The 70,276-nt window shown below is 54.3% G+C and overlaps 1 protein-coding gene and 2 pseudogenes across 1 annotated transcript; 1 reads left to right on the top strand and 2 right to left on the bottom strand.

Annotated features, from left to right (window-relative positions):
* Positions 1-16,574: 16,574 nt before the first annotated feature.
* Positions 16,575-21,738, bottom strand: LOC132334533 (olfactory receptor 14J1-like; annotated as a pseudogene).
* Positions 21,739-31,744: 10,006 nt separating this feature from the next.
* On the top strand, positions 31,745-34,219 carry LOC132334496 (serine/threonine-protein kinase pim-1-like; annotated as a pseudogene).
* A 3,519-nt stretch (positions 34,220-37,738) lies between these two features.
* LOC132334532 (olfactory receptor 14J1-like) lies at positions 37,739-60,279 on the bottom strand (the record flags this gene model as incomplete). Its single annotated transcript, XM_059860640.1, has 3 exons — positions 37,739-37,831; positions 39,022-39,090; positions 59,818-60,279. Coding segments are annotated over 3 exons (624 nt in total), but the record flags the coding sequence as incomplete, so codon positions are not given.
* Positions 60,280-70,276: the final 9,997 nt, after the last annotated feature.

Below are 70,276 nucleotides of genomic sequence, written 5' to 3'. Positions count from 1 at the left end.
ACCCACAGATGTTACAACCATCCAGGTTCCAGCTGAACTGCAGAGGCAGTCACAGCCAGCAGCATTCGCCCCTGCAGAAACAAGGAGGTCTAAGATGAAATCAGAACACCCAGACAAGGATAAGAATGGAGGGCCCTCACATCCCACAGGGGAGCCAGTGGTTGAGATCATCACTGAGTCCCTGACATACAAAAGTGACGGAGTCGACGGGAGAGAAGCACATCCGATGATGATCAACAAGTCTCAATTTATTGATTTAACATGCGTGCTCTTATAACAGTGATAATAAGGCTCATACATATTGCAAAACTAAAGCTCACTATTGGTTCGCTATAAGAGGTCAGCTCAACCTTTGCTATCAGATACTCAGGATGCCTATATTTTCTCCCCTCATTAGCTAGTCTCTGCTTCTGCAGCCCGTTATCGTATAACTTCCTGCTCAAGGACACTCTGGCCCTGCCAAAGACCCCCGACCAGAGGCCCATTGCTTTACCAGCTGTATTTTATCATGTCCCTTCTCTTCAAGCCACGTCTCCACAAAACTCTCCACACAAAAGTCTCTGTAATCTGCACAAAGACATTGTACAACGGGGTTATGAGGCTTAAACAACCTGGTTACTCCGAGTCTGGGTCCTTTTGGGTACAGGTGTGCAACTGGATGGTTGTGAGGCACGGAATTTGGGACTCTTGACCCAGGACTCAGGTATGAATGAGATTTTTGTAAGAGTGTCAGGGTCCCTTTCCCTCTGGGAGTGGCTTTTAATGAGTGTCAGAGAGAGGTTTGTCCACAGGGAGAGAATGCAGGAGCACCACCATAGAATGTACTGGAAGACCCTCGAGGAAGGGATCCAACAGCTGAGAGAAGTGGCAGTATTGGAGGTACTTTTTGGGAGGGATGGACAGCATGACAATGACCCTGACAAAATCAGGTGCACAGGGCAAATGCTGTGGAGTCTGGCAGATCTGGGGCCATCTCAATACACCACCTTCACTGCAACGATTAATGCCGATACCAACCAAGAGACAGTGGGCTCTGTCACCAACAAGCTTAGAAATTGTGAGAGTATGATCAATGGCCCAAGGCAGGCTCATGTCTGTGCTGTGATCAAGGACCTGATCAAAGAGGAGATGAGGGAGATGAAGGAGGAGGTGAGGAAGATCAATGCAGCACCTGTGCCAGTCACAGGCCCCAAAGTCAGAGCCCAACATCCCCTGGCTGAGGAGAGAGGCTACACCCCAAGGGCTGACTGGTGGTTCTTCCTGAATGACCAAGAGGAAGACATAGGAAGGTGGGATGGGAAACCTGTCACATGTCCCGGCTAGCTGGTGACAATGGGGGGGTGACAGTCCCTCTTTTCCAGGGCTCTGCAGAATCCCAGCTACCAGGGGAGGCCCAGCATGGAACAAAAAGACACAGCAGCAGCCCGGGCCTGGGGTGGCACTGGGTCACTTTATTTGATGTTACACTCCCCGAGTCTCGGGGTCCCAGGCAAGGAGCTGGGGGCAAACAGCAGCTTATAAAGGGGGGCAGGTCTCAAGGGAGGATACCGTGTAAGAACTGTGGGTGGAACACAAGGCAGGGAATACAAGGGAGGAAATTTGCTTGGGACAGGAGGGGTTAACAACTGGCTGTGGGAGGAAGGGGTTTGAAACTTGGCAGAAAAGTAGCTAAATAGCAAAAAGATAAACCAACACCTAGCTCAACTAAAAACCAAAGGCAGGTGTGTGTCCCTCTAAAATCAGGGGGAGAAAAACTCCAAAAAAACAAATCAAACAATAACCTTCAAAATAAAAACACAATGCAACAAAACCCACTTCTGTCCTGGCAGCACAGGTGTGTCAGCTCAAGGAGGGAAACACTAACTGAGGGAGTTCCACTAAAGTGAAGGCAGCCCCAACCTACCATAACCAAGTTGCTGAGTATGATCTGTAAGATCCCCTTGAAGGAACCTCTACCATGAATGCCCAGGAAAGAAATAATAACCAGGGCTAGGGAGGCCCTGTCTCTAGCCAGGAAGAGGCATGGGAAAACCTGATCCTCTGGCCGGTGTGAACCTGATTGCCTTGCACATCAGAGCCACAAAAATAGGATGCCTTAGTTGAGACTGGTGTGCAGTGTACCCTGATACCATCGGGACATGTTGGGGAAGAATCTGTTTCCATTACTGGGGTGATGGTGGGATCACAGTAATTGACCCTCTTGAGAGCCCAGGTGAGCCTGACTGGGAAGGAGTGGGAGAAACATCCCATTGTGACTGGCCCAGAGGCCCCATGTATTCTGGGCATAGACTTCCTCCAAAATGGCTATTACAGAGAACCAAAGGGACTCAGGTGGGCTTTTGGAATAACTGCTGTAGAGACAGAGGACATTAAGCAATTGAACACATTGCCTGGACTATCAGAAAACCCAACTTCAGTAGGACTCCTGAACGTGGAAGAGCAGTGAGTGCCAATTGCCACCTCGACGGTGCACTGCCGGCAGTATTGAACAAATCGAGATGCTGTGATCCCCATCCACAAAATGATTTGTGAGCTGGAGAGCCAAGGGGTGGTCAGCAAAACCCACTCACCCTTCAATGGTCCCATCTGGCCTGTGTGCAAGTCTGACAGAGAATGGACATTGACTGTGGACTATCGTGCATTGAATGAAGTGACTCCACCACTGAGTGCAGCTGTGCTGGACATGCTGGAACTCCAGTACAAGCTGGAGTCCAAGGCAGCAAAGTGCTTTGCCACTGTTGACATTGCTAACGCATTTCTCTCCATTCCTCTGGCAGCAGAAAGCAGGCCTCAGTTTGCTTTGACCTGGAGGGGCGTGCAGTACACCTGAAACCGACTGCCCCAGGGGTGGAAGCACAGCCCCACCATCTGCCATGGACTGATCCAGGCTGCACTGGAAAAGGGTGAGGCTTCAGAACATCTGCAGTACATCTATGACATCATTGTGCGGGGGAACACAGCAATAGAATATTTGAGAAAGGAAAGAGGATCATCCAGATTCTGCTGGAAGCTGGCTTTGCTGTCAAGAAGAGCAAAGTCAAGGGACCTGCCCGAGAGATCCAGTTCCTGGGGGTAAAGACAGACTTTACAGGTGTCAGAATCTCACTGAGGTCATCAAGAAGATCAATGCGATATCTCCACCAAACAGCAAGAAGGAAACACAAGCTTTCCTAGGCACCATACGATTTTTGGAGAATGCACATTCCCGAGTACAGCCAGACTGTGAGCCCTCTTTACCTGGTCACCCGAAAGAAAAACAATTTCCACTGGGGCCCTGAGCAGCAGGAAGCCTTTGCCCAGATCACACAGGAGATCGCTCATGCAGTAGCCCTTGGCCCAGTCAGGACAGGACCAGAGGTGAAGAATGCGCTCTACTCTGCAGCTGGGAGCCATGGTCTGTCCTGGAGTCTTTGACAAAAGGTGTCTGAGAAGACTCGAGGCCGAGCACTGGAATTCTGGAGCCAAAGTTACAGAGGGTCCAAAGCCAGCAACACATCCACAGAGAAGGAAATCTTGGCCACCTATGAAGGAGTTCAAGGGGCCTAAGAAGTGATTGTCACGGAAGCAGAACTCCTCCTGGCACCCCGACTACCGGTGCTGGGGTGGATGTTTAAAGGAAAGGTTCCCTCTACCCAACATGCCATCAGTGCTACATGGAGAAAATGGATTGCCCTCATCACACAGAGTGCCCATATTGGAAACCTGAATTGCCCTGGGATTTTGGAGATAATTACAAACTGGCTGGAAGATGAGAACTTTGTTCTCACTGACGAAGAGGAGCAGGATCAAGTGGCACAGGCTGAAGAAGCTCCACCATACAACCAACTATCAGCAGAGGAAACACGCTATGCTCTTTTCACTGATGGTTCCTGCCACATCATAGGGATGAACTGGGAGAGGAAAGCAGCTGTATGGAGCCCCACATGAACGGTTGCTCAAGCTACCAAAGGAGAAGGTGGATCAAGTCAACTTGCTGAACTCAAGGCCATTCAGCTGGCCCTGCACATTGCTAAAAGAGAGAAGTGGCTAAAACTATACCTTTTATACTGATTCGTGGATGGTAGCCAATGCACTGGGGGGCTGGCTGAAGAGGTGGAAAAAGGGCAACTGACAACATAGAGGAAAGCCAGTTTGGGCTCCTGATGAGTGGGAAGACATCGCCACTTGGGTAGAGAAGCTACCTGAGAAAGTCTGTCGAGTAGATGTCCATGTCTCCAGGAGTCAGGCTAGTGAGGAACACCAAAACAACGAGCAGGTAGATCAGGCTGCAAAGAGAGAGGTGTCAAAGATAGATTTAGATTGGCAGCACAAGGGGGAGTTGTTCCCAGCTCGATGGGCCCATGATGCCTCAGGTCATCAGGGCAGAGATGCCACCTGTGAGTGGGCACAAGAGCGAGGGGTGGATCTAACCATGGACAGTATTTCTCAGGTTATCCATGACTGTGAGTCGTGTGCTGCCATCAAGCAGGCCAAGCAGGTGAAGCCCCTGTGGTATTGTGGGCGGTGGTCCAAGTACAGGTATGGGGAGGCCTGGCAGATTGACTACATCACACTGCCCCAGACACGCCAGGGCAAGCGCTACGTGCTGACCATGGTGGAAGCCACTACAGGATGGTTGGAAACCTAACCTTGCCTCACACCACTGCCCAGAACACCATCCTGGGCCTGGAAAAGCAAATCCTTTGGAGATATGGAACCCCTGAGAGAATTGAGTCAGACAACAGGATCCATTTCAAGAATGGCCTTATCAACACCTTGGCAAGGGAACATCGTATTGAATGGATATATCATATCCCCTATCATGCACCAGCTGCTGGGAAAGTTGAACAGTGTAACAGACTACTTCTGACTACCCTGAAGGCACTTGGCAGGGGAACCTTCAGAAATTGGGAAATGAACTTAGGAAAAGCCACCTGGATGGTAAACACTTGAGGATCCATCAATCGAGCTGGTCCTGCCCAGTCTGAACCCCTGCACACAGTGGATGGAGATAAAGTCCCTGTGGTACCCATGAAAGGTATTTTAGGAAAGACTGTTTGGATTAATCCCACCTCAGGGAAAGGCAAACCCGTCTGTGGGATTGGCTTTGCTCAAGGACCTGGTTGCACTTGGTGGGTAATGCAGAAAGATGGAGAAAGCCGTTGTGTTCCACAGGGAAACCCAGTCTTCAGTGAGAACTGTGTGTAAGGTTTCATTGTGATGCAGATGGAAATAGAATAAAGGGTGGATAATGTCCTGGATTGCAAGGTAATTAATGTGTATATTCTATTTTCCATCTGTTAGAGGTGTGGCAGTTATCTTCTGTTAATTGGGCAGTTTTCTTTATCTCTTCCACAAACCAATCCTTCCTCTGGGTAATATCTTCTGTCCATGGGCCACTGAGTGTCACTGCATAAAATTACTGATAAAATTACATCATCCCATTGGGAGATGCTCCACCCAGGGGGAGGAGCCAAGCATTCCTACCTGGATATAATCTGAGATTTTGGGATACCAGAGCAGCCTTTTTCCACTGGATTCCCACAGGAGCTGCTGTCTTCTCCACTGGATTCCCAGAGGAAGACCAGGCCCATCTACAGCACTCCTGGATCTTCAGAGGAAAACTCCACCCTTCTACAGGATCACTGCTCCAACAGAACCCCATCTGTCACTGCAGCCACCATTTAATGGGACTGCTGCCAACACCCTGACACACAGGGTGTCAGGTTGTTTTCTGAGTCTGTCAGTGGTTTTTTTGTTGTCTGTATGATTGCATTTGTATTTTTAGCTTTCCTAGTAACGAACTCTATTGCTATTCCCATATCTTTGCCTGAGATCCTTTTATTTCAAAATTGTAATAATTTGGAGGGAGGGGGTTTCCATTTTCCGTTTCAGGGGAGGTTCCTGCCTTTTTTAGCAGACACGTGTCTTTTCAAACCAAGACAGTTGGATACACAGAATTTTAGAGGCAGAATATCAATTTCAGCCATGGACACCTGGAGGTGAAGGACGGTTCTTTTCCATAGGAAGGAAAACACAGAACACTGGTGTTTCAGGGCCAGATGAAAGGCAGCAATCAGAGGCCAAGGGCAGGCAGATCTCTCTGTCCTGGCAGCTTTTGTCTGAAAGCAGCCCTTGGATATCAGGAGTTCTGGAGGTGGAATCCCAATTTTGGCCATTTCAGTATAGATATAAAGGATGGTTCTTTTCCACAGGAAGGAGAGCACAGAGCCCAAGTGTTTCAAAGGCAGAAGAGGAGACAGGTGGCTCCTGGGAGGCCAAGCCAGCCAGACCTGTTTGTCCAGGCAGTTTTCATCACCGAGAAATACTTGGATATACAGAATTTGGAGGGCTGAGTCTCAGTTTCAGCCCTGGACATCCTGATGAAAAGGATGGTTCTTTTCCATTGGAAGGAAAGCACCGAGCTCCAGGTTTCAAAAGCAGGTGAGAGGAAGCCCCAAAGAGGCCAAGGGCAGCCAGACCTGTCTGTCCTGGCAGCTTTCACCCTGGAGCAATCCTTGGATGGATGGAGTTTTGGAGGTGGAATCCCACTTTGGCCATGAGCACCTGGTCGAGGTGGATGGTTTTTCCATAGGAAAGAAAAGCACAAACTCCAAGGGTTTATGAAGAAGATGAGAGGTGGCCTCCCATGGGCCAAGGCTGCCAGAGCTGTCTCTTAGGGCACCATTTATCTGTGGATCGACATAGGGAATTTTGGAGGTGGAATCTCAGGTTTGGCTGTGGGCACCTGGCCAGGAAGGAGAGTTCTTTTCATTAGGAAGGAAAGCACAGAGCCCCAGTGTTTCAAAGGCAGACAAGAGCCAGCTCTTCAGAAACCAAGGCCAGCCAGACCTGTCTCTCCTGGCAGCTTTTGTCAGGAAGAAATCCCTGGATATAGGGAATTCTGGATGTGGATTCCCAACTTTGGCCTTGGGTCCCTGGATATGAAAGGTTCTTTTTTTCCTATAAGAAAGAAAAGCACATGGTCCCAGTGTTTCAAAGGCAGATGAGAGGTGGACCCCCAGTGGCCAAGCGAGAAAGATCTACCTGTCCTTGCAGATTTCATCGGGGAAGAATTCTTGGGTAGACAAAAATTTGGAGAAGGAATTCCAATTTTGGCCATGGGTGCCTGGAGGAGAAGGGCATCTCTTTCCCACAGGAAGGAGAGCCCAGAGCCCCACTGCTCCAGAAAGGCCAAGCCCTGAGCCCAGCCTGGGCCAGCAGGGCCTGTCCCTCAAGGCTGGCTCGGGGCTCTTTGTTGGGCAGGGGGATATGAGGGGCAGCAAGGACAAATGCCATCAACCCGTGTGACACTCCAGATCCTCAGGGAACCGAGGGCCAGAGTGACACAGCGGGGCCTCATGGAAACAAGAGGCCGTTGGGAGCCTGTGGGGCTCTGACACCCCAGAACAGACACCCCAGACCCCTTTTGGTCACCTGGGGGTGACCAAAGACTCCTTTACTCAAGTTTGGTGTGCAGGAAAAACACCAACCAGATATTCTCAAGAGGCCAATACAGAGTTTTACTGGTAAAATATGGAAAATCAAGGAACCTTGGCAAAGGATTTTATACAATATCCAATTCAACACGAAACTCTTACTATAGCATTAACTTCATTAACTTAGGCCATTTCTCCTGGATACCTCTAACCCTTAAGATGCTGAGATACCCAAAAATGTTTAAGGTAAAGAGGAAAAGAAATAAAAACAGAGAGAATGGTAGAAAGACGGAAGATCTACAGAAAGACACAGATATAACTACCAACTGCTTGGGTTCCAGTGTGGGTGAGACACAAACCCCAGGAGAGGGAGGGTCCAGACCATGGGCTGAGCTCGTGCTCTGTTCTTTTAAACCCTCAGGCCTTCATGCAGCCATTGTGACACTGCAGCAACGAGGAGACCATTGCTGACAGCACAGAACCTCATGGAACCAAGGGGCCGTGGTGACACTGAGGTGCCTCATGGAATCAAGGAGACCATTGTGCAACTCGGGGGCCCCATGGAACCAAGGGGACATGGAACAGGTCTGGCTGCTTTGGCCATCTGGGGGCCACCTGACAGGTCCAGCTGACCCTGGCATGTCGAGGGCTGCTGCTCATCTGCCCCTGGAGCACTGGGGCTCTGGGCTCTCCTTCCTGTGGGAAAGAGATGCCCTTCTCCTCCAGGTGTCCATGGCCAAAATTGGGATTCCTCCTCCAAATTTCCATATATGCAAAGATTGTTCTCAGATGAAATCTGCCAGGACAGAGAGATCTGGCTGGCTTGGCCACCTGGGGGCCACCTCTCATCTGCCTTTGAAACACTGGGACCATGAGCTTTTCTTTCTAATGGGGAAAAAGCACCTTTCACATCCAGGCACCCACAGCCAAAGTTGAGAATCCACATCCAGAATTCCCTATATCCAGGGATTTCTTCCTGACAAAAGCTGCCAGGAGAGACAGGTCTGGCTGGCCTTGGTTTCTGAAGAGCTGGCTCTTGTCTGCCTTTGAAACACTGGGGCTCTGTGCTTTCCTTCCTAATGAAAAGAACTCTCCTTCCTGGCCAGGTGCCCACAGACAAACCTGAGATTCCACCTCCAAAATTCCCTATGTCCAAGGATCTCTCCCTGATTAGAGGTGTCATGTCTGGCTCTCTTGGCCCATGGGTGGCCACCTCTCATCTTCTTCCAAAACACTGGAGCTTTGCACTTTTCTTTCCTGTGGGAAAAACCATCCATCTCGATCAGGTGCTCATGGCCAAAGTTGGGAATCCACCTCCAGAATTCCCGATATCCAAGGATTCCTCCATGATGAAAGCTGCCAGGACAAACAGATCTGGCAAGTTTGGCCTCTCAGGAGACTTCTCTCTGTACTTAAGCCCCTGAAACACTTGGGCTCTGTGCTTTCCTTCCTGTGGAAAAAAACATCCTAGATACCATGGATATGTGCAGAAATGGCCAAAATTTGGATTCCAACTGCAAAATTCCCTATATCCAAGGGCTGCTTTCAGACAAAAGCTGCCAGGACAGAGAGGTCAGGCTGCCCTTGGCCTGTGATTGCTGCCTTTCATCTGGCCCTGAAACACTGGTGTTCCATGCTTTCCTTCCTATAGAAAAGAACTGTCCCTCTCCTTCAGGCATCCATGGCTGAAACTGGTGTTCCACCTCTAAAATTCCCTATATCCAGAGATTGCTCCCAGAAAAAAGCTTCTGTCTAATCTGGCTGTCCATGGCCTCTGGTGGATGCTGCTCATCTGCCCCTGGAACACTGGGGCTCGGTTGTTTCCTTCCTCTGGAGACCACTGTGACACTGTGAGGACCACGTGGAACCATGGACACCATTGTGACACTTTGGGGCCATGGTGACACTGTGGGGCTTCTTGGAACCAAGAGACCACCATGACACTGTGGGGCCTCGTGGAACCATGGAGACCATTAAGACCCTTCAGGGCCTTGTGTCACCAAGGGGCCACTGTGACACCTCAGGGCCTCATGGAAGCAAGGGCACCACTGGGACATTGTGGGGCCCTGTGGAATCAGGGGAACATGGAACAGCTCTGGCTGATTTGGCCTCCCAGGGGCCACCTGACAGGTCTGGCTGATCTTGGAATGTCAAGGGCTGCTTCTCATCTGCCCATGAACCACTGGGGTTCCATGCTTTCCTTCCTGTGTAAAAGAATTTCCTCTCTTCTCAGACACCCATGGAGAAAATTGGTACTCGCCCTAAAAAATTTCCCGTATGCAAGGGTGTCACCCAGACAAAAACCTGTCACCTCTGTCTGGCCTTGGCCTCTGGTGGTCACATCTCATCTGCCTCAGAAGCAACAGGGCTCTGTGCCTTCCTTCCTTTAGAAAAGAACCAGCCTTCTTGTCCTGGGGCAATGGCAGAAATTGGAATTTGGTTGCCAAAATTCCATCTATCCCAGGATTGCTCCCAGACAAAAGCTGCCAAGACAGACACCTCTGCCTGGCCTTGGCCTCTGGTGCTGTTCTTAGACTATGAGAAGAAGACTATGAGTGTTTTTATTTGCAAACACCTTGGAGAGGGCCCAAAGATCTCCCAAGCTGGGGCTTGCAGGCCTCAAGAACATAACCCATGGAGGTTGATGTGCCTGGTCCCAGTTGAGAAGAGACTGAGGAGAGAACAGGAGTGGCCTGGAAGGGCTTGAAGGGTGGATTCAGGAGTGGTGGAGCTTTTTCTCCATAGCGGGAAAGAGCCAGATAGAGAAATGATACCACAAATGCAGAGGGGGAGGCCCAGAGGGGACACAAGAGAGGAACCAGGCACCAGGGCAGGGCTGTGGTACAACGCGTCCCCCAGAAGGAGTCTGGGTCAGCCCAAGGCTTTGTGTGGGCAGGCAGAGGCAGGCAGGAGGCAGAGCTGTCAGCAAAGGAAGGGGCCAGCCAGGTGGGGCAGCCGGGGGATGAGCACAGCCTGCAGGGACAGAGGCGCAGGGCAGGGACACCGTAGCACAGCCTGGGCTGCACAGGGCACAGGCATGGGCAGCAGCTGCCAGGCCCTGACAGAGCCAACTTGGGCAGCACTTTGGCCATGGCTGCTGGGCCTGGGCCTGAGCCAGGAGCAGGAGACAAGTGACCCTTGCAGGCCTGGGGCCTCATGGCCTCCTTGTCGCTGCTCAGCAGCCTGGCAGGGGCCGCCCCATGCTCCTGCCCTTGGCACTGCACATCCCCACATGCCAGTGCCCATCCCGGGAAGAGCCCTGAGCAAGGAGGGAGGGACAGGATCTGCCTGGCCAGGGGCTGGGGCTCAGGCCTTGGCCCTTTGCATTCCTGAAACACATCCAGCTTTGCTCAGCACCAGAGACACTTTGGCCTTGTTTGTCCCCAGCTGTAATCACTGCCTCCAGTGTACTGCTCTAACTGGAACCTGGGGACGCTTTCTCAGTCGTGTCCCTCAGTGGGACCCATTAAAACTTCAAGAAACTTCAAAGTTTCAATTTAACTTTGAGTTGTTGAGTAGCTTTTTGAAGACTCTCTCAGGGACTGAGTCTGTTGTAAACAACACCAAAGCCATGAGAGGGTCATTAAAGTTTTCCTAGTCTAGTTATGGAGAAAGATCTCAAAGACCTTGTAAGAAATACACATTCCTATTTTAAAGGATGTATTTAATTTATTTCTCTTTAGAGCAGAGGTGATCCCAGCATTCTGTGACTGATATTGACCCAGGGTCTCTCTTCAGGAGCTCTGGCCTGATCACAGAAGCTGTGCCTTGATCTGTGGGTGACACTGGGACATAGTGGGAGTGACGCTGGGGAGGACAGGGATAAACTGGGGACAATGGGAACACTGTGGGGAAGACTGGGGACACTGGGGCATCCTGTGGATGACACAGGGGGGGGAACTGGAAGGGACTGGGAATAAACTCAGGTGTATTGGGAGGGACTGGAGGGGCACTGGGGTTGTATTGGTTTCTGCTTGGGATGAACAGGTCTGTAATGGGGTTGTACTGGGAGGGACTGGAGGGGGTGAATGGGCTGTTCCTGCCTCCCCCGCTTCCCATTTGCCGAGGCTCCCGCCTATCACCGAACGCAGCCAATCAGCGCCGGAGATCGGTGCCTCGGGGGCGGTGCCTAGCATGGCCGCAGTCTTCTATTTCTAACTACAAATCCCATCATGCCCCGCGGCCCAATTGAGCCCCATTGGAGCTGGGACTACAACGGCCGTCATGCCCCGCGCTCCACAGACATACCCCTCCCCCCCCGGGGTCCGCCCCCATCTGTCCCATAAGTGTCCCCCAGACACTCCAGGATCTCTCCGTGCCCCCTGTGTGCCCCCTGAGCGCCCATTCGGGACCCCCCTAAAGCGTCCCCGGACCCCCTGAGTGCACCCGCACCCACAGCATCCCGGCATAGCCATTTCTGGGAATTCATCTCATCTCATCTCCCGCGGCCCCAGAGCCCCTCAGAACACAGTCCCCCGCCTAAAATTCCTGCCGCGCCCAGCGCCCATAAAAGCACGGATAGAGCTCCCTGAGCTCCCCCCCAAGGGGTCCCGAGCCGCTTAAGCTCCCCCGAGGACCTCAAGTCGCGGCTTGGACGCAAAAGTATCCCCCAACATCGTGTTCGAGCCACTTCCGGGACTACAGCTCCCATCATGCTCCGCTATTCCAGCCGGGACTTTATCTCCCGTCATGCACCGTGTCCCGGCGAGAGCCATTGCAGCTGCGTCTCGAACTCCCGTGATGCTCCGCGGCCCTGTTAAACCGTACCGTGCCCCCGCCTACAACTCCCATCACCCCCCTCGCCCCAGAGAGCCCCGTTCGAGTTCCCCAAGGGCCCGCCCGGACCCCGAAGGGCCCCAAATTCTCCTCCCTGACCTCCAAGGGCTCCCCTGGACCCCCAAGTGCTGCCCCGGACCCCGAAGTGTCCCTCAGAATCCCTGAGTGCCCCTCCAAGTGCTCACCCGGCTCCCCCAAGTGTCCTCCAGACCCTCAAGTTCTCTCTGAATTCCCTCCCCAAACCTAGAACAGCCCCAAATGTGCTCCAGAAATGTCTCCAGGCTCCCCAAAGTTCCTCCCCTTGACACTATCGGAGAAAAAGATGATAAAAATGATGCCAAAAGGGCTTCAAATATTACTAGTTTCCATAAAGAGGAAGAAATATATAGCCAATAGACATGAATTAATTAAGGAAATTGTGTTACTTATAAACAATGACCAATAAATTTTTTGGTTGCTAAAAATGTATGGAATTTAAATATAAACATTGAAATTTGGATAGAGACATAGAATATTACTAATATAAATAAGAAAAAATAATTATAATTTTATTATTCATTGCATTTTTTTTTAAGGCAAAATGTATAATTTTTTTATGCTTTGGGATGTCAGTCTGTAAGAGAATCCAAAGATCCCTCATTTGCCTCACAACCGCCATCGAGGACGGAGATTGAAGCCCTTCCCAAGGACTGAGACTAAGATCCTTAAAATTCTGACGGGGGTGCTGGGCTGACTGAAGCGGGATGTCTGCCATTGGGAGCGGGATGTTTCCCATAGGAACCAGTCCTGAAACAACGGGCCCCGCTCACTGCTGGCACCGGTTTGTCCTGTTCAGAACTGGACTGTCTGTACCTGTGAGAGAGTCTGTCTGAAATATCCTCCAATCTGCCTCACAACTGTCACTGAGAGATCGCTCAGAAGACCCCCTTCGTCCCATTCCTGGCCCTACAGTGGAAAGTTACCCACCAAGCCAGGGGCTCTAAGACCTGAAGGAATTGCTAAGTTATTGTTTCCACAGGTGCATTTTTCTGCATGCTACACTGAGCCCAATGAGAAGAAGGGGACACTGAGCCCTTTTTGCAACAATAGCCTTGGAAGCTGTCCCACCTCTTGGCCTGGCTGAACTTCTCCTGAGCTTTTGAGTGGTCTCCCACAGAAGACCCCTCTTGTTCATCTGCAAGCACTGTGACAGACAAGCTGAGATGACAGAAGCCTCTCCACCAGAGAAAAACCTGAGAAATCCCCACGTGAGAAAGGCCGCTCCTACACTCCCCAAGGACTGGGACTGAAGCCCCCAGCCCGGGGAGGTGCGCGGGGGAGGCGAGCTGACCAAAGCAAGATGGATGTTGCAGGTGTGGGCATTGGACCACGAAAACAATGGCCCTTGCCCACTGATATAAACTGTGTGTACCCCTTTTCCAAATACCATTATTTTACCAGATGATACAATAGATTCAGTTTTGAAATAATCCCCCTCCCCCCTCAACAAAAAGTGTATAATTGGAGTCCAGATGGACTGCATCTCGGAGATCTCCCCAACGTAACAGGCAGATCCTCACCTGGCCTGGACCTAAGGAGTTTGTCTCTACGTTTGGTAGCTCTACGTTTGGTAGCTAAGGATGGTGAGCAGACAGGGTAGATAGGCAGGTAGGAAAAATAAAGTGTACTCTGAATTATACTGCTTCTAAATTCACTCATTTAAATTAATGCACTTCTCTAACCTACTGGGATTAATTTTACTCTGAGAAAGAAAATAAGGGTGTGCTCTGCTAGCTTTGGGTAGCATTTATTCTGAACCAGAGGTACATTCTTATGATTCGTGCAGAGAAGAAATCTGGTAAACAAAGGCTGCATAAAATAAAGTGTTATCTAGGGCTTAGTGAGGCATCTAGCTCTAATTTTAGAAAAGCTCTCCTTCTATTGATGTCTCCATCTCCTCAAACAGTTGTTTTTTCTGCTTCTTTAGGTTTTTATTTTCCAATTGCCATCTTTTGTGGGGCAGCAGCTGCACTGACACCAGGGCACTCTGTGCTTGAACCTTACCACATGCAGTATAAGGACTCAGACACGGTTTCAGAGGACTGCTGCTGAACATCACAGAATTAGCATTTTGCAGATGAAAAGAATTATGAAAAGAAGGGCCTTTAACAAAAAATATGTGCAGGGCAAACCTCTTGAGTTACATTTTACCTTGTTCTAAATGACAAGTTCCCATGTAGCAAACATTTCATATCTCAGTATGTGGCTGATCTGCATGGACAGATATAAAAATGCAGAATGTTTGAAGTTTTTTATTCTATTGATATAATCATGGCTGAAAACAAATTTTTTTTGTTCTGTTAGCTATTCTTGTACTCAGAGAAAATAAATTTCACCAGGCAAACTGAATAACTCAAAAATTTGCTATTAATAGATGTGTCACCTCTATTCCATTCACTCTATACGAAGTTAAAGTTGATTTATAAGCTTTTTCTTTCTCTCTCTCTTTCTCTATCTTTCTCTCCCTTAATCCCGCCATCGCATTTTGCTGTGGTCATTCAATAAAGGTGCATTTGTTTGGATTATTGCTGCAACACCCCCCTGTACCGTGTTGGTTCTTTTTGCACCCTGAGATCCCTTACGAACCATCATGAAACCCATTCATAGGGACGGATCGTGACAACCTGTTCTCAAGGGACTCATTCTCCACTGTCCTGTACCTGTTCCCTCGATGTGCCGTCCTGCTCCCCTCCCGGCGGTAGATTATAAAAGACCCCAAGTTAACCAAAGACTTTGAGATTCTCCCCGAGTTTACAAGATGGATCTGTTGGCCGGACCACGAGGATTTCGTGTCTATGTTGGTAGCTATTCACCTCCCCCCCCCTTTCTCTCTCTCTCTGTCCTTTATCTCCTTTCTAATCCTTCTATCACATCTGCTCTGGGCACTCAATAAAAGGTACATTTGTTTTGGTTAATACTGAAAGTCCCCTGCTGTGTGTGTTTGCACTCTGAGATCGGTAAAACGAACCATCAGGACCCCCCTTGTCCCAGCGGATCGTGACACGGCCTGATGGGGTTGCTGCCCACAGCACGTGAACGTGATCTTCTTGGTGGTGGCTACAGTGGTTCATCTGGTCTTGCTTTCCGATCTCCCTATCCTAGAATTACCTATGCCACCTGCTTTTCTCATACTGTGGTTCTGTGTAATTCCTTAATTAGTCAGCCCTTATTTAGTTCACTCTTGGAATAGGGGAATATCAGCTCCCCATCATATCGAGTGCATTTGAATGCACTTGAATGCATTTTGCCTGCATTCAAAATATGGTCCCTGTTTTTGATTTACTGTGGAATCTCTGTTTGTATTTTCTGCCTCTGTTGAGGTTGGGATTGAAGGTACTTGAGATGATATTTCAGACTCAGGTATTTATTGTTTCTTATCAGTGAAACAGCCTCACAACCATGAGTTCTGCAGCCTTTCATTAGCAAGGCACAAAATGGCTCACTGTCTCTTGTTACAAGGCCTGGATGGTACCAAGGAGACCATGGTGATACTGGGGATCCAAGAGACCGTGGTGACACCATGGAAACTCATGGAACCATGGGCATTGTGACACAGCAAGGCTTCATGGAACCAAGAGTCAACTGCGACTCTACCAAACCTCATGGAACCAAGGGCCCATTGTGACACTGAAGAACTTCAGGGAACCAAGAGTCGCTTGTGACACGGGGGGTACTCATGAAACCATGGAGACCATTTTGAAACTTCAAGGCCTTATGGAAGCAAAGGGTCATTCTGGCACTTCTGAGCCTTGGAACCAAAGGGACCATAGTGACACAGTGGGGCTCTGTGGAACCAAGGGGCCATGGTGACATCAGGGAGCGTCATTGAACCAACTGTCCATGGTGACACTGCAGGGCCTGATGGAATCTTGGACACCATTGTGACACTACAAGGCATCATGGAAGCAAGGGGCCACTGTCACACTATGGGGCCTCTTGGGGTTCAGGGGCAGTTGTGATACCATGGAAATTATGGCAACATGTGGCACCATGAAACCAAGGAGACCCTTGTGACACTACAGGAACCCATGGCACTAAGGATCCATGGAACAGTGCAGGACACATGGAACCGAGGGGCCATTGTGATGCTGTAGAACCAAAAGGCCCCATTGTGACACTGTGGGCCCCCATGGATCCAAAGGTCCAGTTTGACATTGCAGGGCCTCATGGAATCCTGGAGACCACTGTGAAACTTTGAGGCCTTGTTGAATTAAGTGGCCCTGCAGGTCCTCATGGAACCAGTGAGACCCCTTAGAACCAAGGGTCCATTGTGACCCTGTGGTACCAAGGTGTCGTGGGTTGACCCAGGCCAGATGCCAGGCATCCATGAGAGCTGCTCGCTCACTCCCCTCTGCAGGACAGAGAAAATTTAATAAAGGGCTCATGGGTTGAGATAAGGACTGGGAGAGATCACTCATCAAATACTGTCCTGGGAAAAACAGGCTTAGCTTAGAGATATGAAATTCATTTATTACTAACAAACTCAGAGCAGGAAAAGGGGAAATAAAATAAGCCCCTCACGTCCCTCCTTCCAGCTCTACCTCCTACACCAGCAGTGCAGGGAGACAGGGAAAGGGGGTTATGGTCAGTTCATCACCCATGGCTTCTGCCCTTGCTCACGGAGAGGGGTGGTTCCCCTGCTGCACCGTAGGTCCCTCCCGAGGGAGGCAGTTCTGCAGGAACTTCTCCAATGTGAGTCCATTTCAGGGGCAACAGCCCTCTGCAAACTGCTGCAGTGTGAGTCCATCCCAGGGACAGCAGTCCTTCCCAAACTGCTGCAGCATGGGTCACTCTTCCATGGGGTGCATTCCTCCAAGGACAGGCTGCTCCAGCCTGGGAGCAGGGGCCCTCTCTCCATGGCTCTCCTACAGGGTGTCTGGGTCTCCAGTGCCTGGAGCACCTCCTCCCCCTTCTTCTGCACTGACCTTGATGTCTGCAGAGTTGTTCTTCTTTCATGTTCTCCCTCTGCTCTTTTCTGACTGGAGTTAAAACTGCACGACAATCTCTATTTTAGTTTCTTTTTAAATCTGTTATCACGGAGGCGTTACCACCGTTTGTAACTGGCCCAGCCTTGGCCAGCAGCAGGTCCATCCTTGAAGCCATCAGGGATTGGCTGTGCCAGGCACGGTGGAAGCTTCCAGCAGCTTCTCACGGGAGCCATCCCTTTGCCCCACCACTGCCAAAAACTAGGCCATGGTACCAAGGGGCTGTTGTGACTCTGGGGGGCCACATGGAACCAAGGGGCAAGGGTGACATTGTGGGGCCTCATGGAACCAAGGAGCCACGGTGACACTGTGGGGCCACTGGAACCAAGGAGCCACGGTGACACTATGGGGCCTCATGGAACCAAGGAGCCACAGTGACACTGTGGGGCCTCATGGAACCAAGGAGCCACGGTGACACTGTGGGGCCTCATGGAACCAAGGAGCCACGGTGACACTGTGGGGCCTCATGGAACCAAGGAGCCACGGTGACACTGTGGGGCCTCATGGAACCAAGGAGACACGGTGACACTGTGGGGCCACTGGAACCAAGGAGCCACGGTGACATTGTGGGGCCTCATGGAACCAAGGAGCCATGGTGACACTGTGGGGCCTCATGGAACCAAGGAGCCATGGTGACACTGTGGGGCCTCATGGAACCAAGAAGCCACAGTGACACTGTGGGGCCTCATGGAACCAAGGGTCAAGGGTGACACCGCACGGCTTGGTGGAACCCAGGTTCGATGTGACACTGTGTGGCTTCATGGAGCCAAGGAGAGCACTGTGACACTATGGAACCTAATGGAATTATCAGAAATGATACAACTTCTGGTTTCTTTTAACGTAACTTCAGTCAGGGGTTTGTTTGCCCAGGTAGAGGGGAATTGAAGTTTCTCTTCAAAAGACTCTGCTCACCAAGGCTGGGTGAGGCCTGATGAGCTTAACATCTACAGATTTGGAGTGGCCAGAAGATGCACAGGAGGTAAATGAACATTAATGAACATCACCCCCAGCGTGCAGAGACACCTGGTCTGGGAAAAGATTGAGAAGGGAATCAGAGAATGAGGACTTAATTGACATCAAAGGCGAACGGATCAATCAGCAATAGCAGATGGAATACTAAGAATTGGATAATTTGAGAGCAAAGAACATTAATTTCTTTGGGTTTTTTCTGTATAAATATGTGAAAAGCGTAGTAAAGAACAATGTGTGATGGAATGATTTTCACTGTGGAACCCGGACACGTGTGGATGGAATAATTTCTATTGCATGTGATGGCCGCAATGACATCCTGGCAAGAATAAAGTAATGCCTAAATTCTGTAAGGTGTTGTTGGAGCTTCTGTTTTTCATGCAGTTTCAGTGTCAGTCCAGTGAGGTCCATCACCAACACAGGCTCTTTCTGGACTCTTTAGAGAAGAGAACCGGAGGCCACGATTGCACAAACCTCTCAGAGACTCCCAGGCAAAAGCAAAACCCAAAGTCCCTGGGAGCATTAAGGAGCCCCCAGGGCCATTCCTGAGCAAGGCTCCCCAGGGACTCCTTCCAGCAGATCCCTGAGGCCACTGGGATGTAGGGCAGGGGGGATGCTGAGGGCAGGACAAGGGGCTGGCAGTGCCCAGCCTGGCTGGGGCTGTGCCAGGAGGCCCCAGTGCCTCAGGACAAGGTGTCTCCTCCCAGCCCTTGGTGGCACAGACCCTGCTGTGCCCAGGGCACCAAGTGTTGGCTTCTCCTGGGCACTGCAAGCCCCGCCAGGGCCCTTGGCCATGTCCAGCACAGCTTGTCCTGTGTTGCTGCGTCCCTGCAGGCTGCACACTCCGATCTCGCTGCCCCCTGGCTCTGCCCTGCCACTGCCAGCCCTGCTCTGACCTCTGCCCACCCTCATCCTCTGTGTCTGGGGACACACACACATGCACTGAGCTCATCCCCCTCCTTCTGGGTGCTGCTCCTGCCACAGCACTGCCCTGGGAGGGTTCATTCCTCACAGGAGCTGCTGTGTTTGTACTGGAGCATTTTATAGCTCTGCTTCTGCCTCTCTGGCAATTGTCTCTTCAAAGAGCTCTCCAAGGAAAAGATTCATTCAATTGTGGAATAGCAGAGGTGGGAAGAGCCCCCTGAGCCCCCTTGGCCTGGGTGTGGCTGGGATGGAGTTCCCTTTGCCCAGAGCACCCCTGTCCTGCTGTGCTTGGCTCTTGTGGCTGCAGCAGGGCTGGTCCCAGCCCAAGGCTTTGGCTGTCCCTGAGCAGGGCTCGCCCCACATGAGGCTTTTCTGCAACCTGCTCCCCTAATGGGCTTGGGGTGGGCAGGTGTTCCTGGGGGCACAGGGATGGGACAGCTTGGCTGGACTGACCCAAGGGCTCTTACATTCCATGTGATGTCCAGATCATGAGGGAAATGAGGGGGACAAGAAGGTCTCTGGATTTTCTGTATTAATACATTTGTCTTCCAAAGCAACCACTACAGGTGCTGAACTCTTGTTTTCCCATGGTTTTCCTTGCTTCTGCATTTGGCCTTTGCTTTTTGGTCCCTCCAGTATTAATCTCTCTTTATGACGACCCCCAATGTTTTCACCTTATTTTCTCCTGTTTTCTGATGAAGGAGGGACAGTGACAGAGACACTTGGCTGTCACTTGATGGCCAGAGGGGTTTAACCACAGTCACCCTGCCCAACTCTTCTCTTATGGGCACAGCCAGAAATGTCAGGGCTCTGCCAGGTGCCCACCCCTGAGCTGGGCTCATGCCCTCCTCCCAGTCCCAGGGCTGCCCAGGGACACGAGTCCTTCCCTTGCACACACACACAGAGTTCATTGCAGCACGGGCAGGGGCTCCCTGGGCTCTGCTGCCACTGCCAGAGCCTGGCAGGGACCTCAGCCCTGCGGGTGTCACCCTGCCCTGCTCTGCCCTGCCTGAGGTGTCCCAGGGCCAGAGGGATGGACACAGGGAGCTCTGTGCTCAGGAGCTCGTCCCAGCCCTGCACTCAGGGGTTCCCAGGGGATGTTACTCTCTGGAAAGTCCATGAGCAGCTGAAGGAGTTTGTGCTCACTGGGTTTATGTCCCCTCACACACACAGGATGTTCAGGGCTGTGGAGTGTCCATGCACTGCAAACACAGACTCCTGACCCGGGCACTTGATGTCCCTCCATGGAGGGAAGAAGAACCTCTGTGACCTGGGGTGAGAGGCCACTGCTGTAGCAGTGCTGGCTTTGCACTGCTGGGACAGCCCCCACCCTGATCACTGCCACACTTCTGCTGGGCACTGCTGGTTTCCTCTCCAGGGCACTGTGCTGGGCACATCCCTGAGAGTAGAGATTGAAGCTTTCAGGCCCTGCACTGGGGAGATGCCCTTGCATGATGGAAATGCTGCTGCAGAGCCCAGCTCTGTCCCAGCAGTGCCCACAGCCTGTCCCTGCCTGCAGTCCCTGGACAGGCACACAGCATGACAGGGACTGAGCTGGCAGAGCGCTGAAGCCCTAAACCAGCACAGGGGTTCTGAAGGGGAGTGTGGCAGTGAAGGAAGGGGAGGCTATGAAGGAGAAGTCCTGGGGCTCCCTGGAAGTGAGGAACACTGGGGTTCCTTTTTCTCCTCCAGCTCTGCCCAGAGGCACGGACCCTGCAGCTCTAGAAATCAGGGAGGAAAGATGTCAGGCACACATGGCAATACAGAGTTCTTTAATTTGTGTTAGCATATATGTAGTATACATATGCTGGTTTTCCAGTATCTGGGTGCAAAAAGACAGATAAATATTAAAATAAAAATACTGGAGTCAAACATTGTTATGTGAACAAATTCACAAAAGTTTAACGCCTATGTAAAAGGCAAAAAATACAAGACACAGAGTGAGAATTAAAGAGTAACATCATAAGAGATATGCAGAAGAATGAGAGTTTATTGCTTCTGAAAACCAATTGATATCATTTTCTCCAGGTTATTCCTGAGCTCCTGGTTCCTCAGGCTGTAGATGAGGGGGTTCAGGGCTGGAGGCACCACCGAGTACAGAACTGACATTGCCATATCCAGGGATGGGGAGGAGATGGAGGGGGGCTTCAGGTAGGAAAAAATGACAGTGCTGACAAACAGGGAGACCACGGCCAGGTGAGGCAGGCAGGTGGAAAAGGCTTTGTGCCGTCCCTGCTCAGAGGGGATCCTCAGCACGGTCCTAAAGATCTGCACATAGGAGAAAACAATGAAAACAAAACCACCAAAAGCTAACAGGAACCAACAGCAAGAAATCCAAGTTCCCTGAGCTGGGAGTGTGAGCAGGAGAGCTTGAGGATGTGTGGGATTTCACAGAAGAACTGGCCCAGGGCATTGCCGTGGCACAGGGGCAGGGGAAATGTATTGGCTGTGTGCAGCAGAGCACTGAGAAAGGCACTGGCCCAGGCAGCTGCTGCCGTGTGGGCACAAGCTCTGCTGCCCAGGAGGGTCCCGTAGTGCAGGGGTTTGCAGATGGACACGTAGCGGTCGTAGCACATGATGGTCAGGAGGGAAAATTCTGCTGAAATGAAAAAGGCAAACAGAAATACCTGTGCCGCACATCCTGAGTAGGAGATGTCCCTGGTGTCCCAGAGGGAATTGTGCATGGCTTTGGGGACAGTGGTGCAGATGGAGCCCAGGTCGCTGAGGGCCAGGTTGAGCAGGAAGAAGAACATGGGCGTGTGCAGGTGGTGGCCGCAGGCTACGGCGCTGATGATGAGGCCGTTGCCCAGGAGGGCAGCCAGGGAGATGCCCAGCAAGAGGGGAAGTGCAGGAGCTGCAGCTGCCGCGTGTCTGCCAGTGCCAGCAGGAGGAAGTGGCTGATGGAGATGCTGTTGGACATTTAGTGTCTCTGGCCATGGGGAGCTGTTCAAGGAGGAGACAGTGACAAGTCAGGGCAGACTTTCCTGAGCAATGTCCAAGCCCTTTCTCCCAGCCCTTCCCCTCTGTTCCCCCCAGTTTTCCTTCTCTCAGAGCCCTTCCCTTCAGCCCTGTGCCGGGAGCTCTGCTGGGATCTGGCCCTGTTGCTGTGATGAGCAGGGGCTCTGTCCATGGACACCGAGGGGTCAGCTCTGCTCTGCAGCAGTGGGGTCATGGGAATGGGGACAGGGGTCAGTCCTGGGGTTGGATTCCATCAGCCCAAACTGCTCCTGAGGCAGAGGAGCTTGGCAGAATTTCCTGTCCCAGGGCTAAGGAGCCATGATGGCCAAAGGCAGTTTGAGAGGGTTTCCCGCTGAGCCCAGGGAGAGCAGAAGAACTGTGCAATGCAAGAGCCTTGGCTGTAACTCAGTGAAGGGTGAGGGGAGCTGCTCTGTCGCTTCATCTGTCCCCAGCTGCCTTTTCTGAGATGGAGGGCAGTCCCTGGAAATCAGCCTGACACAGCTGAGAGCAGAGGGACCCAGAGCAGAGCAAACTGGCTCAGCCTTTCTCAGGGTCTCAGCCCCACTCTAGCCAAGGACTGTCCCCCAGTGTCCCCTAGAGGCAGCTGACAGCTTGGATGACATGCCGAGGACACACCAAAGGCTCCTGTCCAGGGCACTCCTTGAGGAGAGTGGGCTCATTGCCAGCCCCCAGGCTGCCCTGCCCAGAGCTCCCCGGGCACAGGGAGCTGGGACACCCCATTGCTGTGCTCAGCCTGCACAGGAGGAGCCCAAGGGCTGGGCCTGACCCTGCAGCTGGAGCTGCCATTCCAGAGAGCCCCTCAGCACTGCCAGGAGCACCTGGGCAAGGCCAGGAGAGGGAGAGAGCCGGGTTTGAGGAAAAGCCTTTCCCTGCCCAGCCCTGCCCAGCCCTGCCAGGCAGCAGCAGGGCAGGACAGTGGCCCTCAGGCCCTGGTCAGCAGGGAATGGGCACATGGCAGGAGAGATGCCCTTCATCTCTTGAGCTGCTCTGCCGGCCCAGGAGGGACTGAGGGCCCCGAGCCCCCGGGCTGAGGGCTGTGCTGGCTGGGAGGGGACACAAGAGCTGTGCTGCTCAGGGCAGTGTCTGCCCTGTAGGGCAGGGCCAGCAGGTGCCACATCTGCCCTGCAGCAGGGCTTCCCTCAGCACTGCCTCCCTCCCTCCCTGCCCACGGCTCTGCTGCTGGAGCTGTCCCAGCCCGAGCTGCTCCTGTGGCCCCGGGCTCCTTCCCTGCCAGAGCTGCCAGAGCCCAGCCCAGCCCCTGGGCCAGCCCTGCCCTGCAGCTGCTCGGGGCTGCAGGGATGAAAGAACAGCTCCCCCAGCCTGGGCACCATGGAAAGGTGATGCTGGATGGATCTGGAGGCTGGGCAGGTGCAGGCACTTGCTGAGGTCCCCAGGAATCCTCAGTGTGGTGGTTTAAGAGCCTCAGCCCCTGCTCTGCCCTGCACAGCTGAGTTTTCATTGCCACCAAGCTGAGCCAGGGAAAAGTGAGGGCACGGATTCAGGAGAGCAGACAGGGAAGCAGGAAAATACAGCCCTGATTGAGCTCCTGAAAAGTCCCCTCAAAACTGAGCTGGGTATGAGCTGGAGCTCTGAGCAGCCCTGGCCCACACAGCACCCTCTCCACAGCAGCAGGACCTGCCCTGGCAGGAGTCACTCCTTGCACCCACAGCTGCCCTGCACCATCCATGGGGAGCTTCCAGGCAGGCTGAGAGCTGCCCCTGGCAGGTGGCACATGCCCTGGGCTGGCCAGGAGCCCTGAGGGCTGCAGGACCTGCTCTGCAGGACAGCCCTGGGCAGCCCTGGCTGCAGCCCCAGCTTCACCCCCTGCAGCCATCCCTGTCAGCAGCAGGAGCTGTCCTGCCCTGTCCCTCTGACAGTGCCCAGGGCAGCCCTGCTCTGCAGCACATCCTCCCCCAAAGCAGAAAGGGCAGCAGAGCCATCCTTACAGTCACATCAGTCCTGTCCTGGGTCAGCTTCAGGAGATCCCTGCAGCCAGAGACTGACTGTGTCAGAAGTAGTGAAGATTTCTCCATGAATGAGCTCAGAATTGTCCTTCCAGCTGCTTTGAGCCTCTGTCTGCTTCACTGCTCTCAGGTACCTGCAGGCAGTGCCCTCAGCCCTGCTGGGCTGGGAGAGGAGCTGCTCCTCAGGAGAAATGTCTTCTTGAAGCTCTTCTTGGTTTCCAAGACCTTCTTCTGTGCCAGGAGCCTGGCCCAGCTCAGCAACACAGACACAGCACAAGGACTTCAATGACCCTCTCAGGGATTTCGTGTTGTTTACATCAGACTCAGTCCCTCAGAGTGAATTCAAAAAACTTCTCAAGAATTCAAAGTTAAATTTAAACTCCAACGTTTCTTGAAGTTTTAATGCACCACACTGAAGGACATGACTTAGAAAGTGTCCCCAGGTTCCAGGTAGAGCAGAACACTGGAGGCAGTGATGACAGCTGGGGACAGACAAGGCAAAGGTGTCTCTGGGGCTGAGCAAAGCTGGATGTGTTCCAGGAATGCAAAGGGCCAAGGCCTGAGCCCCAGCCCCTGGCCAGGCAGATCCTGTCCCTCCCTCCTTGCTCAGGGCTCTTCCCGGGATGGGCACTGGCATGTGGGGATGTGCAGTGCCAAGGGCAGGAGCATGGGGCGGCCCCTGCCAGGCTGCTGAGCAGGGACAGGGAGGCCATGAGGCCCCAGGCCTGCAAGGGTCACTTGTCTCCTGCTCCTGGCTCAGGCCCAGGCCCAGCAGCCATGGCCAAAGTGCTGCTCAAGTTGGCTCTGTCAGAGCCTGGCAGCTGCTGCCCATGCCTGTGCCCTGTGCAGCCCAGGCTGTGCTACGGTGTCCCTGCCCTGCGCCTCTGTCCCTGCAGGCTGTGCTCATCCCCCGGCTGCCCCACCTGGCTGGCCCCTTCCTTTGCTGACAGCTCTGCCTCCTGCCTGCCTCTGCCTGCCCACACAAAGCCTTGGGCTGACCCAGGCTCCTTCTGGGGGAGGTGTTGCTCCACAGCCCTGCCCTGGCAGGGAAATTCCTTGCTCTTTTTACCCAATCTGGGCGTCCCAAGCTGCCCTTTGCATTAACTCTTTCTTTCTCTGGCTGTACTCTACTATGTAAAAATGATCCACCATCTCTGAATCCACCCTTCAGTCCCTCCCAGGGCTCTCCCCTTCTGTCCTCAGTCTGCACCCCACTGAGCACAGAGCTCCTTTGTCCCTATACAGTGCTCATGTGCTTGAGGACATGGGCGCCTGGACAAGAAGGACGGTTCTTTTCTACAGGAAGGAAACCACAGAGCCCCAGGGTTTTGAAGGCAGATGAGAGGCAGGCACTGGAGGCCAAGGTAAGCCAGACCTGTCTGTCCTTGCAGCTTTTGTCTGAAAGCAACCCTTGGATATTTGGGGAGTTTTGGAGGTGCAATTCCATTTCAGCCATATGTAGCAGTGTATTTCTATAGCCATGGGTGCCTGGAGCAGAATGACAGCTCTTCTGCACAGGAAGGAAAGGGCAGAGCCCCAGTGTTTCACAGGCAGATGAGAGCTGGTCTTCAGGAATCCAAGGGAACCTAGACAGTCCTGGCAGCTTTTATCTGGGAGCTCTCTTGGATATAAGGAATTTTGGAGGCAGATTCCCAGTTTTGGCTATGGATGCCTGCACATGAAAGAGGTTTCTTTCCATGGAAAGAAAAGCACAGCCCCCCCAGTGTTTTGACGGCAGATGAGAGGTTGCCCCCCAGATGCCAAGGCCATCTAGAGCTGTCTGTTCTGGCAGATTTCATATAGGAACAATCCTTTGATATAATCAAATATGGAGGTAGAATCCCAATTTCAGCCCTGAACCCCTGGAGGAGAAGGAGAGTTCTTTCCCAGAGGAAGGAAAGCATGGAGCTCCATGGCTTCAGGGCCAGATGAATAGCAACCCTCCACATGCCAAGGTCAGCCGGACCAGTCAGGCTAAGCCAGCAAGACTTGTTCCATGTTCTTGTGTAGGATTTGTGGCTGCTGTAGAGGGGATGAAACGACCCTCTCAAGCTTCTCCTACTTGAGGGAATCCTGGGCAGGTGGTCCAACTCCCAGGGGAGCTGTCTCCTCGATTCTCCTCACGCGCACACAATCCCAGGTAGCTCAAAACAGTCCAACCAGACGAAGAAGGAGGATTCTGCACACTCTGCCAAGGGTCCAACCAGGTTAATTGCAGGAGCAGTAGAGGATCTTAGGCAGGGTGGGTAGGAGAGAAGAAGGGATACAACCAGACTGAAGGGAAGCAGGTGGCAAGAAGCAGAGAGCTGGGCGGGAACAGGGTTTAAACCATTGTAACAAGTAGGAGGGGCTAGGGTACAAAGAACCAATGGGATAGGGGACCAGGGGAGGAGCAGGAGTGGAGTGATCGGGGATGTACAAATGAAATGAGGGGAAGAGGGTGGCACCAACATACAGGCCAATGGGGAAGGGGGAACCACAGAACTTTCTAGCTCTTTGGGAGGGAGCCATAGTTGACGGACACCTGCAGGGGAGTGCCCTCCCAAGGCATCTCCACCCCATTATCCCTAGGGTCTCCTCCCACATTCTTGGATCCTGGGGGCCCTGCAGCAGAACTTTGTTTCCAGAAGGCCCAGCGATACCACAGTGATCTTCTTGGCTCTGCAGTGGCACAATGGCCCCTTGCTTCCATGAGGCGATGAAGTGCCAAAATGGTTTCCTTGGTTCCATGGGACTGTGCAGAGTGTCACAATGGCCCCTTGGTTCTATTGGGCTCCCCAAGATCACAATGAACCCTTGGTTCCACAGGCATGGCTGTGTCACACTGGCCCCTTGCTTCCATGGGGACCCATAGTGTCACACTGGCCCCTTGCTTCCATGGGGACCCAGAGTGTCACAATGGCCCCTTGGTGCCATGAGGACTCAGAGTGCCAGAATGGTCTCATTGCTTCCATGAGTCCCTGCAGTGTCACAAAGAGCTCCTTGGTTCCACAAGGCCCTGCAGAGCCCCTTGATTCAACAAGGCCTCAAAGTGCCAGAATGGTCTCCAGGACTCTATGATGCCCCACAGTGTCACAAGGACACCTTGGCTCCATGAAACCCTGAAATAGGGAATGGCCCCTTGATTCCATTGGGCTCCTCCCTGTCACACAAGTTCTTAGTTCCACCGCACCCTGTAGTGTCACAATGGTCTCCTTGGTTCCACAGAGTCAGAATCTCTCGGTGGTCTCATGGAGCCCCACTAAGATCCCCATTGATTCCATAAGGCCCCGCTGTGCTACAATGACCCTTAGGTTAAATGGCCCCTTGGTTCCAGTGAGTCCTGAAGTGTCATAATGGTCTCCATGGTTCCATGAGGCCCCAGAATGTCACAATGGATTTTTGGTTCCATGAGCTTTCGTACAGCCAACAGCAGTGTCCTTGGCTCCACAGTGTCATAAGGGACCCTTTGTTCCATGAGGTTCAGTAGAGTGAGATGGACACCTTGATTCCATGAGGTTCTGTAATGTCCCAATGGATTCCTTGGTTCCATGGCCCTGCTGTCCAGAATTGGCCCTTGGTTCCATGAGGTTCTGTACTGTCAGCAGGAATCACCTTGGTTCTGCAGTGTGTCCTAGGTTGACTATATGATGCTTTTATCCCCAATCGTCTCATTCCGTTTATGCTGAATAGTAAGTTTTGCACCTTTAAGACTTGCATCAAAGATTGATGGGGGGAGAGGAGGCGCACAGTTTGTTTTCAGACACTGAACTCACTCCTACACATTCCTGCTTCTGGACTGCGTGGTTCTGCGGATGAACAGACGGCGGGACAGGGCTCTCTATTTTTTTCTTGCTTTTTAGTTAGTTTAGCTAGCTGAGGCAAAGAAATTCCCTGGACTGTGCTTTTTTTTTTTTTTCCTTTTTTTTTCCCCTTTCTCTGGACCTGTTCACACCTGCTCTGGACTGAACAACCATAAGAGCACCAGCAGCTCGCATCGGTGGGCCGGGCCGGGCCTGGGCCACGGCATTTCCAGCACCGGAGGGACTGATAAGAGACTGAGTGAGCTGAACTGGAATCTGGGGAGGGGACTCTCTGGGTTTGTCATCTCCTTTGGAGCAGCAAGGGGTTTTATTGTTTAATATTAAGTTTTCTTGTTTAATAAACAGTTTTTTTCCACTTTTCTCCAAGGAGGTATTTTCTCCTGGACCGGCTGGGGGAGGGGTGGTAGAATCTGATTACCTAGGGGGGCCCTTTGGGGTTCTCTCCCAAATTTGCCCTGGACCAGGACACAGTGTCATAACCGACCCTTGGTTCCATGAGGTGCCTGGCCTCCCACAGCCTCTCAGAGACCCTTCTCCCCCTCAAGGTCCCCGACAGCCCTTCATGGCCTCTCAGAGACTCTCATGGCCCCTCAAAACTCCTCATGGCCCCTCAGGACCCCTCACATCTCATGGCCCCTCATGACCCATTTGAGCCCCTCACAGCCCCTCACAGCCCCTCACAGACCCCCATGGCCCCTCACAGCCCCAGGCCTGGGGCTCCTCCCAAAGGAGGAGGGGTTGGGCTCTGCTTGTTCTCCTTTTATTTCAGTCCCTTCACAGCCACGAGTGAAGAAAGGCTGAAATGGAGCCTTTCCCCAGCGTTTCCCTCGGGGTTCATTGCGGGCTGAAGCTCTGTGCTGGCGCTGGCCCGAGTGCCACCATCCCTGCAGCCGCCAGGCCTTTGCTGTCCCCCCGTGTCCGTTCCCTGTCCCCGAGTCCCGCCCGGCTCTGGCAGCAGCAGCAGCCGCAGCGCAGGGGGCGCCGGCCCGGCCCAGCCGGGGCTCCCGGCCAGGAGCAGCAGCAGCACCGGCCCCTTCCCGCCTGCTCCTGCCTCGGCTCCCGAGGGCTTTTTCCAGCTCAGTTCTGGAGTAGAGCAGCAATCACCCACACACAGCCCTGACTGCGCAGGGCCCGCCTGTGCTGCCCTGACCCAGCTTCAGAGAAAGAAAGGATCGGGTTCCAGCGCTGTTTTCAGCACTGCTTTACTCACCCTGAAGTGACAGCAGGAGGCTGCTGCTGCCTTTGCCTTGGGAATTGGAGATCATGGCGCTCTTGCCACTTGAAATTTATCTGTAAAACTGCAATTGCCTTTTTTGATCAGTGCTACCCAGAGTGCTTTCGTGACAGTGAATGTGGGAATCCTTAAAATCAGAGGGTTTTGGGAAAGCTGCAAAAGGCAGGCTTCAGAGACAGCAGAACTGTGATTAGAGCTGAGCTGTAACCATGAGATAGGGCAGCAGAAAAGTTAAATAAGAAGTGGGAAAGTAAGGACAAATAGAACAATAGTTTGTGTATTAACGCTTGGCTAGAAAAACTCCCTAAGCTGCAGAAAAGTATATCTAGCCTGATATTAGGAAGTACTGAGCTTAATAAATGAGCTCTGAGCATTGTGTTTTAAGGCTTACAAGCAGGTATTGTATTCAAAATAATCGGGCATTGTTTTAACCAAATGTACGTGTGCTTATAATGGTTGGATAGAACTACTGTCAATATGCTTTTCCTTTGCGTGATTGGTCAAAAAACTTTTAAAGTAAGTTGTAACATTGAGTTCTTTGTCTGCTGCCGAGGAGACAAACTGCCGGCATCTTCCCATTGTCATAACCATGTAATGAGACTGATGCTGGAAAATAAACACCTCAAGACACATTCCTCAGCAGTCCGGTCCTGTTTGTGATTTTGTACATAGACCCCCGGCCGGCAATAGGTGAACTCAGGCTTTTGGTCACAGGCATCATGATTAGCAGATCTTGAAATCCCCTAAAGTCCCTGAGCACTAAGTCAAGGAGAATTAAAGCCACGCAGACCACATTTGCAGTGCTCAAACACGGCCCTGTTGCTGCTGCTGCTGAAATAAAATCACAGAAATTGCCTCTCAAGTGTCAAATCAAATGAAAAAATCCACCAGGAGGAAGAGAAACCAGAACTTCTCGACTCACTTCATTGTTTCTCCTTCTGAGCAGCAGCAGCAGCAAGTGGAGATGCGCAGAGGTATTTCCAGCTGCTGCTGATCCCAGCTGGAGCCCAGCCTGCTGCCCAGTCCCAGCGGGAAGCTGAGCCCAGCCCGGGGAGCTCCCGCAGTGTCGGGAGCTCAGCGCACACGGGGCCAGGCCCAGAGCCCCGGGCACGGCCGCCCATTGCGGGGCAGCGGCGCAGACGGAATGTCCTGCGGCCCAAACCTCCTGCTCCTGCCACACAGCGCCAGCGCTCTCCCCCTCCTCCTCCTCTCCCAGCACGGCACAAATTCCAGCTCGGAGGAGGCTTCCCCAGAGAGGGCTCAGGCTCCTGCTTCAGCCTCAGGGTCCCTGCAGAGGAACAGGGCATCTTTCAGGCACTTCCACAAGCTCAGGGCTGCCATTTCATGGGCAATCTGGGATGAAAATGGACTTGTTAGGAAGCACAAAAGCAGAGGGAATTGATCAGAAATTATTAGGGAAAAATGACCCTTCTTAGAGACAAAGTTCGCAAAATCATTCCATGCATTTCTCCTTTTCAAATTCTTCCAGTCATCTCCTGACAGGTCCAGCATGTTCTGGTACTTTTCATGAACTGACTGTACTCTTGATTCATATCAATGCATGAGATGGAGAAGCATCTGAACTGAACACTGAAACAAACTCCCTCTGTCAGCCCATTTTCATCTTCTAGATCACTTTCCATATGTCCACGGGCATGTTGGAATGATTATCCCACAGCTCTCCATTTCTGGCTGCAGGCTCTGGAGATTCTTTCTCTGCATTCCCTAACAATTCCTGGTAGCACATCATGTTTTCTTAAGGTAGAACAGTAACAGTGAAAACCTCACCAATGGCACAACTGCCCAGCCCACAAGGAAAAGAAAGAACAAGCTGTCAAGTTCTTCAAATATTTGTCCTGCTTTGCTGCAAGAGTCATGCTGCACACACGGTGTGGAAAGCCAAGAGGAGCTGCAGTTGGTGGCACATCTTGTGACAGAAGCTGCACCTCGTTCTCCAGGAAAGATTCTTGGAAAGAGCAAAGAGGACTGAGGAGCAGATGATTGGAAAACTGAAAGAGCTTTTAAGAAATTCAAAGAAAACAGATAGAAACCATCTGAGATGTTTTACTCGATTTATTTTTATGCTCCCCCTTTCCATCTTGCACTACTTCTCCTTCCCATTAATTCCAAATGGATCTCACCTCGAAGATCCATGACTTGGCAAGTTGCAGACACTGTCAAATACCATGAGCTACACACAGTTTGCCTTCCCCTGGTTTTCTTTGGAAAGCAATGCTGGAGAGGTAAGTGCAGTGCCTGGGTCACGTACAAATTCAGCATTCAGGGAATGCGCTCCGATAGTGTTTGACCCTCAACAGGGACAATGCACAGCAGGGACTGAGGGGATTCCTGTGCCGCTGTGCGGGAGTGCAGACTCTGGGTCTTGGCTGAACACGGCCAAGTTCCTGTGTTTGGACAGGCTCAGGGGCTGCCCCCGGGGAGCGCGGGGCTCGGCGCGGGGGCGAGTGGGCAACGGGAAAAACGACACGGGGACAAACGGCCCCGGCGCTTCAGTTGCAGCGAAAGCAGCGGCAGCAGCAGCGGCAGCAGCAAAATCAGCAACTTTGTCGACTCCCTCTCGCTCTCCAGCAGTCCCGCACCCTCTCCCGGTCTCCCTTTCCCGAGGTCCCCTCCTCTCCCAGTCTCTCTCCCCATGCCCGGTCGGGCCATGCCCCCGGCCCACCCCCGGCCCCGGGCAGGGCTGCCCCGTGCCCGGCCCCGGCCGTCCCGCCGCGGTCTCGCCTCCGGCCGGCTCTGATCGTACTGGCGGTGGCGCTGCTGGGCAGGCATAAGTGTCTGGGGCTGGGGCGGCATCGCATCCCTTTGGCTCCGCCTGGCCCAAGCCTGGCCCCGGCCCCGGCCCCAGCCCCAGCCCCGGCCCCAGCCCCGGCCCCTCCCGGGGCCCGCGGAGGACACAGGCGGCGCGGCCGCTCCCGCCGCCTCCGCTGCCGCTTGCCCGGCCCGAGCTCCGCCGCTCGGCAGCGCGGCCGCCGGCCCCGAGCCGCCGCTGTCCCGCTGCAGGGAGCGAACGCCTGGGGATGGCCGGCCCGGGGCACTTGAGGGGCGCTCGGGGGCCGTTGCCGGCCCCGGGCCGAGCGCTGACAGCCGCGTCCCGCCGGCAGGGAAGGCGCAGCAGGGCCTGAAGGAGCAGTACCGGCTGGGCTCGCTGCTGGGGCGCGACGGCTTCGGCAGCGTCTTCGCGGCCACGCGGCTCTCGGACGGCACCCCGGTGAGCGGCGGGCGCAGGAGGAGGAGGAGGAGGGGGCGGAGGAGGAGGAGGGCAGAGGATGGGGCTGAGCAAGGCGGGCGGCGAACTCAGCCCGCTGCTGCCCTTGGCTTGCAGGTGGCCATCAAAAGGGTGCCACGGGAGCGCGTCCGGCACTGTGGCGAGCTGGTGAGTGAGCGGGGCCAGTGGGAGCAGCCGGGCCGTGCCGGGATGAGCCGAGGCCCGACAGGGTGGAAGCCACCATAACGCCTCGAGGGAGAGCGGGCGTGGGGCCAGCACAGGGCACAGAGCATCCCAGGCTGGCTGAGGGCTTCCCGAGCCCCGGAACGGCATCAGCCCCACTGACAGCATCGTGCTCCTCCCGCAGCCCGACGGCACCAGCGCACCCCTGGAGATCGTGCTGCTGGCCAAGGTGTCCACTGGCTTCCCTGGTGTGGTCTAGCTGCTGGAGTGGCTTGAGCTCCCCAACGACGTCTTGATGGTGCTGGAGCGGCCGGAGTGGTGTCAGGACCTGCAGCATTTCATTCGGGCACGGGGCTTCCTGCCCGAGGAGGTGGCGCGGGAGCTGTTCCGCCAGGTGCTGGAGGCCGTGCGGCACTGCACCAGCTGCGGGGTCCTGCACAGGGACATCAAACCAGAGAACATCCTGGTTGACCTGGCCACCGGGCAGGCCAAATTGATTGACTTTGGCTGTGGCACCTACCTGCAGGACACAGCCTACATTCACTTTGCAGGTGAGCCCACACAGGGTGTGCTCCTGGTCCCAGCATCTCACGGCCCGACATCTCACAGCCCAAGCTGGGTGTGGCAGTGGGGATTCTCCCTTTTGCTGACCTTCATGGCACTTAGACTTCAGCCAAGTTGCTTTTGAGCAGGGCTGGGTGTGGAGCCAGCTTCCAGCCCTGCAGGCAGCCTTTGCCCACCACTCTGCCCAGGACTGAGGCTGGGGCAGCCAGCCAAACAAAAACACCCGTGGGTGGGGGTAGCCGAGAGGGGGGGTCGGAACCAGTGCCCCAGCCAGTTTGGTGTGCAGGTGAGAAAGGGCTTGGACTGTTCCACTCGCCTGGTTTGTTTTGGGTTCATAATGTTTTTTGGAGCAATGCAGGCAGGGAGGATGCAGGCATGGTTTTTCCCCCATCACTGAGTGGTTTCTTCCTTGTTATGGTGGGGCCTTGCCAGGGCTTCCACTGCCCTCTTCCAACCCCAGTGGCTTCTTTTCCAACCCCAAGTCTGTACACAAGTCCGAGGTGCTGGTGAGAGGGCAGTGCGTCACACCCCATGTGCCACTGGAGCAGGGATGCTGGGGCCAGGCTCTGGGAGCAGCAGCATCCCCCTGAAGAACTCCATCTGTATTCCATAGGAACACGGTCATACAGCCCCCCGGAATGGACCCACTTTGGCTGGTACTATGGCAGGCCAGCTACCATCTGGTCCCTGGGCATCCTGCTGCACCAGATGGTCTGTGGAGAGCACCCTTTCAGGAAGGGCCAGAACATCAGCTGGGACCATCAGCTCTCGCTGCCACAAGGGCTCTCGCAAGGTGGATCCTCATCTCTGGGCACGGGGGAATACCAGTGCTGGGAGACAGCAGCGGGCTTGTGAGCATCCCACTCTGGCAGCTGCTGAGGAGTTGGCACATGTCCTGCTCTCCTGCTCTCCTCCAAACCAGGGAATGGATGGGAAAGCTTAGGCCCAGCTCTGAGCACATCCAGCATGGCCTGGGCACGGGAATAGTGGGGCAAAGCCAACAGGAGCCTTCTCCAACTGACCAGCGGTTTGTGGTTTCTCTGCCCAGAGTGACAAGATCTGATCAGGCGGTGTTTATCCATGCTGGACTTGGAAAGACCCTCATTAGAAGAGCTGCTCTGTCCTCCTTGGATGCAGGATATTCATCTGCCCTAGAAGAAGGGAGAGAGCCACAGGCACACTGTGATGCAGGGCCCTGGTAAGTTACAGCTCGACACATGCCTTGGCAATCAGAAGCAAAGGAAGCCAGACTTTTTTGTCCTGCCCGTGTCACTGCCCAGGGCTCATCAGATGGGAACACACAGCCCTTGTTGTTGAGCTGAGCTGCTCTGCCCAGCACTGGTGGCCACCATCCAAGCTGGTTTTGCTTGTCCTGGTTCCCTGACAGCTGGGGCCTTGGGCAGAACCTGAGAGCCTGGTCTCACCCCAGGGAAGGAGAAAGAGCCCCTGGAGAAGCTGTACCAGGTGGGACTGTTGCTGCTGGAGACAGCGAGGATGACAATCTCTTCCTGGACCAGACCACAGGCCAGCTGAAGATGATGGACTTTGATTGTGGCACCTTCTCCAAAGCCAGGCTCCACAGCAAATGTGCAGATGAGTCCACACCCAGGGGGATGCTCCCAGATTTGGCCATTGCACAGCCTGGCGGGGAACCAAAGGTTCCCCCTTTGCTGGGGCAGATGCAGCTGATCCTTCAGTCGGCTGCCCAGCTGGTTTTGGCAGGGCTGGGGGGATGGGCTGGGCTGGGTACAAAATGGGAGTGGGTTCCTGGCCCTGCCAACAGCCCCCAGCCCCCACCGTGCCCCGGGCTGGGGCTGGGGCAGCCAGCCCGACACAAACAAACCCCATGGTTGGAGCAGAGGTGGGACTCCAGAACCTGTGCTGCGGCTGCTTTGCTGTGCAGGCAAGGAAGGGCTTGGGCTGCTCCACTGCCCTTGTTTGCTTAGGGATCAGTGTTATTGTGGGGGGCAGTGCAGGGGGGAAGGGAGAAAGCCTGGGCTTCCCTTCCCCGTGTGTGGGTTTTTCCTTGCATGCAGGGATTGGGCCTTCCTCAAGGCCCTGGCAGAGATAAGATTTTTTTACCTTTTTTCTTGTTTCCCCTTTTTGTCTGTAATCTATTTTCAATAATTTGTTGTTTGTTTTCCTAGATGAAGCCTTATAGGTTGGGTCCAGTCTGGATCAGGAAGTGCTTGGGACCAGCTGCAGTGTGGATGGGCTGTGCCCTTGGAGAAGGCTGAGGACATCATTTGGGACCAGCTTTTCTTCCAGCAGGGGAGGGCGTGAGGTGGGTCCCCGTCTGCCTGGCATGGTGGGATCAGAGCTTCTGGGAGATGGCAGCGAGCACAGGAGCCTCCTGCTCTGGGCAGCTGCTGAGGAGGTAGATGTGCCCTGGCTGGCTGCAGGCTGGGCACATGTCCTGCCCTCCTGCCCTGCTTCCAAAAGCAGCAGTGATGGGCAGCTCTGGGCACCGCTCTGAGCACGGCCAGCATGGCCTGGGCACCGTGGGCGGCTGGGACAAGGGCACAGGAGCCTTCAGCTGACGGGCGGTTTCTGCTTTCTCTCCTTGCAGCCGGGCTCTGCGGGTGCTGAGGCTGCTCTGGGCTCTGGCAGGGCTCTGCTGGAGCTCAGCACCGGGCTGGAATCAGCCAAAGAAGAAATGGTGTGACCTGCAGCACAGACTTGCTTGAGCATTTTGGCAGCACAGCTCAAGTTTGCAGAGTGTACACCTCCAAGGGAAAACAGGACACGCCCCAAAAAATAAATTTGTTCAATAACTTCTGAAATGAAATCAATCTGGGATGCCCCTCAAATGACATTTCTCAGCTTGCTCAAGTTGTAGCTCAGCCCTTCTCTGAACAGTTCTCTCCCCATCTGCCTTTTACTACTGCTCCCTCTTTTCCCTCGGTGAGTTCCCAGCCCATTGCAGCCTGTATCACACTGTTGCCTTCCTTGGTGCCCCTCCCCACGAGGAAGGCTGAGCCCCAGGCTTAGGGATGCATCCTGTCACTGGCTGAGGAGCAGCAATGTCTCAGAGGTCCCATGGGATTTTGGTGTCATTGAGAGCCACTCTGCAGCCCTCAGCTCTGCTCACGGCTGAGCTCCCACTCCCTTTCCCTTGTCCTTCCTGCAGGATGAGCTCTCTGAATCCCCTTGAGCCTCTTCACCCTTCCCAGCCCACACACCCACCTCAGTTAGGCCGAAGCTGAAGCTGCTCTGTCTCCTCTGGTGTACAGGGTGATCTTGTCCTCAATGAGTTGCAGCTGGACCAGTTGCTGAAGATTGGAGGCGGGCCTGATCTTGACAGGCCACACCTGCAACCAACAAGCACTAGTGATATATAAGAGTAAGGGAAGAGGAGTGACAGGAGTCAGATTACTCCTGCAAGGATCTGGAACAGTCAGTGTGTAGAGGAACTGCCTGTGAGGAACATCAAGAAGGTATGAAGCTCTGACAATACGAAATCCTTGCTCTATGATGACGCTAGAATTTGTGTTATCTAAGACAACACTCTGGCACACCATCCAGTCTCCTGTGCAGGCAGCCCCAGCCCCAGAGCACAGCACACAACAGTGCAGTCCAGGCTGGAGCAGCTGCCCTGCAGGCCTGGCTTGGCTCTTTGTGGCAAGGGAATGCTCCCTGTTTCCAGCTGTCCCTGCAGGATGGCCCCAGGGCAGAGCCCAGCTGGGCTCCCACTGCAGCCCCTGGAGCTTGGGGCAGACAGTTCTCCCAGAGCTGAGGTTCCTGGGGAGCACCCAGAGCTGTGCCTTGCACTCTGCTGCCATGTGTCACAGTGCAGGCTGGCTAGTACTGTGTGAATGCACCAGCCCCTGGTTTGAGTGACAGGGGCCTTGCCCAGTCACATCTCTGCCAAGGCTGCAGCATTTCACTGGGCAGAACCTGACAAGGCATAGAGAGCAGAGCAATGAAATTATCCAGACTGGGTTTTTCAAAGGCCCTTTAGAAGGAAGGGCTTGAGAATAAATGCTCTCTGTTTGCCACATGAACACTGGGGAGAGTTAGTGTCTTTGTCTTCAACCCACTCCCCCTCGAGCCAACGTTACAGCCACCCACTCCCTCACACATCCCCCTCATGCCTTCCCACTGCTGTGTCCTGTCAGGGCTTCTGCAGCCCCTCGTCCCTTCATGGCCCCGTCCCCTCAGGGTCTCCCCCAGCCCAGCCAACCTGCCCGGCAGCAGCGCCGCAGCCCCACAGCAGCTGCAGAGGAACCCCATCCAGAGGCACCTCGGAGCCCTCAGGAATCCAGCCAGCAGCACACGGGCAGGAGGACACAGATGGCGCTTCCTGCCTGGGACAGGGCTTGTGGCCATCTCCAGGCACCGCTCTCACAGGGATCTCTCCAGCTCCAGCCCCTGCCCACCCACTCTGTTGGCAGCAAAAAGGCTTCAGCAGAACCACCAAAGGCCAAGGGGCTTCTGGCTATTTTCCCTGCAACGTAGCACGCCGGGACAGCTTGCTGAGCCCAAGCACCCTTTTCCCCCTCTTCCCCTATGCCCTGCAGACCCTGGGAAGCAAAAGAAAGCTCCCGGGAGTCTGTGTATTATAACACAATCTATATTCATATACTAAAGCAAAAACAAAAATAAAAGAACAATCTTGACGAGATAGAAAATTCCTGCTGGCTTAGGTGGCCCCAGCAGACAGAGCCTCTGGGCTCAGCTCTCTGCAGATCTCCAGCAGCGCAGCCAGCCGAGCCCCGACAGACGAGGCTGTGTCCTCCATGCCCTGCGGAGCTGATCCTGCAGCCTCTGGAAGACGGAAGATCGCTCACTCTGGAGTGCCTGGAGGACATTCAGTGTATGAAGTGCCATGTGTGACGTGGCACTGCTGGTGTCCTCTGTCAGGTGTTCAAGGGCTGAAAGAGAGAGGAACAGAGCCACGGTCAGAATCTGAGAGAACCCGAGGAGAGTCCCCTGCCAGGGCCATTCCAGCCGGCTCTAGCCATGGCCAGGAGGGAGCAGGGACCAATGCGACCAGCCCGAAGCTCCTGGCCACGAATCCCCCATGTGGCCCTGAAATCTCTGTGTGCTCTGCCCACGCTGCCCCTCATCCATACAGGGAGCAGAGCCCTCTGCAGCCGAGGCAGGGCTTGCAGCTCCCCCCGTCAGCCCCTGCTGTCCGCACGCTGCCCTCACTCACCACTGCAGATGAGCCGGAGCTCTTCCTTCTTCCCCCTCAGGTGCCGCTCGGCCATCCCTGGGAACACAGAGCCTGTCACAGCCCCAGCGGCACAGCTCCCTGCCAGCGGCGCTGTTGGCACTGTGGCCACACGGCCTGCTGGCCCGGCAGGGCTCAGCCCGGCCCTTGCTGCACGCGGCCACCCCAGGGCACGGCTGCGAGAGGGCGGCAGCAGCGCCAGGGCCAGGCGGGGCTCGATGGTGCCGGGCCCGGGTGGCGCAGCCGGGGCAGCAGGTGGGGCTGGGGCCGAGCTGTGGCAGGGCCGGGAGGGAGCGCGGGCTCGTGGCTCACCAATGAACCTGATGGCCACCACTCGCAGGGACTCCTGTGGGCTCTGCAGGTAGGGCAGGGCCCGGCGCAGGTGCTCGGCTGCTCTGCTCCCGTGGTCTGCCAGCTGGAGAGAGCGGCAGGAGGGAAGGGTTGGCGCGGGCTCAGCCCCTTGGCCGGGCGTTGCCTGCGCCCAGCCCCAGCCTCCCCTGCCTGCACAGCCCTGAGGCGCGGCCAGCAGCTGCTGGTGCCAGGCTGTGGAGGGGCAGAGGGTCGGCTGCTGCCCGGGGAGCCGCGGTGCCAGCCCGCCCCACAGCTCCACTGGGCCAGGGCTGCATCGGAGCCCGGCTCAGGCCCACAGGAGCCTGGAGAAGAGCCCGCACAGCCTCTGGGTGCAGCAGCGGGCAGGGGCACAGCTGCCAGCCCTGAACTCTGAGCACCGCACTCAGGGGCCTTCTCCAGGCAGAGGCTGGGGCTTCCAGGCCGTCCTTACCAGGCACTTGGTGAACTTCCACGGCTTCTGGTTCTTCACCAGTCTTTCAAGATCCCTCCTCTTCAGGAACTTGACCACACAAAGCAGCGTTTCCTGAGAAGCCTGGAGAGCAGCAGAGATGCAGAGATGGCCCCACAGCCCAGGGCGCAGGACTCACGTCCCTGTGCCAAGGCCTGGAGGAGGCTGCAGCCCGGCAGGCGCCAGGGCAGGAGGCAGCCAAGCCCCTGCGAGAGGGACAGCAGCAGCCCACGAGTCCTCACCTGTGCCACACGCCGATTCTCATCATGGCAGTGGAAGAAGAGTGGCAGCAGGCTCTGGAACAGGGGTGTCTTCAGGGCCTTTTTTTTCTTTTCCAGTGGAAGAGTCACCAAGGTTCTGAAGAGCAGTATGGAGAGCAGCTGCACCTGGCTATTATTCTGTATTGAAGGAAGAAAAGAGGACCTTAGCATTGGCTGCATGGGGCTCAGCTTGGCCCAGGCCTGCAAATCCACAAGGCACAGTGCCTGGGAAGCACCCAGTGGCCGTGGCTGGGGGCAGCGAGCCTTACATGGTCAAAGAGTGGCAGAAGTGCCTCAAGCAGCTGCAGTGTGATGGGGCTGGGCATCAGCATGTCATTGTCCAAGATGATAAAGCTGAGAAGCATGACTGTCATGCTAACTATCTCTCCATCTGCGTCCCACAGGAGCTCCACAAGACTTTCAGTCAGGCTCCACATTTTTTCGGTCTGTGTGGAACACAAGTTTGTGAAATGCCATCCTGCTGCTGCAGGGCCCAGAGGCCAAAGGCCTGTCCTGAAGCACTCGGGCAGCTGAACTGGGAGGCAGGAGAGCTGGGAGCAACTGCCCTAGCGCCCAAAGCTCAGCCAAGCCCAAGGGACTGCATTCCCCAGCTCAGCCTCAGCTGCTGCCCCCTTCTTACCATTGAAGGCTCCTCAATGAGCTCCAGAAGGGCCCTGAGCGCCAGGCGACGCCTCTCCCTGCACTCGCTCTGCAGCTGCCTTGACAAGATTTCCAGGACTCTGTTAGCACCGTGTTCACTCAGGTCCAGGAACTCGAGGACCTGAAAGGCACAGGGCAGTGACAGGGGACCCGGCCGGCAGGAGCCCAGAACCGCACAGGGCTGGGCCCAGGCAGCAGCACAGGGCACGGGCACCGTCCCAGGCAGCTGTGGCTCCGAGAGGGTAGAGAGCTGGGAGGCAGCTGAGCGAGGCAGTGCTGGCCATCAGGCTCACCTCCACAAGGAACGCCTGGGCAGGCAGATCCCAGCGTGGCTCCCGTGTGCTGAGTAGCCGGAGCAGGTAGCGAGCGATCCGGGAACACAAGGGGATGGAGACACAGCACATCTCCCTGGCAGGAGAAAAAGGAACCAAGACTTTTGGCCAGGGGAACAAACCTCTGCCAGGACTGACTCACAGAGGTCTGGTCTTTCCCCAGCATCCTTCAAGGGGCCCTGGCCTATCTGGGAGGTGGCTCCTTGTGGGCACCCTCCTCTCCCTGCCTATTCCAGTCTGCTTGGCCATCCCTCGTTCACAAGGCTCTCTGGGCCACAACCATGGGGACTGTGTTGGGAACCCTGGGAACAGAGCACAAATGTCAGAGGCAGTGGGGAGAAGGAGGTCTCACCTGGCCAGCAGACCCACGGCATAGGGGTGGGTGTCAGCACACAGCAGCATGTCCCAGCCACCCCTGCGTTCCATTGCCACCACCACATCCTCCTGCTGCATTTGGCAGAGCAGGGACTTCAGGGTCTGCACTGCAAACCTGTGTGCAGAGCAAAGCCCAGGTCATGCTGGCAGCACTGGCTCCTGCCCAAGGATGTGGCAGGGACAGGAGGACTGGGATGAGCACCTGCTGGGGCTGGTGGCAAGGCCATGTTGCTCCTGGCATCCTTTCCAGAAGGTATCGACCTCCTCTGGCACATCCAGAGTGCTGAAGAACACTTGGAAGAGCAGATGCACAAAGAGGCGGGGGAAATACACCGTCACCATATGTGGGACACAGGGCACCTGGAGGATCTTCCACATCACCACAGCTGCCTGCAAAGGACAAAGCCCCCCAAGACAGCCCTCAGTGCTGAGGTGTCCGTGTGGCAGGGCCCGAGCAGGGGAGGGAGAGGCCAGGAGAGAGGCAGGGGGAGCATGGGGCCTGGTGCCCCTGAAGCTGCTCCTGGGCCAGGTTTCAGCCCAGTCCCTGAGGCAGGGAGATGCAGTGGGGCAAGGAAGATGGAGAGCTGCTGGATAGGCGGCCGGGGGGCCAACAAAGGCCAGTTGCAGAAACTCACAGCCAGGGCAAAGACACCCGTTTTGTCCCCGTCCGAGGTGCACGTGCTGTGCTCTGGCCAGCTCCCCAGCACATCCAGGAGTATCAGCAGCACAGGCTCTGCAGTCCTGGGCGAACACATGATGCTCTTCCACATGGTCAAAGCAGCTCTGTGGGGTTAGAGCTCTGTCTCAGGGGTCTCTCAGACACAGCACCATGGCCTGGGCAGCAGTGGGGATCTGAGCTGGCTTCCAGCTCTGCCTCTGCCTACTGGCCCTCACCAGCAGCACCCAGGCAGCCCAGCCCTATGGGGACAGTCCCCTGAGGGGTGACAAGGGAGCGTGGCAGCAGGCTCGGGGGCTGACGTGCAAGGGCTGGCAAAGAGAGCAGCCAGAGGGCCCTGGAACTCTCTGTTGGTCAGACACTTTGGCCAGGCTGTAGAGGCTGATGGGCTGGGGAGCCCTGAGCCCTCTGGGCAGGTGGGCCCCATACCTGTCACAGCACGGGGACACACGCAGGAGCGTCATGACTACGTCAGCGGGCTGTGCTTCAGTGAGATCCAGCAGGGTCCTGTTCAGTCTGTGCTCAGCAAACTGATTGGCCAGGAGCCACTGGTGGATGTACCTGACCAGGGCGGGCACCTGGAGAGGGCACAGGGAGACTTGGAAAGCTGCCAGAGGGAGGAATGTCCCCAACTTCCCCAGAGAAGTGCTGCCCTACCACCACACTGCCATGTGGCCTCAAAGGTTTCCAGTGACCAGCAGGCGTGGCTTGGGAGGCCAAGCAATTCCTGGGAGGATCAAACCCTGGCCACAGGCTGCTTACTTGCTTTGGATTGGAAAAGCCCTCCTCTACGAGCATATCCAGCAGGGCAGCACTGGTCTTGGTTTGGAAGATGTGCGAATATGCTCTGAGCCCAGTGCCCATGGGGCTGGTCTCTTCTTCCCGAATTCTCTTCAGGAATTTGCAAACCAGCTGTAGGAGAAGGGCAGAAAGCCAGGGATTTTGCATGGAATGCTCCAAGCACGGTGACAGCAGGCCCAGCCCAGGTGGGGATGGCTGCAGGTACCTGCGCTGTTCTGTGGAAGAGGCCACGGGCGGGGTCCTGCTCTTGTGTGCGCTCCAGGGCTGCACCTGGCAAAGAGGGAGCACAGCTAGAGCTGAGGGGCTGCGGGAGAGGCCGGAGAACACAGCCCAGCCCTTTGCTACCCAGGCAGTTACAGCCCTGGGATGCCCCAGGGGATGGAGCACGGCCCTGCGGGGTGTCTGCCTAGCCCCTCTTCCATTCTGTCCATGGGCATGGCCCAGGGGATGGGATGGGATGGGATGGGATGGGATGGGATGGGATGGGATGGGATGGGATGGGATGGGATGGGATGGGATGGGATGGGATGGGATGGAATGGGATGGGATGGAATGGGATGGGATGGCGCAGCGCCCAGCTGGCTGCAGGCACCAACTCTGTGGCCCAGCTCCACCACTCACCACCACTCAACGGCTCCAGCTCTTCAGTCTCCTGTGCGGGGGCAGGTCCAGGGCCTTCTTCCTCTTCTTCCCCCCAGGCCAGCTTGGGCCCTCTTGTGGCTCTCTGCTCCATGTCTTGCAGGAGAGATGCCTTGGAAAAGCTCCGAGTCAGCAAGTCCTACAGTCGTGCCTGGAAGGCACCTTCGAGAGAGAAGCCTCGGGAAGGCTACAGGACAGCAAGTCCTGCACTCTGGTCTCGAGGGCTCCTGCCACAAGGACAGGAGACTCCTGTCAAGGATTGTGGTGTGGCCTCAAGGGCACTGGCAGCAGGGATTGGAGATGCCTCCAGGGCACCAAGTCCCACACTCTGCCCTCAAGGGCACCTGCAGAAGAGGAGCCTCGGGAAGGCCACGGGTCAGCAAGTCCTGTGGTCTGGCCTCGAGGTCAGCAGCAGGAACAATGCCTTGGAAAGGCTCTGGGTCAGACACGATCGAAGGCGCTGTGCGGGGGCTCCTCACGGCACCGCTCTGTGCTGTCCTGTCCCGTTGCCTGCTCCGAGCACTGTGGCCTGCTCTTGTCACCACCAGCTCCTATGTCACCACGTGTCACAAAGAGCCCTTGGACACCCCTTCTGTGCCATGGTTACCATGCTGCACCGTGTCACAAAGGGCCCCTGCACACACTGCCCCCTGCCCTGGGGCTGCCCCCAGCTGAACCAAAGTGGCCCAGGCTGGAAGGAATCTCTCACCCCAAGTGTTTAAGGCAGCCCGACGGGGTCTTTAGGAACAGCTCAGACCATCAGCAAATGGTGCCCTGCTCTCTGGGCTCAGGGCAGCAGAAGGAGACCCCAGGGCTGCCGAGGCAGCCGCTCTGGGAAGGGCACGGGGCCTTCCACAGAAGCTGGCACGGCCTCCTTGGGGCACCTCCCGGCGGGTGGCCATCCTAAACCTGTGGGTGTGACATGGACAGGGAACGTGTGGGCCTGGGCACGAATGCTGCTCTGACCCCTGGGCCTGGGGAGCACTGACATCAGCAGGTGTGGCAGAGTCCCTGCCCAAGCAGACCTGCCACCCCCCGAGCCCTGGCAGCGCTGGTGCCCATCTCCTGTCCCAGAGACCTGTGCCCCCGGGGGGCTTCTGTGCCAGAGGGAGCCAAAGCCCACCTGCATTGGGGGCTGTGCTCCTTCCTGCAGGGGCTGTTGGCAGGAGCACCTGGAGCAAATGCTGGCAACACTTGGTCTCGGTCAGAAGCTCTCACTCCATGCTGAAATTATTTTCTATTGAAGTAATTTCCTTTAGCACAGAAACACCTTAGTGGTGAAGGCACAGAAGAATCTGGCGTTTAAGACTCCTCATTTCAGGAAAGCTTTTCTTCCCATTGCTCAACTCAAGGAGTTCCAAAAAGTTGCAAACTTCCCAAATTCATTGGGACGGCCTGAGAAGGTGAAGAGTTTGAAGTTTGATTCCCATCCCAAAGCAGCAACTCATTTGCCCTAACATCATCCACTGAGAGTCACTTTACAGAACATAACACTACACAGAGGCAAAAAAAAGGCCATTCTTTGGTTTGCAAACAGTTGTCTATGAAGGGGTGATAATATCCTAATTGTCTTAAGGAATAAAAGCTGTCCAGAAATGAAAGTCCACTCAGTGTTGCAAAAGTAGCCCAAACAAATGAGTAGATGGCAAAAGGGCTAATCCTCGCCCTGGTACAGATATCTAAGTGGCCAGTAAAGTACAGCTCTCCCTTCTTGTTCCCTGCAGGAGAATCAGGACCATGAACAGGAAGAGTCACAGATATTCTTTCTGCCCTCTGTTAGCAAAGCTATGCCAAACCACAAATGCTGCCTTCAAACTGACTCAAATTCCAGCCTAGACCTCTCACCTTCCAGACAACTCCTTCCCCAACACTTTGCCAATACCAACCTCCCCAAACTCCCGCACAGAAGCCCTCAACACCCCACCAGGACCCCCAGCTGACCCCGTCCCTCCGCAGAGCTTTCCCACCCTCCTGCAGACCCCCTGGTTCCCTGCAGGTGCCGTGGGATGGCACTCAGGGGGATCTGCCCCAAGGCCTTCCCCGGTGGCAAGCTCAGGCTGCCAGGCCTGGGGTTCCTGGATCACCCTTCCCACCTCACTGGGAGCTCCCAGGGAAGCACTTTCCTTGAGAAGCAAGCTCCAAAGGCATTTCCCCAAATGTGTAGATTTCCTGGGGAACACCAACACACTCTTAAGAAAAGCTGGCAAGGCTGAATGCTCCAGCTCTAGCTCCTATTCCCCCAAGTGTGTTTCCAGGTGGAGGTTCAGAGGTGCAGCCCCAGGCCCTCTACAAACACAAGCTGCCCGCTGCCTCTTCACCTGCCTCAACTCCTGCCTGCGCTCACGGCAGGAAAACCAGGCTGTTCCCAGCCAGAGCCCAGAGCCCTGTCCCCACAGGACGCTCTTGCCAGAACCTTCCAGAACTCTCTGCTGTGCACGCAGCACTTTTCATGCCCGCTCCCAACACGCTTTGGAATGCAGAGCACACCCTGGCTGGCTCTGCCACCAGCACGCCCCAAACACAGGTGGAGGAAGAAGCAGCAGGGGTTGTTTTGCGGCCATGCCCAAGAGAAACTGAAAAGGTGCCCTCGCTCTGGTCTCACTTGGTTGGCTTTCTGACTGGCTCTGAGCCTGGGGCTGCCATTCCTCGGTTCTGGGGACCAGAACCACACCTGGGATCCCAGCACTGCCTGACAGCGCTCCAGGCACTGGCACGGTCATGTGTCTGAGTCTCGGGCACCGTGCTGCTGCTTCATTTGCTCTTAGGCACACCCAAAGCTCTCTGTTGAGCCCAGATGGTCTCTGGTTCTGCCCTCTTCCTGATCCTGTGCAGGGATGGAGCAGTGCTGTGCTTTCAGGAAGCTGTTCTTGAAACCTTCCAGCATTCCAAGCTCCTTTGCCCTCTGTGGATGCTTGCCATGGAATGCCTCACAGCTGGCTTCAGAGCATCCTCAGCTTGGCTCTTCCAAAGTCCAGGGGCTCCAGGGTGCTCAGCAAGGTCTGTACCTCCACAGCGTCGTGGAAATGGACCTCCAGCACAGGGACATTGCCAGCCTGATCTGCCCTCGTTCCTCTGTGTCTGTGCACAAAACACGGTGTGGAAGAGAACACCAGGAGGGGCCTGTGTGTCCCAGGGCTCTGGATTTGCATTGCTCCAGCTCCACAGAGATGGGGGTAAAGTGAAGAAGCCAAACAGTTTATTAATGGAAGGGGAAGCAAAGGGATGAGCTGGGAGGGAAGAAAGGGGATTGGCAGGGTCTGAGGGCTGGAGGGAGGGAGCTGTTACCAGGGAGGGAGAAGGTGGGAGCTATGGGAGCTTCCCACAGGCTCAGCTGTGCCAGTCATCAGCTGTGCCTGGAGCTCCAGCTGGTCTCCTCTGGTCTCCAGGTGGTCTCACCTTCCAAGGGATCTGGAGGTCTTAAAGAGACACTGGTTCTTCTGAGCCAGAAGATGAAAGTAGTTCTGCAGCTCTTCCCTCTAACATCATCTGTATAAATGTGCTTAAATGGGAAGGGCTGTCGTTTTCACTCAGGCCTTGAAGGGCTGGAAGAGAGAGGAACAGAGCCACAGTCAGAACCTGGATGTGCAGGAATCCAAGGAGACCTTCCTGCCAGGGCCATCCCACCCAGCTCTTGCCATGGCCACAAGACAGAAGGGGCCAAGGAGATCAGCTGCAAGGGATTGCAGCTCCCTGCCCAGGCATTGCAGCTCACCCAGCCAGCCCCTGCTGACAGCCCGCTGCCCTCACTCACCCTCGTGGAGGGCCTGGAACTCTTTCTTCTGCCCCATCAGGAGCAGCCTGGCCATCCCTGGGAACACAGGCTAACCATAACTAAGGCTGCTGTGGCTGTTATCCAGTTTGTTTTATGGCTTAATAAGGTGAGAAATTCATGGATTTTTAACTTCCTCTGGAAGGCGAGCACATGGATTCAGAGCTATCACACACTAACTGTGTGTTTTTGGGGTATTTTAATAATGGTACTTACTGTGAGGAAATGACACCGGGGGAAATTTTCTCTCAACCCTTCACCCAGCTCTTTGGGTCTGCCCCACCACTTTTCACAGGGTTCATATCCACTCTAAATGCTAATGATATCATACAGTGGTTGTTTTTGCTGATAGGCCTGTTCTATTTAGCATTCAGAGATAGGGGAAGATTAACCTGGATAACCACGCTGACACCTACCCCAGAGACAAGGGATGCTGCTGCCCCAGAGCCTGACCCTGCCCCACAGCCCAGCTCAGAAATGAACCACCCAGATTGGGTTCTGGTGAAGGAGATGGGCCAGATGCTGAAGGAGTACATTTCCCCAGCTGGTGGAAACCCTCCCCCTGCCTCAAAGAGGGAGAGTCTGATGGTGCAGCAGTGGAACCCACAGATGTTCCAACCATCCAGGTTCCAGCTGAACTGCAGAGGCAGTCACAGCCAGCAGCAGTCGCTCCTGCAGAAACAAGGAGGTCTAAGATGAAATCAGAGCATCCAGGTAAGGATAAGAATGGAGGGCCCTCACAACCCACAGGGGAGCCAGTGGTTGAGTTCATCACTGAGTCCCTGATGTACAAAAGTCCCTGTGGATGAACTGCACAAGGACATTGTACAATGGGGATGTGAGGCTTATACAACCTGGTTACTTCGGGTCGGGGACCTTATGGTCACAGGTGTGCAACTGGATGGTGGTGAGGCAAGGAATTTGGGACCCTTGACCCAGGACTCAGGTATGAATCAGGTATTTGTATCGGATCCAGGGTCCCTTTCCCTCTGGGAGCTGCTTATAATGAGTGTCAGAGAGAGGTTTGTCCACAGGGAGAGAATGCAGGAGCACCACCATAGAATGTGCTGGAAGACCCTCGAGGAAGGGATCCAACAGCTGAGAGAAGTGGCAGTATTGGAGGTACTTTTTGGGAGGGATGGACAGCATGACAATGACCCTGACAAAATCAGGTGCACAGGGCAAATGCTGTGGAGTCTGGCAGATCTGGGGCCATCTCAATACACCACATTCATTACAACAATTAATGCCAATACCAACTGAGAGACAATGGGCTCTGTCACCAACAAGCTTAGAAACTGTGAGAGTGTGATCAATGGCCCAAGGCAGGCTCATGTCTCTGCTATTATTAAGAGCCTACAAGAAGAGATGAGGGTGGAGAGAGGAAGAACAGTTCCCACATGGCACCAGTGCGAGTCACAGGCCCCAAAGTCACAGCCCAGCGTTCCCCAGCTAGAGAGAGAGGCTACAGCCCAAGGGCTGACCTGTGGTTCTTTCTGTGTGACCACGGGGAAGACGTGGGAAGGTGGGATGGGAAACCCACTTCTGTCCTGGCAGCACGGGTGCGTCAGCTCAAGGAGGGAAACACTAACGGAGGGAGTTCCACTAAAGTGAAGGTAGCCTCAACCTCCCATGTCCAAGCTACCGGGTATGATCTGTCAGATCCCCTTGAAGGAGCCTCTACCCTGTATGCCCAGGAAAGACATAATAACCAGGGTTAGAGGGGCCCTGCCTCTAGCTGGGAAGAGGCACAGCCAAACCAGATCTTCTGGACGATGTGCATCTGATGGCCTGGCACATCATAGTGACAAAAATACGATGCCTTGGTTGATACTGGTGTGCAGTGTACCCTGATACCATCGGGACATGTTGGGGCAGAACCTGTTTCCATTGCTGGGGTGATGGGGGGGATGGCAGCAATTGACCCTGTTGGGAGCCCAGGTGAGCCTGACTGGGAAGGAGTGGCAGAAACATCCCATTGTGACTGGCCCAGAGGCCCCATGTATTCTGGGCATGGACTTCCTCCAGAATGGCTATTGCAGAGAACCAAAGGGACTCAGGTGGGCTTTTGGCATAGCTGCTGTAGAGGCAGAGAACATTAAGTAGCTTAACACTCTGCCTGGACTATCAGAAAACTCATCTACAGTAGGACTCCTGAACGTGGAAGAGCAGCATGTGCCAATTGCCATCTGGACAGTGCACTGCCATCAGTGTCAGATGAATCGAGATGCTGTGATCCCCATCCACAAAATGATCGGTGAGCTGGAGAGCCAAGGGGTGGTCAGCAAAACCCACTCACCCTTCAACAGCCCCACTTGCTCTGTGTGCAATTCTGACAGAGAATGGAGATTGACTGTGGACTATCATGGCTTGAATGAAGTGACTCCACCACTGAGCGCTGCTCTGCCAGACATGCTGGAACTCCAGTATGAGCTGGAGTCCAAGGCAGCAAAGTGCTTTGCCACTATTGACATTGCCAACACGTTTTTCTCCACTCCTCTGGCAGCAGACTGCAGGCCTCAGTTTGTTTTCACCTGGAGGAGCGTGCAGTACACCTGGAACCGATTGCCCCAGGGGTGGAAGCACAGCCCCACCATCTGCCATGGACTGATCCAGGCTGCACTGGAAAAGGGTGAGGCTCCAGAACATCTGCAGTACATCAGTGCAGTACATCAGTAGTACTGCAGTACATCAGTGACATCATTGTTTGGGGGAACACGGCAATGGAAATATTTAAAAAAGAGAGAGGAACATCCAGATTCTGCTGGAAGCTGGCTTCTCTGACAAGAAGAGACAAGTCAAGGGACCTGCGCAAAAGATCCAGTTCCTGGGAGTAAAGTAGCAAGATGGTGTTAGATTCCAGCTGAGGTCATCAACAAGATCACTGCAATGTCTCCACCAACCAGCAAGAAGGGAACACAAGCTTTTGCCACAGGGTTTTGGAGAATGCACATTCCCGAGTACAGCCAGATTGTGAGCCCTCTCTACCTGGTCACCCACAAGAAGAACAATTTCCACTGGGGCCCTGAGCAGCAGGAAGCCTTTGCCCAGATCACGCAGGAGATCGCTCATGCCGTAGCCCTTGGCCCAGTCAGGACAGGACCAGAGGTGAAGAATGTGCTCTACTCTGCAGCCAGGAACAATGGCTTGTCCAGGAGTCTTTGGCAGAAGGTGCCTGGGGAGACTTGAGGCCGAGCACTGGGATTCTGGAGCCAAAGTTACAGAGGGTCCAAAGCCAACTCCACTCCCACAGAGAAGGAAATCTTGGCCGCCTATGAAGGAGTTCAAGCTGCCTCGGAGGTGATTGGCAGAGAAGCACAACTCCTCCTGGCACCTCGACCACCAGTGCTGGTGGGGTGGATGTTTAAAGGAAAGGTTCCCTCTACCCACCACGCCACCAACACTGCATGGAGCAAGTGGATTGCTCTTATCACACAGCGAGCTCGTATTGGAAACCTGAATCACCCTGGGATTTTGGAGATAATTACAAACTGGCTGGAAGATGAGAACTTTGGTCTCACTGACGAAGAGGAGCAGGAACAAGTGACACGGGCTGAGGAAGCTCCACCATACAACCAACTACCAGTAGAAGAAACACGCTCAGCTCCTTTCACTGAAGGTTCCTGTTGCATTGAAGGGATGAACCAGAAATGGAAAGCAGCTGTATGGAGCCCCACATGATAGGTTTCACAAGCTACCAAAGGAGAATGTGGATCAAGTCAACTTGCTGAACTCAAGGCCATTCAGCTGGCCCTGGGCATTACTGAAATGGAAAAGTGGCCAAAGCTCTACCTTTATACTGATTTGTGGATGGTAGCCAATGCTCTTTGGGACTGGCTGGAAAGGTGGAAAAAGGGCAACTGGCAGCATAGAGCAAAGCCAGTCTGGGCTGCTGATGAGGGGAAAGACATTGCCTCTGGGGTAGCAAATCTGTCTGTGAAAGTCTGTCATGTAGATGCCCATGTCCCCAAGAGTAGAGCCAATGAGGAGCACCGAAGCAATGAGCAGGTAGGTCAGGCTGCAGAGATAGAGGTGTCAAAGATAGACTTAGATTGGCAACATAAGTTGGAGTTGTTCCCAGCTCGATGGGCCCATGATGCCTCAGGTCATCAGGGCAGAGATGCCACCTATGAGTGGGCATGAGACCGAGGGATGGATCTAACCATGGACAGTGTTTCTCAGGTTATCCATGACTGTGAGATGTGTGCTGCCATCAAGCAGGCCAAGCAGGTGAAGCCCCTGTGGTATGATGGGCGGTGGTCCAAGTACAGGTATGGGGAGGCCTGGCAGATCGGCTACATCCCACTGCCCCAGACACGCCAGGGCAAGCGCTACGTGCTGACCATGGTGGAAGCCACCACAGGATGGTTGGAGACCTACCCTGTGCCTCACATCACTGCCCAGAACACCTCCTGGGCCTGGAAAACTAGGTCCTTTGGAAGCATGGTACCCTCGAGAGGACTGAGTCAGACAACGGGACTCATTTCAAGAACAGCCTTATCAACACCTGGGCCAGGGAGCATGGTACACTAAGTGGGTGTACCATATCCCCTACCATGCACCAGCTGCAGGGAAAGTGGAGAGGTGGACTACTAAAAACCCAGCTGAAAGCCTTGGGTGGGGCATCCTTCAAAAATTGGGAGCAGCATTTAGCAAAGGCTACCTGGTTAGGCAACACCTGAGGTTCCACCAACCAAGCAGGTCCCGCCCAGTCTGAGTCCCTGAATATAATCGTTGGAGATAAGATCCCAGTGGTACATGTCAGAGGTCTGTTAGGGAAGACTGCGTGGATCAATTCTGCCTTGAGTACAGACAAACCCATCCGTGGGGTTGTCTTTGCTCGGGGACCAGGTTGCACATGGTGGATAATGCAGAGAGATGGAACAACACAATGTGTACCTCAGGGAGATCTGATTGTGGGGTGAGAATGATATGCAAATATCACTGTTTGTTGGATGTTACTGCCATTGTCTGTACATTAAACCACACAGACAGGAGATAGAAAGAAATGCCTGTCAAAGGTCTGAGCAGGTGAAAGATGGAGAAAGAAATGTGTAAGTGTTGAAGGTCTGAGCAAGTGAAAGATGGAGTTTTGAGTGAGTGAAGTGAAAGTGAGGAATCCTGCAGCTCTGTAGTATGGGGCCTAGATTCAGTAGTCCAGTGTAGAGATGTGATGAAGGCATGATGGGTATTGCTTGTAATTTCTGGGGTAACAGATAAATGTTTATGTGAATAAAATGCATGATGTGTGGTAGTATATTGACAATATGGAGATAAGGAGTGGAATGTCCTAGGGTGACGTTATGATGCTTGTATCCCCATTTGTGTCTCCAAATTTTTTCCTGGACTGTTTTTCCTTTCCCTTTTTTGGACCTACTCGAACCTGCTCTGGACTGGGACCTGGGAAACGCCAAGTTTGTACCTTGTGGCTGCAGCAGCTACCCCAGCACCGGAGGGACTGATAACAGAGCGACCACCCCCAAGAGAGACTTTCTGAATTTGTCATCTTTTTCAGTACGGTGACAGAGTGGTGCCACCCAATATTGTTCATTTTGTGTGCTTGGGGAGTGCTGTGCCTGTTAAATAAACAGGTTCTTTCCACTTCTCTCCGAGGAATCCTTCCCAAACTGGTTAGAAGAAAAGCCGTGTGAGTTTGGTTTCTAGAGGAGCCCCTTTTGAAAGTTTTCTCCCAAATTTGCCCAAAACCAGGACACCTCCAAAATTCCTTATATCCAAAGACAGCTCTCAGACAAAAGCTACCAGGACTGTCTAGGATCCCTAGGCTTCCTGAGGGCCAGTTCTCACCTGCCTGTGAAACACTGCGGCTCTCTACTTTACTTCCTATGGAAAAGAACTGTCCTTCTTGTCCAGGTGCTCATGGAGAAAAGTGGGATTTGGCCTCCCACACTCTATCTATCCAAGGATTGGTCCCAGACAAAAGTTGCCGAGACAAACAGGTCTGGCTGGCCTTGGCCTCCTTGGGGCTGCCTCTAATCAGCCTTTGAAACACTGGGGCTCCGCCATTTCCTTCCTGTGCAGAAGAGCTGTCATTCTGGTCCAGGCACTCATGGCTGAAATGGAATTCCACTTCCAAAACTCCCCAAATATCCAAGGGTTGCTTTCAGACAAAAGCTGCAAGGACAGACAGGTCTGGCTTACCTTGGCCTCCAGTGCCTGCCTCTCATCTGTCTTCAAAACCCTGGGGCTCTGTGGTTTCCTTCCTGTAGGAAAGAACCGTCCTTCTTGTCCAGGCGCCCATGTCCTCAAGCACATGAGCACTGTATAGGGACAGAGGAGCTCTGTGCTCAGTGGGGTGCAGACTGAGGACAGAAGGGGAGAGCCCTGGGAGGGACTGAAGGGTGGATTCAGAGATGGTGGATCCTTTTGACATAGTAGAGAACAGCCTGAAAAAGAAAAAAATCAATGCAGCTAAGGAGGCCCAGATTGGGAAAAAAGAGCAAGGAATTTCCCTGCCAGGGCAGGGCTGTGGAGCAACACCTCCCCCAGAAGGAGCCTGGGTCAGCCCAAGGCTTTGTGTGGGCAGGCAGAGGCAGGCAGGAGGCAGAGCTGTCAGCAAAGGAAGGGGCCAGCCAGGTGGGGCAGCCGGGGGATGAGCACAGCCTGCAGGGACAGAGGCGCAGGGCAGGGACACCGTAGCACAGCCTGGGCTGCACAGGGCACAGGCATGGGCAGCAGCTGCCAGGCCCTGACAGAGCCAACTTGGGCAGCACTTTGGCCATGGCTGCTGGGCCTGGGCCTGAGCCAGGAGCAGGAGACAAGTGACCCTTGCAGGCCTGGGGCCTCATGGCCTCCTTGTCGCTGCTCAGCAGCCTGGCAGGGGCCGCCCCATGCTCCTGCCCTTGGCACTGCACATCCCCACATGCCAGTGCCCATCCCGGGAAGAGCCCTGAGCAAGGAGGGAGGGACAGGATCTGCCTGGCCAGGGGCTGGGGCTCAGGCCTTGGCCCTTTGCATTCCTGGAACACATCTAGCTTTGCTCAGCCCCAGAGACACCTTTGCCTTGTTTGTCCCCAGCTGTCATCACTGCTGTTATGAACAAAAAAAGGGTTACCCATTTTTTTTCCAAAAGTTGTAGAATTACAAGTTTAACCAGTTCTGGCAGAGGAGTGCTTTTGTTAGCTGCTTGTTGTAATCACCTGTTAAGTATCCTTAGCCATCTATGGTTGAGAATTCACTCTATTGTATCAGCATCATCCTGCTTGTGGCCAGGTGGGAGGATGGCATCCCCCCGGATGGTGGAGGGGAGGGAACCAGGAGTTGATATGCAGATAAGTTTAGAGCCAAAATGCAATGGGGCAAGCCCCAATTCCAAACACAATTAATAAACCCCTAAACCAGCGAGCCAATATGGAATTCAGAGATCAAAGTGGTCTCTAGACATCAGGGGTGAGGTGAGAAGCCAGCAGAGACTCTGAAAACCTTAATAGCCCCTCACCACAACTTGAGAAAATGTTCATTAGAGGCAGGACCCGAGGCTGCCAACTCAAAATTGGGATTGTGGGGGTGCGTAAACTTTCCCCTGCTGATGTAAGGTTGGACTCTCCAGCTCTGCCCCCCGGGGGACAAAGCTGCAATTTGCCTCCTCCTCTGAGGCACTCCAGGGAGCTGCAACGGTGAACCCGTGGAACTGTAGGGTCTCCCAACCTTGAGCTGTTCACTTTTAATAAAGGCATCAAAAAAGGAGAGATATCTCCTGCCCTGTTTATTTGAACTGCCTCCAGTGTTCTGCTGTAACTAGAACCTGGGGACACTTTCTCAGTCGTGTCCCTCAGTGGGACCCATTAAAACTTGAAGAAGCTTCGGAGTTTAAATTTAAAAGTTTGAGTTCCTGAGAAGGTTTTTGAAGACACTCTCAGGGACTGAATCTGATGTAAGCAACATCAAAGCCCTGAGAGTGTCATTAAAGTTTTCCTAATCTAGTTATGGAAAAAGATTTCAAAGACCTTGTAAGAAATACACATTCCTATTTTAACGAGTGTATTTTATTACTGTTCTCTTTAGAGCAGAGGTGATTGCAGCAATCTGTGATTGATATTGACCCAGAGTCTCTCCTCAGCAGCTCTGGCCTGCTCACAGAAGCTGTGCCTTGAGCTGTAGGAGACACTGGGACATCCTGGGACATACTGGGAGTGACACTGGGGAGGAGTAGGACAAACTGGGGACACTGGGGACATTGTGGAGAAGACTGAGGACACTGGGGCATCCTGTGGATGACATTTGGGGTGAACAGGAAGGGACTGGGAATAAACTCCGGTGTATTAGGAGGGATTGGAGGGGCACTGGGGTTGTACTGGATTCTGCTTGGGATGAACTGGGCTGTACTGGGAGGGACTGGAAAGGTTGAATGGGCAGTTCCCGCCTCCACCGCATCCCATTTGCCAAAGCTCCCACCCATCAATACCAGCAGCCAATCAGCGCCGGGATCAGGGTCTCAAGGGCGGTGCCAAGCATGGCTGCCATTTTTTCTTTTTGCATACAACTCCTGTCATGCCCCGCGGTTTGATTGAGCCCCACTGGGACCGGGAATACAACACCCGTCATGCCCCGCGCTCCACAGAACCCTGGGATCCGCCCTCCATCTGTCCCGTAAGTGTCCCCCAGACCCACCAGGATCCCTCAGTGCCCCCTCAGCGTCCATTCGGGACCCCCCTAAAAGCGTCCCTGGACCCCCTGAGTGCTCCCCCTGAGTGCATCCCACAGATGCCCGGCACAGCCACTTCTGGGAATTCATTTCCTCTCAGCCCCCGCTGCCCCAGAGCCCCTCAGAACACAGTCCCGCGCCTAAAGCTGCTGCCCTGCCCTGCGCCCTAAACAGCCCGGTTAGAGCTCTCCGAGCGCCCCGAAAGTGCTCCCGAGCCGTTTAAGTTCCCCTGAGAACCTCAAGTCGCGGCTCGGACTCAAAAGTTCCCCCCACGATCCTTCCCGGACCCCCAAACATCGTGTTCGACCCACTTCCGGGACTACTGCGCCCACGATGCACCGCGGCGCAAGCCCAGAGCTATTCCAGCCGGGACTTCATCTCCCGTAATGCTCCACGACCCGCCGAGAGCCATTGCGGGTTCACCCAGAACTCCCGTGATGCTTCGCGGCCCCGTTCAACCGAATGATACCCGCGCCTACAACTCCCATCACCCCCCGCGCCCCAGAGAGCCCCGTTCGAGTCCCCCAGGGGCCCGCCCGGACCCCGAAGGGCCCCAAATTCTCCTCCCCGACTTCCAAGGGCTCCCCTGGACCCCCAAGTGCTGCCCCAGACCCTGAACTGTCCCTCAGAACCCCTGAGTGCCACTCCAAGGGCCCACTCGGCTCCCCCAAGTGTTCTCCAGAGCCTCAAGTTCTCTCTGAATTCCCTCCTGAGACCCAAAACTGCCCCAAATGTGCCCCAGAAATGTCTCTGTGGAACCCAGAGTGGCCCCTTTTATGCTGCCTGAGAAAATACTAAATAAAATGGCAGGTGTACTAAATTATTAGCATAAAGAAGGAGAAATCAGTAGCCAATAGGTGGAAAATTATTAATGAAGGAAAATATATGACTTTAATGACAAATCATTTCTTTAGTTGCTAAAAATGTATACGTTTTTTATGCAGACATAAAAATATAGTACAAGGCTATTATAAATAAGACAACTATATTTATAATTTTATTAAATAAATTTATTTTATACAGAAAAATTCTATGATTTTTTATATGTTTTGGCATGTCAGTCCCAGGTGGGCGATGTCAGACATGGTGAGGCTGGGGGTGAGGAGCAGCTTCTCCAAACAGACTCACCTTGCAAGGAGCTCATTCTTCTCCAGTCCCAGACCTCCTAAGGAGACATTCAGCATCAAGATCACTTAGGAATGCTTCTATCCCCTCTTCTCTGAAATGAAAAGTAAAAAAAATATTTCCCTGACTAAAACGAAAAATAATGAGGTGCACTTTGGAATCTTCCTCCTTATCAGAACTCCAAGCTCTCCCCAATCTCTGCTCAAGCCCTGGAGACTCAAAGACAATGGAAGGGAGACAAAGAGCTCCTGAGGGCTTTCTGTATTTTAATCAGCCCCACGGTGGATTTGGGGCTGGGTCCAGGAGCCTCAGGCACTGAGAGAAGGAGGAAGAAGCCGCTCAAGGAGTCAGCAGCAAAACTCCAAGTGCCTTGGAGCACGGCTGGGCCCCAGGGAGGGCAGGGAGTGCCAAAGGCTGCCCAGGGAGTGCTGAGAGCAGATCCTTGAGGGCAGGAGTGCAGGGAGCCCAAGGCTCTGGGCAGGGAACTGCAATGCTGAGCAAGGCCTGGCTTGGCTGCAGGAAGCAGAAAGGCCAAGCCCTGAGCCCAGCCTAGGCCAGCAGGGCCTGTCCCTCACGGCTGGCTCGGGGCTCTCTGTGGGGCAGGGGGATGTGAGGGGCAGCAAGGACAAACGCCATCCACCTGCAGCCCCTGCCAGCCTCCCCAGGGAGGCCGAGGGAGAACCAAAGTGCAGCCCCTGCCAGGAAAGTTCCTCCTGTGGGGCCTCCGGAGGCGCTGCCCGAGCCCAGGGCACAAAGGCCTGGGTGCCTGTGGCCCTGCCAGCCCTGCCCAGCCCTTGGCCATCTGTCCTGCAGGCTGTGCCCCCTGGGCGTGCTGCTCCTCTGCCCTGGCCGGCTGCACTCGCCCATCTCGCTGTGCCCCAGCATTTCTCACCCAGCGTTTCTGGGCCCTCCCTGGGCTCCCTGCACCCAGCGCTGCCGGCTCCTGGCACACAGAGCCCGGCCATGGCCCAGCCTCACGCTGGGACACCTCCAGCACCAACATTCTGCCCTGGGAGGGACTTTTCTTTCTCCTCAGCTCCAGGCTGAGCCTTCCAAGCTGCACTTTGGGGAGGTTTCCTGCAATTCCCATTGCCAAGGAAAGCTCTGTCTCCTGCTGCTCACAAAGAGAGAAGGGCTGGAGGGAGATGTGGTGGTCAGAGGCTGTTTGGGGCACAGTGACCATGAAATTACTGAGTTTTTAAAATATTCCCTAAAAGAAGGAGGGGCATCCACAGCACATCTACACCTGGCTGGATGGCCAGGCCCAGAGATTGGTGGTGAACACTGCTGCATCCAGCTGGCAGCCAGCCAGCAGTGGTGCTCTCAGGGCTCTCTGCTGGGGCCAGTTCTGTTCAGTATTTTACTGACAACATGGATGAGGGTGTTGAGGCTTTCGTTAGTAAATCTGCAGATCACACCAAGCTGGGAGTGTGTGTCCTTCTGCTGGAAGGTAGGAGGGCTCTGCAGAGAGACCTGGAGCTGTTGGATGGATGGGCAGAGTCCAGTAAGATGAAGTTTAATAAGTCTAAGTGCTGAGTCCTGCATTTTGGCCACAAACCCCTGCAGGGCTACAGGCTGGGGACAGAGTGGCTGGACAGTGGCCAGGCAGAAAGGGACCTGGGGGCACTGATGGACAGCAGGCTGGACATGAGCCAGCAGTGTGCCCAGGTGGGCAAGAAGGCCAATGGCACCTGGCCTGGATCAGGAATGGTGTGGCCAGCAGGAGCAGGGCAGTGATTCCTCCAGTTTAGGAAGGACCTGGAGGGGCTGGAGCGTGTCCAAAGAAGGGCAACAAGGCTGGGGAGGGGTCTGGAGCACAAGTCCTGTGAGGAGTGGCTGAGGGAGCTGAGGTTGTTTATCCTGGAAAAGAGAAGGCTCAGGGAGACAAGGCGGTGTTAGGGCACAGGTTGGACTTGATGATCTCCAAGGTCTTTTCCAACCTTGCTGATTCTGGGATTCTCTGAAACCACCCTTGGAGCAGTTGCACGATGAGCCCTTGGCCTCCTCTTCAGAAGCTCCAGCAGCCCAGGTCCCTCAGCTTCTCCTCCCAGCCCCAAAGCTCATCCTGTCAGTCCTGCAGAGCCTCTGCAGCTCCTCCTCATTGCCCAGAACAGGGAGCCCCAGAGCCAGACACAGCAGCCCAGATGTGCCCCCCTGGCCTGTGGTCTCTCTGGCAAGGGAGCAGCACAAGGCACTGCAGGAGCCTGCAGACAATTCCTGCAGCACTTGTGATTCCAGGACAGAACTCAAAGGTGAAGCCAAGGAAATGCTTGGGGCAGTTTGGGGGTGGCTGCCAGGCAGCCCTGGCTCTGAGCAACAGCATCTGCAGTGGGACAGGAAACTCCCAGCTCATGGGAACAAACTTTCTGGCTGACTGCAGAGCCCAAGACAAAGCTGAGTGATTTCCATGGTGTCCCCCAGCCCTTCCTGGCCCCAGGGGCTGATGGCATTTGTGCTCCCTCAGGTTCATGTCCCCACACCAACAGCATGGGGGTGCTCCCCCTGCTCTGTGCAATGCAAACAGGGGCTGCTGAGGCAGTGCTGCCGTGTCTGTGCCTGCAAGGATGGGGCACCTGTGTGAGCTGGGGGAGAGGCCAGGGCTGCAGAGCGGGGATGTTGTTGGTAGCTCCATGAGGACGCTCTGGGATGCTGCCCTGGGCTGTCCAGCGCAGTGGGGATGGATCAGCCCCTGCTCTGCTGCTCCTTCCTCTCTCCCCAGAGCCCTTGCAGAGCACCAGCCATGCTGTTTGCCCCCAGCCTGCCCACGGCCACCCTGGGGCTGCTCATGGGGCTTTTCTGTGCTGAGCATTGGCCTGGCCGTGTTCTTGAGAGAGCCTGGGCAAGGAGCCTGGAGCCCCCAGGGCCTGGACTGAGCTGTCAGCGCTGCCCCAGCAGTGCCCATGGCCTGTCCCTGCTGCAGCCCTGGCACTGCCACCCCCAGGGCTGTGCCCGGCCCCGAGAGCACTCAGGCCCTACAGCAACACCAGGGCCACCAGGGCAGCGGGGCAGGGCCACGGGAGCAGCACTGGCAACAGCAAGGGCTGCTGCTGCTGGGCACAGCTGCTGTGCCAGCACTGATCTGCCCCCAGCTCTGCACACAGACATTGCTGCTGCAGCTCCAGAGGAGGCAATAAAATGGGGATCTCTGGTGAAAACTCTGCTGGGAGATCCTTTAGTTCATTTGAAGCCACCAAGAGCTCAGCTCCTCACTGACACAGATGGAGGCCAGAGCATAGTTGGAGAGAATCGAAATGATAAGTGGCTGAAACAATGGCCTTTGTTTAGGGAGAATATTAGAAAAATGAAAACAGACGAAAAAAATAACCAAACCATCAAAACTATCAAAGATTACTTTAATTACAAGTGATTTACAGAAATTGGCAATTGGTTTAATGCTTCTGTAATTGTCCAATCATCAGTCTCCACACTGTAGCCTTGAGCTCCTGGTTCCTCAGGCTGTAGATGAGGGGGTTCAGGGCTGGAGGCACCACCGAGTACAGAACTGACACTGCCAGATCCAGGGATGGGGAGGAGATGGAGAGGGGCTTCAGGTAGGAAAAAAAGCCAGTGCTGACAAACAGGGAGACCACAGCCAGGTGAGGGAGGCAGGTGGAAAAGGCTTTGTGCTGGCCCTGCTCAGAGGGGATCCTCAGCACGGCCCTGAAGATCTGCACATAGGAGTAAACCATGAACACAAAACAGCCAAAGGCTAAACCAACACTAACAGCAAGAAGCCCAAGTTCCCTGAGGTAGGATTTGGAGCAGGAGAGCTTGAGGCTCTGTGGGATTTCACAGAAGAACTGGCCCAGGCTATTGCCATGGCACAGGGGCAGGGAAAATGTATTGACTGTGTGCAGCAGAGCAGTGAGAAAGGCACTGGCCCAGGCAGCTGCTGCCGTGTGGGCACAAGCTCTGCTGCCCAGGAGGGTCCCGTAGTGCAGGGGTTTGCAGATGGACACGTAGCGGTCGTAGCACATGATGGTCAGGAGGGAAACTTCTGCTGAAATGAAAAGACAAAGAGAAATAGCTGTGCAGCACATCCTGAGTAGGAGATGGTTCTGGTGTCCCAGAGGGAATTGTGCATGGCTTTGGGGACAGTGGTGCAGATGGAGCCCAGGTCGCTGAGGGCCAGGTTGAGCAGGAAGAAGAACATGGGCGTGTGCAGGTGGTGGCCGCAGGCTACGGCGCTGATGATGAGGCCGTTGCCCAGGAGGGCAGCCAGGGAGATGCCCAGCAAGAGGCAGAAGTGCAGGAGCTGCAGCTGCCGCGTGTCTGCCAGTGCCAGCAGGAGGAAGTGGCTGATGGAGCTGCTGTTGGACATTTCTTCACTCTGGGCATTGTGAGCTGTTCAAAGACGACATTGACAATTTGGACAAAGTAGCTTGAGTCACTCCTATCCTGTTTTCTTACACAATCCCTCAAAATTTCTTCTCTTTCTTTGTGGAAATTTCATTTACTTTTTACGTTTTTTTTCTTTAAGTTTAGGCTTGGGCTGCTAAGTAACTGTGTTTTTTAGAAGGGGCAAAATCCTGTTCTTAGCATTGCTCTCAGCCTGAACACTGTGGAGCCCAGAGGGAAAATACAGCTCCCTGTGCCCCAGTGCAGTCAGACCTGCTGGTCCCACACAGGTGTCCTCTGCTGATTTTACCTCCTTCTAGAACAGCATTGACAAATTTAAACTAGTTGAAAATAACGTGGCCTTTTGGAAGACTCCAGCTTCAAAAACAGTCTCCCCAAACTCTTCGCACTTTCCCTATGCACTGAAAGTTGAGGGATGCCAAGGGTTTTTATGGCTCTCTGCTACCTGGAGTTGTGCCTACTGGGAGCTGTTTCTCTCTATCCAAGCCCTGTCCCTGCAAGTGCTGCCAGAGCCCAGCCCAGCCCTGGGGGCTCAGCTCTGCCCTGCAGACCCCTCCCAGCACAGGGCACTGCCCAGGGGCACCTCCCTGGCAGCAGGGCCTTAAGGGCAGGGAAGGCAAACAGAGAGGCTGCAAGCCAAGGTGCTGCTGCTGCTGTCTGTAGGGAGAGGAGGCTGAGGAGGCACTTTCTGAGGGAGATCTGAGTCACATCTGCTGCTGCCCAGGGTGACAGTGCAGGAGTCTCAGTGACACAGCCAAAGCTGACAGCCCCTTTCCCTTCCCTTTAAGAGAAAGGTGAGAGCAGCCCTGGCCATGCAGTGCCATCTTCACAGAAGGAGGAATCTGCCCTGATGGGGGTCGCTCCTTCCACCTCCAACTTCTCCCCTGCACCATCCATGGGGAGGTGCCAGGCAGGCTGAGAGCTGCCCCTGGCAGGTGGCACATGCCCTGGGCTGGCCAAGAGCCCTGAGGGCTGCAGGACCTGCTCTGCAGGACAGCCCTGGGCAGCCCTGGCTGCAGCCCCAGCTTCACCCCCTGCAGCCATCCCTGGCAGCAGGAGCCGTCCTGCCCAGTCCCTCTGACGGTGCCCAGGGCAGCCCTGCTCTGCAGCACATCCTCCCCCAAAGCAGAAACAGCAGCAGAGCCATCCTTACAGTGACATCAGTCCTGTCCTGGGTCAGCTTCAGGAGATCCCTGCTGCCAGAGACTGACTGTGTCAGAAGTAGTGAAGATGTCTCCATGAATGAGCTCAGAATTGTCCTTCCAGCTGCTTTGAGCCTCTGTCTGCTTCACTGCTCTCAGGTACCTGCAGGCAGTGCCCTCAGCCCTGCTGGGCTGGGAGAGGAGCTGCTCCTCAGGAGAAATGTCTTTTTGAGCTCTTCTTGGTTTCCAAGACCTTCTTCTGTGCCAGGAGCCTGGCCCAGCTCAGCAGCACAGACACAGCACAAGGACTTCAATGACCCTCTCAGGGATTTGGTGTTGTTTACATCAGACTCAGTCCCTGAGAGTGTCTTCAAAAAACTTCTAAAGAATTCAAAGTTAAATTTAAACTCCAAAGTTTCGTGAAGTTTTAATGTGCCCCACTGAGGGGCACAACTGAGAAAGTGTCCCCAGGTTCCAGTTAGACCAGAACACTGGAGGCAGTGATGACAGCTGGGGACAGACAAGGCAAAAGTGTCTCTGGTGCTGAGCAAAGCTGGATGTGTTCCAGGAATGCAAAGGGCCAAGGCCTGAGCCCCAGCCCCTGGCCAGGCAGATCCTGTCCCTCCCTCCTTGCTCAGGGCTCTTCCCGGGATGGGCACTGGCATGTGGGGATGTGCAGTGCCAAGGGCAGGAGCATGGGGCGGCCCCTGCCAGGCTGCTGAGCAGCGACAAGGAGGCCATGAGGCCCCAGGCCTGCAAGGGTCACTTGTCTCCTGCTCCTGGCTCAGGCCCAGGCCCAGCAGCCATGGCCAAAGTGCTGCCCAAGTTGGCTCTGTCAGGGCCTGGCAGCTGCTGCCCATGCCTGTGCCCTGTGCAGCCCAGGCTGTGCTACGGTGTCCCTGCCCTGCGCCTCTGTCCCTGCAGGCTGTGCTCATCCCCCGGCTGCCCCACCTGGCTGGCCCCTTCCTTTGCTGACAGCTCTGCCTCCTGCCTGCCTCTGCCTGCCCACACAAAGACTTGGGCTGAACCAGACACCTTCTGGGGGGGCATGTGTTGCTCCACAGCCCTGCCCTGGCAGGGAAATTCCTTGCTCTTTGTTCCTAATCTGGGCTTCCCCAGCTGCTCTTAGCTTTGATTTTTTTCTTTCTCTGGCTCTTCTCTACTACATCAAAAGGATCCACCATCTCTGAAACCACCCTTTAATCCCTCCCATGCCTCTCCTCTGCTGTCCTCAGTCCCCACCCCACTGAGCACAGAGCTCCTTTGTCCCTATACTGACGCAGTCACCAGAGGCCAAGGCCAGCCAGACCTGTCTGTCCTTGCAGCTTTTGTCTAAAAGCAACCCTTGGATATTTGGGGAGTTTTGGAGGTGGAATTCCATTTCAGCCATGAGTGCCTGGACCAGAATGACAGCTCTTCTGCACAGGAAGGAAATGGCGGAGCCCCAGTGTTTCAAAGGCTGATTAGAGGCAGCCCCAAGGAGGCCAAGGCCAGCCAGACCTGTTTGTCTCGGCAACTTTTGTCTGGGACCAATCCTTGGATAGATAGAGTTTGGGAGGCCAAATCCCACTTTTCTCCATGAGCACCTGGACAAGAAGGACAGTTCTTTTCCATAGGAAGTAAAGTAGAGAGCCGCAGTGTTTCACAGGCAGGTGAGAACTGGCCCTCAGGAAGCCTAGGGATCCTAGACAGTCCTGGTAGCTTTTGTCTGAGAGCTGTCTTTGGATATAAGGAATTTTGGAGGTGTCCTGGTTTTGGGCAAATTTGGGAGAAAACTTTCAAAAGGGGCTCCTCTAGAAACCAAACTCACACGGCTTTTCTTCTAACCAGTTTGGGAAGGATTCCTCGGAGAGAAGTGGAAAGAACCTGTTTATTTAACAGGCACAGCACTCCCCAAGCACACAAAATGAACAATATTGGGTGGCACCACTCTGTCACCGTACTGAAAAAGATGACAAATTCAGAAAGTCTCTCTTGGGGGTGGTCGCTCTGTTATCAGTCCCTCCGGTGCTGGGGTAGCTGCTGCAGCCACAAGGTACAAACTTGGCGTTTCCCAGGTCCCAGTCCAGAGCAGGTTCGAGTAGGTCCAAAAAAGGGAAAGGAAAAACAGTCCAGGAAAAAATTTGGAGACACAAATGGGGATACAAGCATCATAACGTCACCCTAGGACATTCCACTCCTTATCTCCATATTGTCAATATACTACCACACATCATGCATTTTATTCACATAAACATTTATCTGTTACCCCAGAAATTACAAGCAATACCCATCATACCTTCATCACATCTCTACACTGGACTACTGAATCTAGGCCCCATACTACAGAGCTGCAGGATTCCTCACTTTCACTTCACTCACTCAAAACTCCATCTTTCACTTGCTCAGACCTTTGACAGGCATTTCTTTCTATCTCCTGTCTGTGTGGTTTAATGTACAGACAATGGCAGTAACATCCAACAAACAGTGATATTTGCATATCATTCTCACCCCACAATCAGATCTCCCTGAGGTACACATTGTGTTGTTCCATCTCTCTGCATTATCCACCATGTGCAACCTGGTCCCCGAGCAAAGACAACCCCACGGATGGGTTTGTCTGTACTCAAGGCAGAATTGATCCACGCAGTCTTCCCTAACAGACCTCTGACATGTACCACTGGGATCTTATCTCCAACGATTATATTCAGGGACTCAGACTGGGCGGGACCTGCTTGGTTGGTGGAACCTCAGGTGTTGCCTAACCAGGTAGCCTTTGCTAAATGCTGCTCCCAATTTTTGAAGGATGCCCCACCCAAGGCTTTCAGCTGGGTTTTTAGTAGTCCACCTCTCCACTTTCCCTGCAGCTGGTGCATGGTAGGGGATATGGTACACCCACTTAGTGTACCATGCTCCCTGGCCCAGGTGTTGATAAGGCTGTTCTTGAAATGAGTCCCGTTGTCTGACTCAGTCCTCTCGAGGGTACCATGCTTCCAAAGGACCTAGTTTTCCAGGCCCAGGAGGTGTTCTGGGCAGTGATGTGAGGCACAGGGTAGGTCTCCAACCATCCTGTGGTGGCTTCCACCATGGTCAGCACGTAGCGCTTGCCCTGGCGTGTCTGGGGCAGTGGGATGTAGCCGATCTGCCAGGCCTCCCCATACCTGTACTTGGACCACCGCCCATCATACCACAGGGGCTTCACCTGCTTGGCCTGCTTGATGGCAGCACACATCTCACAGTCATGGATAACCTGAGAAACACTGTCCATGGTTAGATCCATCCCTCGGTCTCATGCCCACTCATAGGTGGCATCTCTGCCCTGATGACCTGAGGCATCATGGGCCCATCGAGCTGGGAACAACTCCAACTTATGTTGCCAATCTAAGTCTATCTTTGACACCTCTATCTCTGCAGCCTGACCTACCTGCTCATTGCTTCGGTGCTCCTCATTGGCTCTACTCTTGGGGACATGGGCATCTACATGACAGACTTTCACAGAAAGATTTGCTACCCCAGAGGCAATGTCTTTCCCCTCATCAGCAGCCCAGACTGGCTTTGCTCTATGCTGCCAGTTGCCCTTTTTCCACCTTTCCAGCCAGTCCCAAAGAGCATTGGCTACCATCCACAAATCAGTATAAAGGTAGAGCTTTGGCCACTTTTCCATTTCAGTAATGCCCAGGGCCAGCTGAATGGCCTTGAGTTCAGCAAGTTGACTTGATCCACCTTCTCCTTTGGTAGCTTGTGAAACCTATCATGTGGGGCTCCATACAGCTGCTTTCCATTTCTGGTTCATCCCTTCAATGCAACAGGAACCTTCAGTGAAAGGAGCTGAGCGTGTTTCTTCTACTGGTAGTTGGTTGTATGGTGGAGCTTCCTCAGCCCGTGTCACTTGTTCCTGCTCCTCTTCGTCAGTGAGACCAAAGTTCTCATCTTCCAGCCAGTTTGTAATTATCTCCAAAATCCCAGGGTGATTCAGGTTTCCAATACGAGCTCGCTGTGTGATAAGAGCAATCCACTTGCTCCATGCAGTGTTGGTGGCGTGGTGGGTAGAGGGAACCTTTCCTTTAAACATCCACCCCACCAGCACTGGTGGTCGAGGTGCCAGGAGGAGTTGTGCTTCTCTGCCAATCACCTCCGAGGCAGCTTGAACTCCTTCATAGGCGGCCAAGATTTCCTTCTCTGTGGGAGTGGAGTTGGCTTTGGACCCTCTGTAACTTTGGCTCCAGAATCCCAGTGCTCGGCCTCAAGTCTCCCCAGGCACCTTCTGCCAAAGACTCCTGGACAAGCCATTGTTCCTGGCTGCAGAGTAGAGCACATTCTTCACCTCTGGTCCTGTCCTGACTGGGCCAAGGGCTACGGCATGAGCGATCTCCTGCGTGATCTGGGCAAAGGCTTCCTGCTGCTCAGGGCCCCAGTGGAAATTGTTCTTCTTGTGGGTGACCAGGTAGAGAGGGCTCACAATCTGGCTGTACTCGGGAATGTGCATTCTCCAAAACCCTGTGGCAAAAGCTTGTGTTCCCTTCTTGCTGGTTGGTGGAGACATTGCAGTGATCTTGTTGATGACCTCAGCTGGAATCTAACACCATCTTGCTACTTTACTCCCAGGAACTGGATCTTTTGCGCAGGTCCCTTGACTTGTCTCTTCTTGTCAGAGAAGCCAGCTTCCAGCAGAATCTGGATGTTCCTCTCTCTTTTTTAAATATTTCCATTGCCGTGTTCCCCCAAACAATGATGTCACTGATGTACTGCAGTACTACTGATGTACTGCACTGATGTACTGCAGATGTTCTGGAGCCTCACCCTTTTCCAGTGCAGCCTGGATCAGTCCATGGCAGATGGTGGGGCTGTGCTTCCACCCCTGGGGCAATCGGTTCCAGGTGTACTGCACGCTCCTCCAGGTGAAAACAAACTGAGGCCTGCAGTCTGCTGCCAGAGGAGTGGAGAAAAACGTGTTGGCAATGTCAATAGTGGCAAAGCACTTTGCTGCCTTGGACTCCAGCTCATACTGGAGTTCCAGCATGTCTGGCAGAGCAGCGCTCAGTGGTGGAGTCACTTCATTCAAGCCATGATAGTCCACAGTCAATCTCCATTCTCTGTCAGAATTGCACACAGAGCAAGTGGGGCTGTTGAAGGGTGAGTGGGTTTTGCTGACCACCCCTTGGCTCTCCAGCTCACCGATCATTTTGTGGATGGGGATCACAGCATCTCGATTCATCTGACACTGATGGCAGTGCACTGTCCAGATGGCAATTGGCACATGCTGCTCTTCCACGTTCAGGAGTCCTACTGTAGATGAGTTTTCTGATAGTCCAGGCAGAGTGTTAAGCTACTTAATGTTCTCTGCCTCTACAGCAGCTATGCCAAAAGCCCACCTGAGTCCCTTTGGTTCTCTGCAATAGCCATTCTGGAGGAAGTCCATGCCCAGAATACATGGGGCCTCTGGGCCAGTCACAATGGGATGTTTCTGCCACTCCTTCCCAGTCAGGCTCACCTGGGCTCCCAACAGGGTCAATTGCTGCCATCCCCCCCATCACCCCAGCAATGGAAACAGGTTCTGCCCCAACATGTCCCGATGGTATCAGGGTACACTGCACACCAGTATCAACCAAGGCATCGTATTTTTGTCACTATGATGTGCCAGGCCATCAGATGCACACCGTCCAGAAGATCCGGTTTGGCTGTGCCTCTTCCCAGCTAGAGGCAGGGCCCCTCTAACCCTGGTTATTATGTCTTTCCTGGGCATACAGGGTAGAGGCTCCTTCAAGGGGATCTGACAGATCATACCCGGTAGCTTGGACATGGGAGGTTGAGGCTACCTTCACTTTAGTGGAACTCCCTCCGTTAGTGTTTCCCTCCTTGAGCTGACGCACCCGTGCTGCCAGGACAGAAGTGGGTTTCCCATCCCACCTTCCCACGTCTTCCCCATGGTCACACAGAAAGAACCACACGTCAGCCCTTGGGGTGTAGCCTCTCTCTCTAGCTGGGGAACGCTGGGCTGTGACTTTGGGGCCTGTGACTCGCACTGGTGCCATGTGGGAACTGTTCTTCCTCTCTCCACCCTCATCTCTTCTTGTAGGCTCTTAATAATAGCAGAGACATGAGCCTGCCTTGGGCCATTGATCACACTCTCACAGTTTCTAAGCTTGTTGGTGACAGAGCCCATTGTCTCTCAGTTGGTATTGGCATTAATTGTTGTAATGAATGTGGTGTATTGAGATGGCCCCAGATCTGCCAGACTCCACAGCATTTGCCCTGTGCACCTGATTTTGTCAGGGTCATTGTCATGCTGTCCATCCCTCCCAAAAAGTACCTCCAATACTGCCACTTCTCTCAGCTGTTGGATCCCTTCCTCGAGGGTCTTCCAGCACATTCTATGGTGGTGCTCCTGCATTCTCTCCCTGTGGACAAACCTCTCTCTGACACTCATTATAAGCAGCTCCCAGAGGGAAAGGGACCCTGGATCCGATACAAATACCTGATTCATACCTGAGTCCTGGGTCAAGGGTCCCAAATTCCTTGCCTCACCACCATCCAGTTGCACACCTGTGACCATAAGGTCCCCGACCCGAAGTAACCAGGTTGTATAAGCCTCACATCCCCATTGTACAATGTCCTTGTGCAGTTCATCCACAGGGACTTTTGTACATCAGGGACTCAGTGATGAACTCAACCACTGGCTCCCCTGTGGGTTGTGAGGGCCCTCCATTCTTATCCTTACCTGGATGCTCTGATTTCATCTTAGACCTCCTTGTTTCTGCAGGAGCGACTGCTGCTGGCTGTGACTGCCTCTGCAGTTCAGCTGGAACCTGGATGGTTGGAACATCTGTGGGTTCCACTGCTGCACCATCAGACTCTCCCTCTTTGAGGCAGGGGGAGGGTTTCCACCAGCTGGGGAAATGTACTCCTTCAGCATCTGGCCCATCTCCTTCACCAGAACCCAATCTGGGTGGTTCATTTCTGAGCTGGGCTGTGGGGCAGGGTCAGGCTCTGGGGCAGCAGCATCCCTTGTCTCTGGGGTAGGTGTCAGCGTGGTTATCCAGGTTAATCTTCCCCTATCTCTGAATGCTAAATAGAACAGGCCTATCAGCAAAAACAACCACTGTATGATATCATTAGCATTTAGAGTGGATATGAACCCTGTGAAAAGTGGTGGGGCAGACCCAAAGAGCTGGGTGAAGGGTTGAGAGAAAGTTTCCCCCGGTGTCATTTCCTCACAGTAAGTACCATTATTAAAATACCCCAAAAACACACAGTTAGTGTGTGATAGCTCTGAATCCATGTGCTCGCCTTCCAGAGGAAGTTAAAAATCCATGAATTTCTCACCTTATTAAGCCATAAAACAAACTGGATAACAGCCACAGCAGCCTTAGTTATGGTTAGCCTGTGTTCCCAGGGATGGCCAGGCTGCTCCTGATGGGGCAGAAGAAAGAGTTCCAGGCCCTCCACGAGGGTGAGTGAGGGCAGCGGGCTGTCAGCAGGGGCTGGCTGGGTGAGCTGCCATGCCTGGGCAGGGAGCTGCAATCCCTTGCAGCTGATCTCCTTGGCCCCTTCTGTCTTGTGGCCATGGCAAGAGCTGGGTGGGATGGCCCTGGCAGGAAGGTCTCCTTGGATTCCTGCACATCCAGGTTCTGACTGTGGCTCTGTTCCTCTCTCTTCCAGCCCTTCAAGGCCTGAGTGAAAACGACAGCCCTTCCCATTTAAGCACATTTATACAGATGATGTTAGAGGGAAGAGCTGCAGAACTACTTTCATCTTCTGGCTCAGAAGAACCAGTGTCTCTTTAAGACCTCCAGATCCCTTGGAAGGTGAGACCACCTGGAGACCAGAGGAGATCAGCTGGAGCTCCAGGCACAGCTGATGACTGGCACAGCTGAGCCTGTGGGAAGCTCCCATAGCTCCCACCTTCTCCCTCCCTGGTAACAGCTCCCTCCCTCCAGCCCTCAGACCCTGCCAATCCCCTTTCTTCCCTCCCAGCTCATCCCTTTGCTTCCCCTTCCATTAATAAACTGTTTGGCTTCTTCACTTTACCCCCATCTCTGTGGAGCTGGAGCAATGCAAATCCAGAGCCCTGGGACACACAGGCCCCTCCTGGTGTTCTCTTCCACACCGTGTTTTGTGCACAGACACAGAGGAACGAGGGCAGATCAGGCTGGCAATGTCCCTGTGCTGAAGGTCCATTTCCACGACGCTGTGGAGGTACAGACCTTGCTGAGCACCCTGGAGCCCCTGGACTTTGGAAGAGCCAAGCTGAGGATGCTCTGAACCCAGCTGTGAGGCATTCCATGGCAAGCATCCACAGAGGGCAAAGGGGTTTGGAATGCTGGAAGGTTTCAAGAACAGCTTCCTGAAAGCACTGCACTGCTCCATCCTGGCACAGGATCAGGAAGAGGGCAGAACCAGAGACCATCTGGGCTCAACAGAGAGCTTTGGGTGTGCCTAAGAGCAAATGAAGCAGCAG

The sequence above is a fragment of the Haemorhous mexicanus genome, chromosome 16, assembly GCF_027477595.1.
Source record: "Haemorhous mexicanus isolate bHaeMex1 chromosome 16, bHaeMex1.pri, whole genome shotgun sequence".
Taxonomy (NCBI): Eukaryota; Metazoa; Chordata; class Aves; order Passeriformes; family Fringillidae; genus Haemorhous; species Haemorhous mexicanus.
Note: the sequence above shows the minus strand (reverse complement) of the source record. Positions and strands in the feature narration are given on the sequence as shown.